Source organism: Coptis chinensis, chromosome 2, assembly GCF_015680905.1.
Source record: "Coptis chinensis isolate HL-2020 chromosome 2, ASM1568090v1, whole genome shotgun sequence".
Classification (NCBI taxonomy): domain Eukaryota; kingdom Viridiplantae; phylum Streptophyta; class Magnoliopsida; order Ranunculales; family Ranunculaceae; genus Coptis; species Coptis chinensis.
The window spans coordinates 16,090,210-16,162,298 of record NC_141457.1 but is presented as its reverse complement, the minus strand read 5'-3'; the positions used below and the strand labels follow the sequence as shown (position 1 = coordinate 16,162,298).

The 72,089-nt window shown below is 41.2% G+C and overlaps 1 pseudogene; it reads left to right on the top strand.

Moving 5' to 3' along the window:
• The first annotated feature begins 31,002 nt into the window (after positions 1 to 31,002).
• On the top strand, positions 31,003 to 71,582 carry LOC147515109 (cation/H(+) antiporter 15-like; annotated as a pseudogene).
• Positions 71,583 to 72,089: the final 507 nt, after the last annotated feature.

Sequence of the window (72,089 nt, the reverse complement as noted above, 5' to 3'; positions counted from 1 at the left end):
TACTCTCGTTTTAGCCGAAAAGCGATTGCATTGACCATATGCAACAAGGCCTTAAACCACTAGGAATTCCCTAGTGGACGAGTTATAGCCTTGTGAGAGTTTTCCAGTGAAGGTACTCATAAACTTCATCTATACTATAATGACTCAGAAATAAAACTATTGTTTCCTTATCTATGTCTCAATTATCTATACATCTCAGTAGCAATGAATACAGAATAATCAAGTCGAAACCTAAACTAATATATGCATAATAATCTATCATCTACGAATAAACATATATACAATGAGTAATACTATGAGATGAACTAGCAGGTCCGTTTCTGAAAACTCGGAATAGTGTCCTTAAGTAGGTCCTCACATAAATGTCAAGACAAAAACCACTCTGATTTTTCCGCTCAAGTTTTGTTACTCTAGTGTGCAGTGGGAACACCTTACCTTACAAACTCAATGACACACAAGGAAGTTGAAGTCGATCAAACATATCTGCCACTTACTATCACACTAACCTATTCCTACTTGAGCTAGAGGTCTTTATTAGGTGTTGTAGGGATTAGGAGATGGTTTAAGAAGGAAGGAAATGGATATTCAAAAAGGACGAGTCTGAGATAATAGAGTCTTCATTTTCTGTAACTAGAGAAGACCTTGTTCCTTACTTTTACTTCCATCTTTAGCCATATTTTTCTTTTCTTTGGCTTTTGACTCCTTTGATTCTATATATTTTTTTTTTGGAGTTCTAACTCTTTATTTTCTTTTTCTTTTATTTTATGTTATTTTATTTTTTATTTGGATGGAAACTTCCTTTTCTTATCTGAAGCGACTAACGAATTCTTGATTTCAAAGGTTCTTCTCTTTTCTATTCTTCATCTCTATTCTCAGACTTATTCAAAGAATTGGGTAGGTTGATTTTTTATTTTGTTTTGTTTTGTAACAGGGTAAAGGATTTGCAGTTTATGAAAGGCTAAAGAAAGGCTCAGAGGGGTGACTAGCGGAAAATAATTCATAGGTTTGAATTTCTGGCTATATCGATCCAAAGAGGGCCTAAATTCTCGCTTAGTAGTGATCAAGCAAGTGGACGTGTGATTTCTCTATCCGGATTTTACTTCTCCCTTGTGTCATGTCTCAAATGTTTCCCTCATATAAGGCCTTAGGCTATATTCTCACAGGATTTGTAGAATAAGTACTCTAGCCTAGATTTCAGAAACTTACTGCCAACAATCATAGATACTCATGTAACATATTTATAGATGGATGTAAGGATTATTACCTACATATTAGCCTAAGTTTCTAAAAACTATTCTAATGCAAAAGCTACGGGAGACTTCTAGATTATTGAGAGCATAGAGAAAGAAAACAATACTAATGTTCCTAAGTATGTAGCATACTTTTTATTTATATTTTTAAAATTTTTGAATTTTTTTAGCTAGAAAACAAGTGCATATTATACATATCTATATCCTAACAAATGCCTTAATTACATGTGTTTCTATCCCCAAACAAGAAGAATGTTTTGTCCTCAAAGTATTTTAAATAAAGAGGGTAGGAAAATACCATTGAGACACGTGAAATTCTGGAACATCTGCAAAACAAGGTTATAACATACTAATATAGAAAAGAAAACTGACGCAACTTTATAAGAGTTCCACCCGTTATGGGGTTAATGAGAAATAGATTGCTTGGGACATAAGCAGACACTAACTGAAACTAACACTTACCTGCACTCCCGTTTAAACATTTCCCTCCTCATTTCCCTCTTCAAAGAGATGAGGTTCCTTCGCATCCTGTCATGCCATGATAACTTGCCAAGCCTGCCACTGTGTGTCGTCAACTTGTGCTAACATGTCTAGTGTTACTATGTTTGATGGGGTGTAAGGAGCAACCAAATGAGGTTGCACCTGCCATCCCGGCCAAGTCATTACTCGAAATGAGCGAACCACCCAATTGGTGGGTCTCATGACTTCAACCCTTTTCCAATCCGTGAACTGGGTACATAATTCTGGTAGACAACTGAGCAGGATGCGGCAAACCAAAATAGGCATAAGAAGATACTTATGGCGCATGCTTTGGGCTCTATTAAGACTAGCCACTAATATTCGGGGAATGTCATATCGGTGACATCCCTTAGCTAAAGCAAGGAAAACGTCACCAGCGGTACTATTTGCAGAAGTAAATTGCCACTCCCCTAGAATATTCATGAGGATGAATAACATGGTGGTGCCTACATTTAGGGACAGGCTACCAAGGGATATGTTGTAATGCCCTTGGTCCATTATACGAAATACCCCTCTCCCATAATACTCATGGAAATATGTATAGTCATAGAGGTATGAATTATCGGTCATATATCCCCATGTGTGAATAGGATCAGGTATTGGTATTCCCGAAACTAATGTTACAACATACTTATTGAATTCTAGGGGTGTGTCATCAACCGTGATGGAGAATTCTTGTTCTCCATCCTGGTTACAATAGAACTTAACATTATTGTAGAAAAATTCAGTAAACTTAGGTGAATACGAGTCGTCTTCACTTACCAGAAGATGCCTCCATCCGAACTACATGATCCTCTATCGGAACCAATGTCCATAAGACTCGCTAAATATTCTCAACCCTCACTCCAAAACAACTTCTTAAAATAGATGATCATATAACGAATTATGCTAGGCTAAATAATACCACTCCCAAACAATTCGGGAAGGTGGGATTAATGATAAAAATAACGCATAATTCGAAATTAACCAACTTATATTAAAATTGAATTCAAATAACATACGACAACCACATTCAAATTTAATTACTGAACTAATATGTTTACATCCGTACTAAATAAAAACAAATACAATAAAACAAATCAACTCATTAGATCCCTAAACCACTCGCTGCTAGTAGTGGAATGCGCTCGAGAAGCAGATGGCCCTTGGGCTTTCGATGGGCCAGAGCCATCCATCTTGCGGCGACGACGCTCGTGCCTCACAGACTGCTCCTCCGAAGAAGAACCACCCTAGGGTGGGAAGCGTGCAAGCATGTCGTCTCAAAACTAGCGTTGAGCTTCCATCTCGGCCCTCGTCTATTCCCACCGCTCATCCTCACGCTGGGCACGAGTCTCGAACTTATGATGCATGGTAGCCTGTCGAGTTCGGAGGTCTTCACAAATAGTATTGAGAGAACGCATGCCACGGTGAATCACAGCCATGTGTTCTGTATCCTACCTACACCTCTCCAAGGCATTAGCATCAAAACACATGCCGTGTCATCCTCATCCCCCGAGTCAGTCTCCTCGACTACCCTCTCTTCAGGCAACCTCCAAACTCTCTAGATACACTCCGTATAAATATGATGATTTCGGTGCTCCTTCAGGCAAATCCTATCAGACCTCAAAGTCGCTCTCAAGGTTATCATGATCTTCATTATCAAAACAGGGAGAGGTGCAATACTCTTTCCAACTCCCATAATCATGTTACGCAAAAACTCTAAAATACAGAACTCATACTTCTACTCCTGGAGTATCTATAAAATGTGAAGGCAGTTCAGACCGATATCGCTGACTTTCTCCTTCCCTATGACATTCCTACCAATCCACTGAGCTACAGCCAGCTGGTTGGTTCGGAGAGATGACTGGCGAACACAATGCGAGCTCGCATTGTAGTTCCCTTCTGCAACAGTCGCGTTCATCAAAGGTTCTACAGCAAGAAAAACGGGAAATCAGAATGTGGCATCGAGATGGTATCTAGGCGGAATGCCTAAAATCTCAGCCAACAACCGAATAGTAACCTCTCTCCTCCGCCCAGCCACCTTAACAAAAATTTGATTCCCATTCAACTCCCTCGTCCTATAAAACTCTCGGACCAAATCTTCGTGGTAAAAATCATCTGTCGAGTACCACAAACCACTCCAGTCTCTCCTAACCATCTCGTCACCGTAAAACAGCGCGAAGTGGTCGGCAGTAAAAGCATGCTCAGGCAAAATCCAACGTCTTTGAGCCATTGGAGTTTTGATAAGTTTTGTTGGTTGGAATAAGGTAGGGAGACTTGTTTTAAAACACTCTAACTAAAAATAATGGCAGGAGGCGCGGTGGTGGTGATGGCAGTTCGAAATTTCGGAGACTTGTTTTAAAACACTCTAACTAAAAATAATGGCAGGAGGCGCGGTGGTGGTGATGGCAGTTCGAAATTTCTGAAATTTCGGTGGTTTTTGGTTGTTGAAATCGGTGGAGGTAGTGGTGGGTGTAGGTAGGAGGAGATTTGGGGTGGGTTTAAACTTGGGGCGTGGTTGTATTTAGGTTTTATCTTTATTTCTATTTTTATTTTAGGTTTGAAGCTTTTTTTTTTTTTTTTTTTTTGTTAATGGCGGTTTGAAGAAGAGGAGGAAGAAGAACGCAATGTGTTCTTGGGTTGCACTGTGGGCTTGGGCCCAAGCCCAATTCGAATCCCATAAAAAATTCGACTTCAAACTTAAATGTCCGCTTCGTTACCTGTCCGATTTTTGCGAATGAGATATGGAAATGATCAAGAGAGAATTTCCAATCTAATGATTCATAAAACACTCTATTCCGATCGTGGGTGACATATAAGAACATAGAAAATACCTCAAAGTGCGTGCATGACGTAAGTTATGCGAACGAATGAAATCTAATGCGTAAATAGAAAATGTCAATCCGAATCGGAATACAATTAAACGGCCTAAACGACACCACTGGAAAGTTAAACAATCCAGGACGAAAACGAACACCCCACCCCAAAACAAATTTTTGACAATAGAGTTGAGATTTTATTTTTTTATTTATTTTTTATTTTTTTTAAAAAGTGGGTCTTTTAACGTCAGATTCCCGAGACTTCTTAACTTACTATGTTTGTGATTTTAACAAGTTTATATATATATATATTTGTTTATTATTATTTTTTATGAATAAAATTTAATATAAGAAAAACAAGAAAGCATTAAATGCATAATTCACACCATAGAAGAACATGACTCAAAAACCGAGAAAACATGCAAGAGTGGAAAACGTGAATTATGTTAAACGTGGACTTAGGATCCAGTACTTACAGCCACACACTCCATAGGAAGGGCCCGGTTACCTTAATGGTGCACTTACCAATATATGGAAATGAAAGGAAGTACACCAATGAAAAAGGTCAGTCCTCATTGACAGGATCTTGTAAAAGGACTTCCTCTACATTAGGGGACAATAGCTCGTGAAAATATTTCAACCGTTGGCCATTTACTTGAAAGGTATTATTGTCCTTGGGATTTACCAAGGTGATTGCCCCGTAAGGGGTGACTTCAATAACCAGAAAAGGACCAGTCCAACGGGTTTTTAATTTCCCTGGAAAAATATGTAGACGGGAATTGTAAAGTAAGACCTTTTGACCTACTACAAACTCCTTGCGCAAAATTTGCTTATCATGAACACGTTTCATGTTAGCTTTATAATCCTTTGCAAGGTCATAAAAATCGCTACAGATTTCTTCAAGCTCATTCAATTGCAACTTGCACTTGACACCCGCCTCATCAAAATTGAAGTTAAGGTTTTTTATAGCCCACATAGCACGGTGCTCCAATTCGACAGACAAATGACAATGTTTCCCAAATACAAGTCTAAAGGGAGACAGACCTATAAGAGTTTTGAAAGCAGTCCTATATGCCCATAAGGCATCAGATAGACGCTTTGACCAGTCTTTCCTATCAGGATTTACAGTTGTTTCTAAGATCTTTTTGATTTCCCTATTAGAAACTTCTACTTGTCCTCTAGTTTGTGGATGATACGGAGTTGCAACCTTATGTGTAACTTCATATTTCTTCACAAGAGATGCAACAACTTTGTTGTAAAAATGTGTTCCACCATCACTAATAATGGCCTTGGGAATGCCAAATCGACAGAAAATATACTCTTTAACAAAAAAAACACAGCTGTCTTATGGTCATTGCTACGGCAAGCCATAACCTCTATCCATTTAGACACGTAGTCCACGGCAACTAGAATATAGATGAAGCCGTGGGAAACTGGAAAGGGACCCATAAAATCAATGCCCCATACGTCAAAAATTTCTACCACCATGATTGGATTCAATGGCATCATATTACGCTTCGTGATTCGCCCAAGTTGTTGGCAACGAATGCATGCCTTGCAATTCATTTGGGCATCTTTAAAGAGAGTAGGCCAATAAAACCCACATTGTAGAATTTTAGCAGCTATTTTCATACCACTGAAATGGCCACCACACTCTTTTTCATGGCAGAATGAGAGAACCTCATTATATTCCCACTGGGGAATACAACGACGAATAATCTGATCCGTACAATACTTAAAAAGGTAGGGCTCATCCCAGTAGTATAGCTTAACTCTGGCCAAGAACTTCTTACATTCATTTCTTGACCAATCATAAGGAATAGCATCAGCCTCTAAATAATTCACAATGTCAGCATACCATGGTGTAGAAAAAATAGCATACAAATACTCATCAGGAAAAGAGTCGGTTATAGACTCCGAATCACTATCATCGTCGTTTGTCAGTATAGATAAGTGGTCGGCAACTATGTTTTCGACCCTTCTTTTGTCCTTTATTTCTAATGTGAACTCTTGCAGAAGGAGACTCTATCGGATTAATCTCTGCTTAGCATCCTTTATTGCGAGAAGTTACCTAAGGGCTGCATGGTCGGTGTAAACTAGGGTCTTAGAACCAACCAAATAAGGACGAAACTTATCTAAAACATAAACGACAGCTAAGAATTCTTTTTCAGTAGTTGTATAATTCCTTTGAGTATCGTTTAGAGTTTTACTAGCATAATAAATAACAGTGGATTTATTATCTAGTTTTTGTCCCAAGATAGCACCAACTGCATAATTACTAGCATCACACATGAGTTCGAAAGGTTTAGACCAATCGGGAGGCTGTATAATGGGTGCAGAAGTTAAGGTGGCTTTTAAAGTTTCAAAAGCCTATTTACAGTTAAAATTAAAATCAAAGATGGCATCCTTTAAAAGCAGATTAGTTAGCGACCTAACTATTTTCAAAAAATCTTTGATAAAGCGCCTATAAAAACTTGCATGGCCTAGAAAGGCTCTAATATCACGGACAGTTCGTGGTATAGGTAGAGTCCCTATCTTATCTAGTTTGGCCTTATCAACTTCTATGCCATCACTAGATACAATGCGACCTAGTAATATGCCCTTTTTTACCATGAAATGACATTTTTCCCAATTTAAAACTAGACTCTTCTCTTCACACCATGTCAAAACCTTAGATAGGTTAGATAGGCAGTCATTGAAAGAGTCTCCATAGATAGAAAAATCATCCATGAATACTTCCATGAAACGCTCTACCATGTCACTAAATATATGAAGCATACACCGCTGGAAAGTACCAGGAGCATTACAAAGGCCAAAACGCATTCGTTTATAGGCGTATGTTCCAAAAGGACATGTAAAGGTAGTCTTTTCTTTGTCATCAATATCAATAATAATTTGGAAATAGCCAAAGTAGCCATCCAAAAAACAGTAGAAAGCATGACCAGCTAGACGTTCTAGCATCTGATCTATAAAGGTGATAAGAGTAAAATTGATATTTATAATGAATATGATAAAAATGAATAGTCTACCTACGAAATGAACTATGAATTCACAACGTAAGTAAACTAAACTTATACTTTTACGCTCAATTATCAAAGATTTCTACTCTCAATCCTATGAGATATAGTGGAGTAGATAATTTCGTTCCACTCCTAGTGCTCTAGCATGGATGTTTTCTAATCTAACTAGTCGTTTTTAAGTCTATGAGAGTTTTACGAAGGGAATTATACTACGATGCAACTACCCACAAGATGCAACTAGTCGATTATCTAAATAATTATGGGAAGGCTACGTTGATTCTATGATAAGGAGTTAGAGGGGGATTGATTCCACCTTAACTCAACTTAATCCACTAACGCAGATTAATCGTCAGTAATCGAATGAACTGCTTCAAGCAGAACAATTGGTTATTCCTAATCCCTAATTATACATGGCATTTCTACCAATTATAACTAGCATGTGAACAATTAAACCCATTCTCATGGTGAACTAATCATTTCTAGAGTGGAATAGAAAATACGGCGACTTCTACGATAATCGGACTCAAGCTTTCATCAAGGCTTCACAACCCCCTCTAATGGAGGTTTAGCCTTGAATCATTCCATAATCATTTCCATTTAGATTAAAACTAAACATAATATAAAGCATTGAAATTTATTTAATTTAACAATAATGAAATCTAATTTAATGACTAAATTGAAAATAAGGACGAGGGAATTGAATTTAGATCTAGAATTGGAATTGACAAAATCGAAATGGGTAAAGAATACTACTTTATTGATCTAATCAAATGAAGAACAAGATTCAAGGTTTAATCTAATGAAATGAATTAGATTTGAAACTATACTTAATCAAAAACAATTAAATAAAACTAGATCTAGAAGCTATTTTAATGGCTACTTTCTATTCTAAGCTATCTACTATTTTCTAACCATGCTCTACTGACTGCCATTAACACTGAGTCAAGCTTTTTTTGTTTTATACATCCAGATCCAAAAATCGTGCATGGGCTTGGAGCCATGTTTTGGGCCGAGAATCGTGCCCAAAACCCAATTCTTTCAGTCCAAAAAGGCCTCTTCAGCTGCAGTTGGCTTCCACAGACCTTTCGTCCACTTCTGCTCCTCTGATTGGGTCAAGGCTTGGACCATTGCAAAGCTCTTTCCGAGCCGGTCGTTTTGACATAAGGTAGGCCTCAACTGGAGGTCTGAGTCCAAAGATATGGCATTCGGAAGTTCTGCTGACTTTTGCTCCTTTATCTCGCTAAAATGGCACATTTCTGCACATAATGGACTTTGAAGCCTGAAATGCATAAAAAACACTTAATCAGTATTAACTCTTACTTATTATTCACATAATTGGTCTAACAATATGATTATTAAGGGGTTAAAACTACAGTTTTGGGCTCTTATCAAACCACCCCCAAACAGCATTTTGCTTGTCCTCAAGCAAAGATGAGAAATTAGAATAAGTGACCAAAAATGGAGTTCTACCTAATCTCGTTTCGCTGAGTGCGATTGCATTGACCATATGCAACAAGGCCTTAAACCACTAGGAATTCCCTAGTGGACGAGTTATAGCCCTCGTGAGAGAGTTTTCCAAGTGAAGGTACTCACAAACTTCATCTATACTACAACGACTAAGAAAATAAAACTATTGTTTCCTTATTCATGCTCAAATATCTATACATCTCTCTAGCAATTACATAAGAATAACCAGTCAAAACCCTAAGTTAATATATGCGTAATAATCAATCATCTACAATAAACATATATACAATGAGTAGTACTATCAAATGTTTAGCAGGTTTGTTTCTGAAAACTCGGAATAGCGTCCTTAAGTAGGTTCTCACAATAATAGTCAAGAAACAACACTCTGATTTTTCCACTCAAGTTTCGCTACTCCAGTGTACAGTGGGTACACTTTACCTTACAATCTCAATGACAACAAGGAAGCCGGGGTCGATCAAACACATCTGCCACTTACTATCACACTAACCTATTCCTAATTGAGCTAGAGGTCTTTATTAGGTGTTACGGGGATTAGGCGGTGGTTTAAGAAGGAAGGAAATGGATATTCAAAAGGACAAGTCTGAGATAATAGAGTCTTCGTATTATGTAACTTAGAGAAAACCTTGTTATTTTCTTTTGCTTCTATACTTTGTTTCCATCCTTAGCCATATTTTTCTTTTTCTTTTCTTTGGCTTTTGACTCCCTTTTATTCTTTTTTTTTGGAGTTTTTATTTTATTTCTATTTTTCTTTTCTTTGGATGGAAACTTCTTTTCTTTATTTTCTGAAGCAACTAACAATTTTTTGTTTACAATGGTTTTTCTCTTCTTCTTTCTTCACTCATTCTATTCTCGGACTTATTCTAAATTGGGTAGGTTGATTTATTCTTTTTTTTTTATTTTGTTTTTGTTTTGTAACAGGGTAAAGGAATTGTGGTTTATGGAAGGGCTAATGAAAGGCTCGAGTGGCGACTAGCGGAAAATAATTCATAGGTTTGAATTTACGGCTATATCGATCCAAAGAGCGGCCTAAATTCTCACTTAGGATATGGTTTAGTGATCAAGCAAGTGGGCGTGTGATTTCTCTATCCGGATTTTACTTCTCCCTTGTGTCATTTCTCAAATGTTTTAGCTCATATAAGGCTTTAGGCTATATTTCTCACAGGATTTGTAGAATAAGTACTCTAGCCTAGATTTTGAAACTTCTTTGCTAACAATCATAGATACTCATGTAATATATTTATAGATAGATGCAAAGATTATTACCTACGTATTAACCTAAGTTTCTAACAATTATTCTGATGCAACAGCTATGTGAGACTTCTAGATTGTTAAAAGCATGGAGAAAGAAACAATACCAATATTCCTAAGTGTATAGCATGACTTATTTATTTATAATTTTAAATTTTTGAAATTTTAACTAGAAAACAAATGCATATTATGTCTATCTATATCGTAACAGATGTCTTAATTACACGTGTTTCTATGCCCCCAAACAAAAAGCATGGTTTGTCCTCAAAGCATTTAAATAAAGAGGGTAGGAAAAATACCATTGAAACGCGTGAATTTCAGGACATCTGCAAAACAAAGTTAGAACGTACTAATATAGGAAATAAAAACTGACACAACTCTATAAGAGTTCTACCCATTATGGGGTTAACATAATTAAATTGCTTGGGACATAGCGGACACTAAATGTAACTAAAACTTACCTCCACTCCGTTGTTATCGTCATCTTCGCCATCATCTACTTCTATAAAGAAGTGAGGTTCCTTCGGCGATCTGCCATGCTATGATAATTTGCCGGGCTTCACGCCATTTATCATCTATGGTTGCTAACCTATTAAGTGCCACTTGGTCCGATGGGGTGTTGGCGAACCTTGGTGAGGTTGTATCCGCCACCCATGCCAAGTCATTGCACGGAAAGATCGAATAATACTATTGGTCGCGACCGTGTCTACCTTTAATCCAATCCGAAAGCGTGTACAAAAAAAGGGAAAGAAACATAGCATAATACGTGAAATTAGAGCGAGGGCATAAGAAGGTACTTATGCCTCATGGTATGGGCTCGTGCTAAACTAGACATCAAAGTCCCGGGAAGGTCATAGAACCGGCGTCCATTGGCTAAAGCAAGGAAAACGCTGCAAGTGGCGTCATTCACGTAAGAAAAACGCCATTCCCTAAAATGTTTAGCATAATCCAAAACATAACAGTTCCTATGTTCATGGACAAGGGCTACCAAGGGAAAACGTTATAGTCCCTTTGGTCCTCAATACGGAAAATGCCGCCCCATAAGCCTCGTGCAAAGACTCATAAGTATAGACATGCATATTATCGACCCAATAGCACCATGGGTCTTGTATCTCGGGCATAGCAAGTCCAAGAACAAATGCTAGCAAGAACACGGTAATTTCCATTGGTTCATCGTCAATGGTGATGGAGAACACTTGTTCTCCATCCGGTCTCAAAAAGAAAATGCAGTTATTATAAAAATAAGATGCAAGTCTTTGGAGAATAAAGTTCGGCCGGTCTTACCATAAGAGGTTCCCTACCAACGTATGTGATCACCTCATGAAACCAAGCACCATAAGTAGTGCTTTGGAACAAATCTTCGAAAGACTGTTCGGTATTATTATGGGAGATGTCATCTCAAAACTACGTTACGGAATAGCTGCAAAAGCGGCACAACGCGAAAAACTGGAATTTTTCTGGTCCGAGAAGTCGTGCTGGCGCCAGGCTCAACATAGAAGCGTGGCGGCGCTCTTTTGTATTTTAGAATTCCATAACTTTAGCTGGTCGCTTTTGACTTGACTTGGCGGCGCTTCGATCAAATTTTTCTCGACAGAAGTGTAGGCTGAAGGCAATCAACTAGAAGCGAGCAGTATCGAAGTTGTAGTTTTTTTGTGAAAATGGAGGCTAAAACGTGGGAATCGCGGGTGTGAAGGGTGAGTGATGGAGTTTAGGTGTAGTGTGAGTTGTGAGGATAGATTGTATCAAGTTTATATAGGTATAAAGTTGCTAGAATGGATCGGAAAGTTGCCAAACTTAATTACGGGCGTTTCAGAAATCCAAAAATTTCCAAACTTCGAAGCGGAAGCAACTTATCTCCGGATTCTAATTCAAACCCATTATCTCTTATTTGGATTTTATGGTGAATGTACCTATTTAATCTAGATTTCATCCTACAATGATTCTCAATCATAGATATGCCTAAACTACCATATTTTCACCTTACTCCGAGAAATTCTAACACTAGGTTTTTTATAAAAATAGAGCTTGACATAATCAAACCACCCCCAAACAAGTTGGGAAGGTGGGGTCAATATGAAACAAGCACACAAACTGAAAATAACCCCTTATATTAAAATTTTCATTCGGAGGTCCTTTCACTTACAAAATTCAAATTACGGAAATAAAAGTTACATTACAATAAAACAACAAAAGTAAATAAAACAACAACTTATAAAACAAAAATAACTACGACTATCACTCCTCATCCTCTCTAAACACCTCGGTGGTGGTGGTGGTGAGAACCACCGATCTCTAGTGGTGGCTCACGGGCTCCGGAAGGTCCAAAGCAGCAGCGATTCTTCGTCGACGGCGCTCATGCCTCGTGAAATTTGTGTCCTCGAGGCGAGTCTGTATGAGGTGGGAACCGTGCTTAGCATATCCACTCTAAACCAATTTGGGCTTCCATCTCAGCCCTCGCTGCTCCCATCTCTCATCCTCCCCTGCGGGTGCGGATCTCGAAGTTGTGATGAATGGTCGCTGTCGAGTCCGGAGGTCTGCATTGAGAGAGTGTTGAGAGAACGCGATGCCCCTATGAAGCATAGTCATGCTTCGGCATCGATCAACACCACCGGAAGGCATCCGTATCAAAGCAAGTGCCATCCTCCTCATCCTCCTCCGAATCATCCTGCTGTCCCCGGCCCTCCTCTTCTTCTTCCTCTCTATCCTCAGCCCTCCTCCATACTTGTTAGGCACACTCCTATAGATCGTGGGTTATGGTGCGGGGTAATGTAAATCCTCTCGGATGCGAGGAGTTGCTTTCATCTTGACATGATCTTAGTAATAAAGCAGGGGAGAGGTGCCAAAGACCTTCGAACCCCCTAATAACGTTCAGCAAAAACTGCAGGATGCAGAAATCATACTTCTGCTCCTGGAGTACCCATAGGACGTGGAGGCAGGTCAGACCGATGTCACTGACCTTGTCCTTGCCTTGGACATTCCGACCCAATCCACCGAAGCCAGAGCGGTTGGTTGGTCCTCGAGGATGCTGGCGAACACAATGGGAGTTTGGATTGTAACTCCCATTGATGGCGATGCGCCCATCAACGGCTCTACCCGTCAAACCGAGGATCCCGTAAAGTGGCATCAGATTGATTCTAGGCGGAATGCCTAGAATCTCAGCCAACAGCCCGTAGTCAACTCCGCTTCTCTTCCCCGACCATCATAAAAATCCTACTCCCCTCCAACTCCCTAGTGTTGTAGAATCGTCGGACCAAGTCTTCGTGGTAGAAGTCTTCGGTCGAGTACCAGAGACTATTCCAGTCTCTACTAGCCATTTCGTCACCGTAAAACGGCGCGAAATGGTCGGCAGTGAAAACTTGCTCCGGTATGATTCGGCGTTGAGCCATCTAGTGTTTGGAATGGAGTGAGGGTCTAAATCTGATGTGGTGGTGGTGGATTAGCTTGACCGACCTAAAGAACAGTGGTGGTGATGGAGTGGTGGCGGCGCAGCACCAATTTTTATAAATTTCGGTGGTTTTCTTGGTATAAATCGGTGGGGTTTGTGGTGGTTGTTGTTTGAAGTCGATTTGGGGTTGGGATTTGATTTTTGGCGTGGGTTTATGGTATTTCTTTTTAATTTTTATTTTCTAGGTTTGGAGGTTTGTTAATGGGAGTGGAAGATGAAAACGATGAACTGTTGCTAAAGAAGGTAAGAGCGCGAGCGCGCTCTCCATGGGCGCGGGTGGGCGCGGGTTGGGCCCAAGCCCAAAATCGAAATTTTTGATTTTTTCGATTTTTTCGCGAATTTCAAATCAAAATTCCCGCCGTTACGGTCCGATTTTTTGCGAATGAGATATGGAAATGATCAGGAGAGAATTTCCTATCCAATGATCCATAAAACACTCTATTCCGACTTCAGATGACATACGTGATAGTGGAAAATGCCTCGAAATCGTGCATGGCGTAAGTTATCTTGAACGAATGAAATCTAAATTAATAGATTATGTCAATCCGAATCGTAATACAATAAAACGGCCTAAGCAACTCTAATGGGACATAAAACATTTTAGTGCGGAAAACATTTAACACCCCACCCCCAAACAAATTTTTTTACAACGAAGCTTAGAAAATTTGTTTTAGCGATGGGTCTTTTAAAGTCGATTCGAGACTTCCTAGATTACTATGTTTATTTTTATTTTTTATTTTTATTTTATTTTTAGAAGGAAAACAATAAGCAATAAAGACATAATTCACACCATAGAGAAACATGACTCAAAAAATCCGAGAAAAACATGCAAGAGTGGAAGCGTGAACTATGTGAACCGTGGACTTAGGATCCGTACTTACAGCCACACACTCCATAGGGAGGGCCCGGTTACCTTAATGGTGCACTCACCAATATATTGGAATGAAAGGAAATGCACCAACACAGAAATTTGAGTCGTTTATAGTCAGATACTCAAGACTTTATCTAAAACATATGTATGAATATGCAGTTGATCATATATCAACAACCTAAATAGTTGTGGATCATTCCATAAATAAATATCACAGAAAAAATATCCAAACACAATGAAGCACCAAGATTTCCTACGACACAGCCTAGTGGAATCCAAACGAAGTCGGATAACCCTATTGTGTAACTTATCATGCACCTTCTTTTTCATTTTTGAATGCGTGGGTGTTTTAGTAAATAAGTGTGGAAAAGTGAATGGTTGTGGAGGATATGGTGGATATGGATAAGTTTTAGAAAGACAGCCTGTGCACAATGAGGATGTGGTTTTGGCACTGAACTCATTCATTGTGTGTGTAGGGACTGTCTCAATTCTGAAAATGAAGGTGTCAAATAGTTTGTCCTTCTGAAGTATCTGTTTGCTAGGAGGATTTAAAAATTATGAAGCACCAGGAGAAACAAAAGGATCGAGTGCAAACTCGAGATTCCTTTGAAAGGGTGGAAGGAGGGGAATCGAGGTGGATGTTGTGCAAGTTAGTTCTTGATAGGGTGAATTGTCACCTACTCGAAGAAACTCATCAAATTCCTCATCTAGATTGGTCATATCCACATTACTATGGTAGTCCTCTACATCTTTGAGAAAATCCTCTATCCCTTCCTCATCAATAATACGTGTATCGACTAGTGTAGGGATGAAAATGTTGGAGTCTGACTTTCCAAAGGAAAGAATTTTGGGCATATGACTATCAGGGAACGTGTTGTTGAAATAATCTCGAGCAAAGCTCTCGATCATGCTAACCTCTCCATCCATAGACGAATCGGGTAACTGTGTCCTTGTTTTAAAAACATTGACTTCAACAGCAAGATGGCCAAAAGACATGGACATTGAACCATCACGGCAATTAATGAGCGCATTGGCAGTTGCCAAGAAAGGACGCCCTAGAATGATCGGGACAGAGTCGTTAGCGACTTCTGTATCGAGGACTACAAAATCAGCCGGATAGTAGAAATCCTGAACTTTTACCAAAGACATTTTCGACTACACCCTTAGGGTACTTAATAGACCGATCGACTAATTGCAACGCGTCATTTTAGTGGGTTGCATTTTGTCTAGACCTATTTGTCTATACAAATAAAATGGGAGTAAGTTAACACTAACCCCGTGTCTAATAACGCGGTCGTCGTATAGGAATCTCCTAAGGTGCATTTACAAGATGGGGCGACCGGGGTCCTTGTACTTAACAATTCCATTATGTTCAGATAAGGTTGGGAATTGTTACGTTAAAAGCGTCTTTTGGTATATTTGTCTTCGCCTAGTAGTACACAATTCCTTAAGAAACTTAGCATGGTGTGGTAGTTTTTTATAGCTTCGAGGAAAGGAAGGTCTATAGTTAGATTCTTGAAAACGCGTCCCTAATCTCCTCGTAAGTTGTATCTCTAGTTAACATGGCTAATTTTTGTGGAAGCGGTGGTTTCTGTCTATATTTAGCAATGGTATCACCGGATGTTTAAGCTGTGGCTTTATGTTTCTTAGGTTGTGTTTGGCGGGTACCTCTACGGTGGTAGGCTCTTAGGTTTCTATTTAGGTATCTAGTAAAAAAGAGCAGTGTAGTTGTTATTGGTGGGGTAACTATAGGCATAGTTACCTTGTTATCAACCACTCTGCCCGTAAGCGGAGAGTGGTGATGGCATTTATCTCACCTACATTTTCATATTCATTACTAGTATTATCGGTGACCTCAAAGGCTGTGTTTGTTGTTTTAGGATTAGGTATTGCGTTACACGGAAACACACCTTTGGGTTGGGCTTTATCTTGAGCCAAGCTCTTTGGGTTAAATTATTAACGGATTGTAGAAGTTTGTTGGTTAGATTGAGCCATGGTTTGGAAAAGTTTTGGCTCACTTGTATGAAGGTGTCAAGACAATCCGGTTGGGTGGGTGTAGTGTTCACGGGTGGTATTCTTTCGAACTATTTCCGTGAATTATTTATTAGTGGATTTTGATAGTTATTATTTACGGAACGATACCTCTATTAGCATTATAATTATTATAATTACCTTGACCTTGTGCTTGACCTTGTCGAGGTTGCACTTGGTTGTTATAATTATTAAAATTACCGGACTCTGCCCCTTGTCGTAGTGGAGCTTGGTTAAAGCTGCGTTGGCCTAACATATTGATTATTGTACCCTTGAGGTGTGACTTGTTGGTTATTCCTCCAACGAAGTTGGGATTTTTGTCTCCAAGGGGCGTTAGGTTCACTATTAATGGAACAAGCCCGTTCATAGGCTATAGGGACGATGGGAATCGGGATGCTCGGGACTCAATAGAAACTACATGGATTTGAATTTACATTCATGACGGGGATTGGCTTTTGTTGTACGTAAATGGCATCTACCTTTTTAGTGAGTGATTCGATTAGAGTTTTAAGCTCGAATCGTGTTTAATTTCAAACATACGCCTTAACCTTGTTGAAGAAGAACTAGGCGCCGGGGGATATCCTCACTACCCCCAATTATTATTTCGCTTTAGTTTGGTCTTCTAAAAATTTATAAGCCTCAGGCTCCTTTACTTAAGAAACTACCCCATTCATAATGTCAAGGACTTCTTTATGGTGATGTTGAAGTCCTTTGAAAAAGGCACGAACTAACGTGTCTTTTGCTAGGTTATGGTGTGGACACTCTATAAGCAGATCGGTGAAACGATTCCAAGCCTCTGAAAATGATTCATGAGGATTTTGTCGAAAGAAATGAATCTTGGAAAGCATCTCATCCGTCTTTAGGGGTGGGTAAAAATGTTCCATAAACAATTTGAACAAGTTTAGCCCACGAGTCCACGTTGCAATTAGGCTTTGGGCAGTTAACCAAGACGCCGCCTTATCGGCTAAGGTGAAAGGGAATACCCTTAATTTAATTTGTTCCGTACCAACCGTAGGATGGTGGAATGTTGTTAAGACTTGTTCAATCCTACGCATGTGTTGGTAAGGTTTTTCATGGTCTAAACCATGAAACACGGGTAACAAATTAAAAATATTTGGTAGGATTCTGAAATCCCGGTGGGTCTGCTAGAACGATGCAAGATTTGGGGCTATCGCTCAAGGCTTTGTAGAAGTCCGAGAGAGGAGTCTCTCTTTCTTCCCCCATTATATCAGGTGGTGTGTGTGATATAGTAGCTAGAGGTGTAGTTTGTGGTATACTAGATAGACTTGTTTGTTGATGTTGTTGTGTATTTACGTTAGGTGTTTTGTTCGCCGGACCTTAATCTCATGCAAGGCTAAGTCGAGCTTAACTAAACATGCAACACTCCAAACAATTTCGATGTACTAGTATAAACCTCTAACAGGAGATGCGAGGTGTGGAAGAAAGGAATACCGATTCGTCCTTGCTTCGCTTATGAATAGCGTCCAGGTACGCATGTTGGTGTATATAAGAGAATAAAACACGAAAAACTTGACAACTCGAAGTTGAAGCAAACCGTGGAAACCGGAATTTTCAGCTAAAAGCGGCTGGCTCTATCTTAAGCTGGCGCTATCTTCTATGTAAATTCGAAGTCCAAGTAACTTAGCTGGTCGCGCTCTTTGAAGCTGGCGCGCTTCGATTAATGTATTGATCAAATTCCAAGAACATAGCTGGTCGCTCTCTTTGAAGCTGGCTTCGATTGTATTTTCTCGCGGAATTTTTCCAAAACTGAAACGGCAACCACAGTATGAATCAAACAAGGGTGGGTGGGTGAAATGGGACTTAAAAATTACTAATTCTATTATGAAAACAATGCTAAAGTGCAACTAAGATGGCAGCGGCGCCATTTGATAAGAGTAAAATTGATATTTATAATGAATATGATAAAAATGAATAGTCTACCTACGAAATGAACTATGAATTCACAACGTAAGTAAACTAAACTTATACTTTTATGCTCAATTATCAAAGATTTCTACTCTCAATCCTATGAGATATAGTGGAGTAGATAAGTTCGTTCCACTCCTAGTGCTCTAGCATGGATGTTTTCTAATCTAACTAGTCGTTTTTAAGTCTATGAGAGTTTTACGAAGGGAATTATACTACGATGCAACTACCCACAAGATGCAACTAGTCGATTATCTAAATAATTATGGGAAGGCTACGTTGATTCTATGATAAGGAGTTAGAGGGGGATTGATTCCACCTTAACTCAACTTAATCCACTAACCATCTAATCGTTAATCGAATTGAATCGCTTCATGAGAACAATTGGTTATTCCTAATCCCTAATTATACATGGCATTTCTACCAATTATAACTAGCATGTGAACAATTAAACCCATTCTCATGGTGAACTAATCATTTCTAGAGTGGAATAGAAAATACGGCGATTTCTACGATAATGGGACTCAAGCTTTCATCAAGGCTTCACAACCCCCTCTAATGGAGGTTTAGCCTTGAATCATTCATAATCATTTCCATTTAGATTAAAACTAAACATAATATAAAGCATTGAAATTTACTTAATTTAACAATAATGAAATCTAATTTAATGACTAAATTGAAATAAGGACAGGAATTGAATTTAGATCTAGAATTGGAATTGACAAAATCGAAATGGGTAAAGAATACTACTTTATTGATCTAATCAAATGAAGAACAAGATTCAAGGTTTAATCTAATGAAATGAATTAGATTTGAAACTATACTTAATCAAAAACAATTAAATAAAACTAGATCTAGAAGCTATTTTAATGGCTACTTTCTATTCTAAGCTATCTACTATTTTCTAATCCATGCAGCTCCGACTGCCATTAACACTGAGTCAAGCTTTTGTTTTTATACATCCAGATCCAAAAATCGTGCATGGGCTTGGAGCCATGTTTTGGGCGAGAATCGGGGCCCAAAACCCAATTCTTTCAGTCCAAAAAGGCCTCTTCAGCTGCAGTTGGCTTCCACAGACTTTTCGTCCACTTCTGCTCCTCTGATTGGGTCACGGCTTGGACCATTGCAAAGCTCTTTCCGAGCCGGTCGTTTTGACATAAGGTAGGCCTCAATCCGAGGTCTGAGTCCAAAGATATGGCATTCGGAAGTTCTGCTGACTTTTGCTCCTTTATCTCGCTAAAATGGCACATTTCTGCACATAATGGACTTTGAAGCCTGAAATGCATAAAAAACACTTAATCAGTATTAACTCTTACTTATTATTCACATAATTGGTCTAACAGTATGATTATTAAGGGGTTAAAACTACAGTTTTGGGCTCTTATCAAAAGGGTAATGGAAAATGATCCTTTCGTGTCATGGCATTTAAACGTCTATAATCAATACAGATCCTCAATTTCATAGGACCATATGTGGCAACATATTCACCCTTGGCATTACGTACCATTGTAATCCCTGATTTTTTTGGAACTACATGAATGGGACTGACCCATTTGCTATCAGAGATTGGTTATATGATACCCGCATCAAGTAACCGTAAGACTTCTTTCCTGACCACTTCTTTCATGGTCGGGTTCAAACGATGCTGAGGTTCACGAGAAGTCTTTGCGTTATCCTCCAAATGGATACAGTGAGTGCACACATTAGGGTCAATTCCCTTAATATCGGCTTGGGACCAACCAATCGTAGAACGATGTTCCTTAATCACCCTGATTAAACGTGTCTCTTCCTCCTTAGGTAATAGAAAAGATATAATTACCGGATGGCTACCATCCGGATCAAGTTGAATATATTTTAACTCAGGAGGAAGAGGTTTAAGTACCAGGGTGATTGGTATGTCGATAAAAGCTTCTGGGGTGTTCTCATCTTGAGTAGTGAATACTTGCTTAGGTAGTAGGTCTTCAAACTCTGTATATGGAGCAACCGAAGGTTCTACGATTTGTATAGACTCGAAGATGGTGTTGACTTCTTGTACGTAGGAGTCATTGACAAAATCTAAACTTCCAAAAGAAAGGAATATATGCATATGGTTTTCTGGAAACGTGTTATTAAAGTAATCTTGCGCTAAGCTCTCAATCATGCTAATCTCTCCATTTATAGATGAATCTGGTAATTTCTTCATCATTTTAAAAACATTTACCTCAACCGAAAGATGGCCAAAAGATAAGGACATCGAACAATTTCGGCAGTTTATAAGCGCGTTGGCAGTTGCCAAAAATGGATGCCCTAAGATGATTGGAATAGAGTAATTAACGACTTCTGTATCGAGGATAACAAAATCAGCAGGATAATAGAAATCCTGGACCTTAACTAGCATGTTTTCAACCACACCCTTAGGATACTTAATAGACCTATCCGCTAATTGCAACGTCATTTGAGTAGATTGCATCTCTTGTAGACCTATTTGTTTGTATAAATAATACGGGAGTAAGTTGACACTTGCCCCCAGGTCTAATAAAGCGATGGTCGTGTGAGAATCTCCTAAGGTGCATTGTACAGTAGGACGACCAGGGGTCCTTGTACTTCACAATTCCATTATGTTCTGTTAAAGTTGGAAATTGTTCAGTTAGAAAGGCGTCTTTAGGAATATTAGGCCCCACGCCCTAGCGATTGCACAACTCCTTAAGAAACTTAGCGTGGTGAGGTAATTTTTTAATTGCTTCGAGAAAGGGTAGGTTAATCGTTAGATTCTTGAATACTTCCCTAATCTCATCAAAGTTTATATCTCTGTTTAACATAGCTAATTTCTGGGGAAACGGTGGTGTCTCTTTATGCTTAGCGTATGGTTCAACTGGATGTCTAACCTTTGCTTTTTGTCTCTTAGGTTGTGGTTTAACTGGTACCTCTACAGGGGTAGGCTCTTCAATTTCCATTTCGGTATCTAGTTCAATCTCCTGTGTAGGGACTACTTGTGGGGTAACTCTAGGCATAGTTACATTGTTGTCAACCACTCTACCAGAACGGAGAGTGGTGATGGTATTTAGATCACCTACGTTTACATTTTTTGTACTAGTATTATTGTTCACCTCAAAAGCTGTGTTTGGTGTTTTAGGATTAGGTATTGCTTGTCCTGGAAACACACCTTTGGGTTGTACTTTCTCTTAAGCTAGCTGCTGTAAGGAAAGTTAGATGGCTAATAAAATCTGTTGTTGAGATTGCATAAAGGTATTGAAATGATCCGGTTGTGGAAGAGTGTTAGCTATAGGTTGTGTGATAGGAACTATGTCACGTTGATTATTTATGGGTGGGTTGTGATAGTTATTATTATTAACCGAAACGATACCTCGATTTGCATTATAATTATTATTGTTATAATTATTATAATTACCCTGACCTTGTGCTTGACCTTGTCGTAGTTGCGCTTGGTTGTTATAATTATTATAATTACCCTGACCTTGTCCTTGTCGTGGTGGAGATTGGTTATAATTGTTTGCTTGCCTAAAATTTTGATTATTAAATCCTGGAGTTGTTACTTGTTGATTATTTCTCCAACTGAAGTTAAGGTGTTGTCTCCAAGGGGAGTTAGGAATAGGATAACTATTAATTGAGCAAACGTTATCTTGTTGTAATGTTTGTTGTTCGTAAACGAAAGGACAATAGGAGTCGGGGTGCTCTGGACTCAAACAAAAATTACATGGGTTGGAGTTGACATTCATGACGGGGATAGGTTTTTGTTGGACAGAAATAGCCTCTACCTTTTTAGTTAGAGATTCGATTAAATTTTTAAGTTCTGGATCGGGTTTCATCTCAAACATACCGGCAGCTTTAGCTGTTGTAGAAGAACTAGCGGAACGGGAGATATCATCACTACCCCCCACCCCAATTATTATTCCGCTTAGTCTGATCTTCTAAAAATTTATAAGCCTCCGAGGCTCCTTTACTTAAGAAACTACCCCCATTCATTATGTCAAGGACTTCTTTATAGTGGTGTAGAAGTCCTTTGAAAAAGGCACGAACTAACATGTCTTTCACGAGGTTATGGTGTGGACACTCTATAAGTAAGTCGGTGAAACGATTCCAAGCCTCTGAAAATGATTCATGAGGATTCTATCGAAATAAATGAATCTTGGAAATTAAAGCATTTCATCGGTCTTCAGTGGTGGATAAAAATGTTCCATAAACAGTTGAACAAGTTTCACCCACGAGTCTACAGAATTAGGCGCTTGGGCAGTTAACCAAGACGCCGCCTTATCGGCTAAGGTGAAGGGAAATACCCTTAGTTTAATTTGTTCAACACCTACCGTAGGATGGTGGAATGTAGTAAGGACTTGGTCAATCCTACGCATGTGCTAATAGGGCTTTTCATGGTCTAATCCATGAAAAACGGGTAACAAATTAAATATATTTGGAGGGATTCGGAAATCCCCCACTGGGTCTGATAGAACGATGCAAGATTTAGGGTTATTGATCAAGGCTTTGTAAAAGTCAGAGAGAGGAGACTCTCTTTCTTTAGCCATTACTTCAGGTGGTGTGTGTGGTATACTAGCTAGAGGTGTAGTGAGTGGTATACTAGAAATACTTGTTTGTTGCCATTGTCTGTTAATTACGTTAGGTGTTTTTCTTTGGCCCGACCTTAATCTCATGCAAGGCTAAGACCAATATTAATGAAACACAACAACACTCCAAACAATCCTGATATGCTAGTATGAACCTCTAACAAAAGATACGAGGTGTGGAAGAAAAGAGTACCTGAAAGCCTCCTTGCTTCGCTTATGAATAGCGTCTTGTTTACGCGTGCTTAGTGTATATAACAATTTAGAACATTGAAAACTTTGAAGAAATGGAAGTTCGAAACAAACCTGTGGAAATCGGGCAATTTCAGCAGAAGGTGCGGGTGCGCTCAGAATATGCCTAGGCAGGGCGTAGGTCGCGCTCAGGCAAAAGGAAGGATTCTAGGCGTGTGAGCGCAGGTGGCGTTACAAGTTGGCCTTGGTAGGGCGCAGGTGGCGCTCAGCCAAAGGGTTGGATTCAGCGCAGGGCGCCGGGGTGCGCTCCACTTTGTCTTGCCTGCATGAAGTGCGGCCCGAAGTAATTTTTGTGGAAACTTGCAAAGCTGAAAACATAACAACACGGTGAGAATCAAAACAAGGGTGGGTGGGTTATGGGACTTTGAAAAACTATCAAGTCTACAGAAAATAATACTAAAGAGTACTAAGATGGTAGTGGCGCCATTTAATAAACATAAAATTAAATAATTTACCTACGAAATGAACGATGAAACTCAAAACGCAAGTGAAACTAAACTTAATTACGCGTGCTATCAAAGATTTCTATACTCTCAATTCTATCGAAATAGAGTGGAGTAAAAAGTTCGTTCCACTCTTAGTTCTTTAGCATTCAAGTTTCCTAGATTGACTAATCTATTCAAAGTCTAATGAGAGCAATGGTGGGAATTATACTATGATTTGAATTAAAACTAGACGTAATATAAAGATTATAACTCTATTAAATTTAACTAAACAATAATTGAATTCTAAATTAATAACTAAGAATTAAATAACAACAACTGAAATTAGATCTAACAATTTTAAATGACAAAATCGAAATGAACAAGAAATAACTATTTTATTTATCTAATCAATGAAGAACTATGATTCAAAGAATTAATCTAAAACAATGTATGAAACTAATTAATTTAACTAATTGAATTCAAAAACTAGATATACAAGCTATTTTAATGGCTACTTTCTATTCTAAGCTATCTAACTATCCCTTTTTTAAGAGCTAAGTCTTGTTTTATGTAAAGGAGGAGACCAGATCCACAATTTCGTGCATGGGCTGAGGAGCCATATTTTGGGCCAGAAAATCGAGCCCAAAGCCCAATTTCTCCAGTCCACATAGCCCGTTTCAGCTCGTTTGACATCAGCAGACTTTTCGTCCACTTTTGCTCCTCTGATTTTGTCAAGGCTTGGACCATTGGAAAGCGCTTTCCGAGCCGGTCATTTTGACGTAAGGTAGGACCAAATCCGAGGCCTGAGTCCAAAGATATGGTCTTTGAAAATTTTACTAACTTGTGCACTGTTTCTGCCCGTGTTGACCTTTCAGCTTTTGACCGGGCTTTATAAAGGCTTTGTCTCCTTGAATCTTGGCCTTTATCACATAACTTCTTAGCAACCAACCCTTTGCTCCTTTATATCGCCAAAGTGGCACGTTTCTACACATAATTGAGTTCCATGCCTGAAATATATAAAAGCACGTAATTAGCATTAACTCTTATTTATTACTCGCATAATTAGTCTAAAAGTAGTATTATTAAGGGGTTAAAACTACAGTTTTGGACATTTATCATTCGTCACAGAACAGCCCGGTTTAGCTCTAGGGGGAGCTACTCATTGTAGATGTCCACTGATATAAAAATGTTCTAAATGTTAGTAACAACGGTTTAACTGATATAAAAAATGTTCTAAATTCAAAGACAATATTGGCAAGCCATTTTCTCACATATTATTGGATTATAACTTCTCATAATGGGTGATGGTTCCCCACCAACTTTGTGTTGATAGCACCTTTGAATAGGACCAATCGGTCATTTTCATGTGGTAGTGAATTAAAAAACCAAATACATACCCTTATTTTGAATTGTGCGCCACCATAAATGCCATTTAATTTGCAATTTAATAATGTTAAAAAAAATTGAAAAGGCTTGCTTTAATCTAAACCTAAAATCTCCCCACTCTTCCGACTCCCTAATCTCTTCATTGCAGATTATTGAAAATTATAATAATAAAATTCTCTCTATTGCTATTTGATTTTTTTCAAAATAAGAGATTTTATACCAGTTATGATTCTATATTGAGTTTGTTTTTCTTTCTTTTTTGGAGCTGTATTTTAGTGTCCGTAAGTTGTGTTGAATTACTTTTTCCAATAGCTCAATATAATGGCAAGAGATAATGGTACTAGCAATCTATGTGTGTCGTGAATTGTGATGGTATGATGTTATCTATATGGTATCTTCTAATGTACGGTGTCCACTATGTGTGAAGTTGTTTGATTTTTATGCCTATATGTTCTTTTAAATGATTACTTCATGTTTGTGTTAAGTCTGCAACCTATGATTCATCGTGTATTCTGCAAATGCAAAATGACTGAAATTCACTAAGTACAAGTTATTAGTCGATTGTGATGCTTCTTCTCTCCTTGAAAATGAGCTGACATTACCATAGACATTCTTTAATCTTGATGCCATTTGTATTTGGCTTAGCTTTCTTATATTTAAAATATGCAAGCATATTTATTATTAACAAAGCTCAAATCATTTGTAGAGCAAGGTTTGGCCATCCTTTATAGGGTCTGCCCCATACATCAGGACTTTAGACTCACTAGATGCTTGCATACTAGGGTTGTCGATGGAACTCTATAATGATGTGGAGAAAATTTGTTTGTCCATCTATGCATAATTAAAATATGTTGGTCCTCAGAGCTTCTTTTCATTTTCTTTTTCGCCACATTTGTAGAAGAAATACTCAGAGGGATAGCTTTTTGTTTCTACACTGAACTTAGGTTTTTGCTTTATTAGTCTTCAATATATGTTCATGTGGGTATATATATCTCTTGGAAGTGAATTTATTTGTTCAAATTATTTCGCTAGCGGTATGAGATTCTTTCAATTGATACCTCAAGTTACTCATTATAAGAAATGTCTGTTTTATAAAAACTATATTAAGTGTAAGCAATATATCTCTCAATGACTTAAGTAAAGGCCTCACCTCATGTTTAGTAATAAAGTTAACTTTTGTTCATGTGAAATATACATCGGGCATTATTTTCATCACAATAACTCTTAAAGTTTGAGCAAGGTTGTGATCTTTTTGAGTGAGGGTATTGTGTTGTTTTCACATTCCAGTAAAGTTGGGCATGTAATTTGAATTTAAGCTATTTGTTGGCCTGCTGATTTATATTGAAATCGTATTACTGGTTAAGAATATTAGAAAAGCTTTGGAGAAGTGCCTCTGCATTTGTTTTCACGAATGTTGAAAAGAGACATGGACACCTATATAACGTGTGAATAACAAACAACCAGGACACTGGAGTGTAATTATTATCTTTTCTATTGCCATCTTTGGTACTGTTTAGCGAACTTGTACACTAAATTGTATGAATGTTTCTTAATGAAGTTCATGCCCTTTCAGATTGTTCGCATTATTGATCACCCATTTTAAAAGAAGTATGGACTGGGATGACTTGAAGGGAGACAAAATTTAATAGACTAACTTAAGGTACTTCAGGTGAATTAAAATTCATTCCAAAGTGCTGCTTCATGTTTCCCTTCAAAAAATGTTATTCATTTATGATGTTTGGACATTGCTTTCTTTGACAAACATATTCACTTCAAGGAGGAGCGCTTAATTGAATTTATCATGCCTGTGCTGATTCTTATATTGTTCATAGGGTATGTTAACTGAGGAGTGTACTGCCTCAAGTTCTTTTAACTTTATAAATAATTTTAGGGCTTCTCAATTCTCAAATTAAAATATTTTTAAATATTATATTCGGTATGTGATATGTTATTTTTTCTACTTAACATGATATAGAGCGAAAATTTCCTATTAATAAAGTCGGTCACTATGAGTGCTGCCATGTACTTATTCTGCAAGGCTGGAATGGTTTATGTTGCGCTTGACCTTGAAGGTCAGAGTCCGGGTTATCTCTGAATAGCTTGGCTTAGAAGTTAGAACTATTTTATTAACATGTTTTAAGATATGACACTGCTAATAAGGCATATCAAGTGTTATAGGATTCTATTATGCAAGGTTATTTTCCTGGCTAGAGGACCTCTTTTACACTTGCAGACGGTGTATGCAGGGATACTTTCCTAAAGGTCTCGATGTTATAGACAAGGCCCTCAAGTCGTTGTTAACAATTATCAGAATTTGTGACTAGATTAACAATTACAAATTGTCTTTTGCTTTTTCAACATGTATATTTTCCTTGAATATCTTGAATGCGTGAGATCTAAATGTTAGTTTTGTACTTAAGTTTTGGCTTCATTTTTTCAGCATTGTATGTGTCCAAAGTGATCACTTTTAGAGAAATCTTTTCTTCAATGCATTAATTAATATTAATATGTTAATGAAATCATTTCAAAAAATTGCATTGGTACAATGGTACCTACCCATCTAAATGTCTCACTACAGCAATCATTTCTAAGAATTCATTTTCTAACTTTCCATGCTCCCGTAGTCATGCCAAACAACCAAGAGTTCATTTGCAAATTTCATCAACATAATACATATTTTTTTGGTAAATTAGTTTGTGGCATATGCACTAATATTGACTAAATTATAGGCTGTTAAATACCTCTTCAAATATATTTATTCGCACCATGGCAGAGCAACAAAAATTGAATTGGACAAAGAACACAATTAGCGTATTGAAGTGTTTTTTTTCTTATTAAAGTTTTTTGTCAGACCTCTACCTATATTAATCTAAAACATGTTACATAATATATCCATTCAAACAAATATAATATGTTACTATTCTAATTCACATGCGTTCATTCCTTTGATTTTTTCCACCCCAATTTTCTTTCCTAGCACGTGCAACGCACGTGCCCGTTTACTAGTTAAGTTTAATACATACAAAATAACCTATTAGAATAAGCATCATTTATAATTCGTTTTTTTTTTCTTCGGTCAATTCATTTTCTATAATCAGCAAAAAGGTATTTCTGTTAATTGTTGATCGGAAACTCGGCAGGTTCCAGGATTGCTGAAGATTAGATACATCAGGCAGACCACAGTTGGAACTGCCGCCGTTTTTGGCCTTTTCTTGGGAGCTGAGCTTAATACACTGTGGGAAGTCATATTAGTTTTCCTTTAGTTAGGATAGGGTCTGTACCAAATAATAATTTTTGTTTGGTGAGAATGTTTCTCACAATATAACAATCTGAAGGCTCAACTTAACTTATCTTGTGGAAGACATTTGTTTTACATTTGTTTATGATTGTGACTTATCAGTAATTTGTATTGTCTATCTGTCTCAAGATAATTATACTCTTTACAAATTATACTTCTTTTTCTTTTTCTTTAGCACTAGAAATAATGAAGAAACTGCACAAAACCTGATTCCCACCACTTATGTGGCTGTAAATGATTTGACATTAAACTTAAGGGATGCGTTCTTCTTCTTTTTTGCTGGAAGGGAATGTTGGAGTTATCCCTTACATGAGGATGAGGAAGAATATGGGAGAAAGCAATATTGTTCATGCGAAGAGGTCTGAGCGAGCGCTCAGATTGACCTAGCCCAAGGCGTGCCGCGCCCTTGTCGTGAAAAAGAAGATAGTTTTTTTTTCAACCTCTCGCGAAACAAAGTTATTGGACTTTTGAGGGTGCGCGCGCTCGAATTGGCCTTGCCGAGAGCGCGCCCGCGCCCATGCCTAAATTTACAGTTTCTATTTTATACAGTAACCGCGAAATTGCAAGTTTAGTATAAAAACAGAAGTAAAGTTTTGGAAAACATAAGTCTTGATTAGAAACCCAATTTTGAGAGCAATCAAAATTGAGATAAAACTCTTGCAAAGAGAAAAACTTGTAAGGAGATAGGAGTGATCTAGTAAGTTGGAGAAACTTGAGAGGAGTGATTTTAATCTTCCTTCTCATACTTATAAAAGGATTAGCTTTTGTGGAAGTAGGCATCATTGGCCAAATCACAGTACATCTTTGTATTCTGGTATGTTTTATTTGCTTTATATTTATATTGTCTGTTTGTGATAGTTATATCCATATATTAGGATTGTTGTTGTTGGTTGTAGTTAAAGGTTAGATTTTTGTCTGGAGTAGAAGATTGTCCAAGTACAAATTATCTTAGTGGGGATCGATTGGTATCGTTGTCCCCAATAGGAGATGTGTTGTCTCCAAAGGATGTATTCTTTTTGAATGTTCGTAACAAAATATGCAACACGACTCAGATACTCGGTTACAATAATTTTCTGAGACCAATATATGATATATTATTAAAGATGTGCATTCTTTCTTCTTAGGATCAGATGCTGCTCTTCTGTATTTGCACTACTATCCAGTGTGGAATTTCTATGTTCTCAAATGAAAAGGACGTAAATTGTAATTTCAAATTATAAATATCAACACCACCAAATCATACAAGCACAAACTCACCCTTAAGAGAAAACAAATAATATAAGTTCCTAGTGAAATTGGATAATGTACAGTTTTAGGGGTCAAATTATAGGAAACGGTTCAAGGAAATGAGACATCTAACTGCCAAGAGGAATTATCTCACCCAATTCTCTCCACCTAAAATGGAAGAAAAGAGACTCCTATGCTACATTGCCTTATCTTTGGAGTGATTTTTTGCTCCCAGCGATATTGCTCCAAGGCCTCCAAGCGGACTCTAGAGCCAACCACCTGTCAGTAAAATAAGAAAGCCAGATAGATAAAAACCATCGAACTTCCTATTTTATCCCTATAAAATATAAAATGAAAAAGAGAGAAAGTGTTGTGCTGGGTTTCTCGCTCACTGTTTTGAGTAAACACTACAAATTTTAATTTAGTAAAAAAATATATATGATATCAATATCAATTACCAAATTGAATCAGGTTTGACTTTAGTTGTGAATGAGTGTTTAATATATAACCAACAAAAAAATTCAAGTGAAATATTGGTCAGTTTGCATTTTCCTCTTGAATTTATGATTTAATCGATGATATAGACAAATACAAAGAAACTAATCCATATGAATCTCACATGGAAATGTTTATGTGGTAGTCTTCAAAGTAACAAGATTTTAATGTTCATCAAACTAAGAGACTAACAAAAGAGATTAGAGAAGTTGATGAATACAAGGTAGAGCCAGACTAACTTCGATGACGGAATCACATATTCAGGTGGAGAAGATGAAGAGAAATTCCATTTTTATTTTGATGTAAGGTAAGGGACAAATTAGAAAGTTGGAAATAAAGTCGGTTACTGCTAGGCTGCCTTTCTAGTTATGTTGGACAGATGGTTGGCTCTAGAGTCCCTAGGGCTTGGAGCAATATCGCTAAGAGCAAAAAATCACTCTTATCTTTAGGCCACCTAAAACCACAGTGTGACCATTCTTCCTCTGTCATTTTCTCATTTTAACTTTTACTCTGCAATGCAAATACCATCTTCTTCATTTTGGTTTTTTTTTTCTTTTCTTTCTTATGTAGTTCTTTCTGCTTCTCCATTTGAATTCTCTCTCCTACTATGTTTGTTAGGGAATGTGAAATATTTTAAGGTGTTCATGGTGATGGCTTTCTGCATGTAAGAGTGTAAGACTGTAAGAGTGATTACGTACAGAGTTAAATGTAAGATTGGTTACGTACAATGTTAAAGAAGAAAAGATAGCAACAAATAAAGAGGTGTCTATATGACTTCGGTGCAGGCAGTTGATATTCACCAAAATGCATCGGATGTTGCAGTGGTATGTTATGCACCTAGAATGGTCACTGCAAGTGGATTGTGGGACGGTGATAATCCCTTGGATTACTCTCTACCCCTCTTCATTTTACAAATAATGCTTATCGTTGTTACCACCAGAATTCTAGTTTTGGTCCTCAAACCGTTGCAACAACCCAGAGTCGTCTTCGAGATCCTGGTAAGTAACAGTTTACATGTATCATGTTCTAAACTGAGGCAAAATGATTTGGATAATTTCTCTGTCTATAAAGACAAATGGAAACACGGGATAGGTTTGGGTGAATTGGTCTCATTTATTTTTAAAATGAGTGGCACAACTATCAAATGATTTGACGACAACTTATGTTAGAAGAATCTAAACCTATTATTCTTGTTTTCTTGTTAAGTTATGCACTTCCACTAAAATGGATTTACTTTTCTTATTGGATTAATGTTTAAATTTGATGTCGACACTTAAGCCATTTTGATCAAAGATGTGTAATAGAACACTGAACAGATCAAAGAGGTAGGTAACTTGAAAGTTGAAACCAATAATAATATAACAGAAAAAAGAATAAATTTAAGAGAAGGTATCAACCTTAATTTTTTCTTCCATGGACATATCTTCAGTCACTAGTTCTAGTGAGCATGTTGATTACTTTTAGCAAAACAAAAGGTACATGTTTATCAAGTAGGAGGAAATGAGAAATTTGGTCAAAAGGCATCCATGATTATAACTTAGACATTTTTCTTGGAACAAGGTACTTTGTTAGTTGTTGCGATTTTACTCTCAATGTTTGTGTTTCTAAAAGAATGATGTGTATGCTTGACAGGGGGGAGTGTTGTTAGGTCCATCTGGAACTAGTTATAGTACGATGTTTGCTAACGCAGTATTTCCCATGAGGAGTGTCATGGTGCTAGAGACAATGGAACATATTGGCCTCCTTTACTTCTTGTTCCTAGTTGGAGTAGAAATGGATCTCAATGTGATTAAACGTACGGGTCGAGAAGCCATGGTCGTTGCTTTGGCGGGTATGGCTTGTTGGCGTTATCCCTCACATGAGGAGAAAAGGTGTTATGCTTGCGTGCATAAGCCTGAGCGCGACCCGCGCTCAAAATAGGCTTGCTCAAGGCGTGGCCCGCGCTCATGCCCTGGTCGACCTCCAGGCACTTTAGCACGACCCGCGCTCGACTTGGCCTTGCCTGAGGCGCACCCCGCACCTATGCCTATTTTTCGAAGGATTCTATTTTTGTGGACCGCGAGTTTGCAATAAGAGTTGGGGTTTTTGGCAAAACCTAACACACGAGAGACAGCACAAAAGTCAGAGAGAAACCCAATCTTGAAAGCAATCAAGATTGAGAGATAACATTTACAGAGATACAACCCTGTAAAGAGAGATAAGTGATCTAGTAAGGTGAGAGACTGCAAGGAGTGATTGTAATCTTCATTCCCACTTTATAAAATGACTAACTCTTGTGGAAGTAGGCATCATTGGCCGAACCACGGTATACCTTTGTGTTGTGGTTTGCTTTTACTGCTTTACATTATTATTTGTTGTTAATAGTTGTTTAGTGAGTTGGGCATTTAGCTAGATTGTAGTTGATATTGATATTGTTGTCTGGAGTTGAATTGTGTTCAAATACAAGTTATCTGTGTAGTGGGGAATCGATTGGCATTGGTATAAACCCCAACAAGTGGTATCAGAGCCAGCTTAGATTAGCCTAGGGTGTTATCTAAATCTTGGTCAGAAGGTGTTTGACAAAACTCTTGAGAAAAGATTTGAGTTTAAAGAACTTGTTGAGATAGACAATTCTGTAAACACTCACATGACGAGTCTGAATAGAAAGAACTACACCATCTGGAAAGCCAAGATGGAAGACTTGTTATATTGCAAGGACTTGGTATTACCCATTGAGAATGGGGGAGTAAAACCGGAAAAGACTGATGAGACTGAGTGGAAAAAGCTTGACAGAAAAGCGATTGGGTACATTCAATAGTGGATTGACGACAGTGTCTTTCACCATGTGTCCCAAGAGACTACAGCCTTCGGTTTGTGGAAGAAACTCGAAGACCTCTATGAAAGGAAGTCGGGCGAAAACAAAGTATTGCTCGTTAAGAAGTTTGCCAACATGAAGTACCAAGAAGGTTCTTCAATGTCAGAGCATCTTAACGAAGTATAGAATACCATCAATCAGATGCATTTGATGAAGATTGCTTTGGGAGACGAAGTTGAGGCTTTGTTGCTATTAGGTTCTCTACCCAAAAGTTGGGAGACATTAGCAGTTTCTCTACACGGAGCAGCCAAAGATGGAATCATTTCCATGGAAATGGCTACCGCGTTTTTGTTGAATGAGGAGACTAGAAGGAGTTCAAGAAGCAGCTCCTCTCACTCAGAGATCCTTGTCACAGAGAAACGGGGGAGAGGTAGATTCAGAAAACCATCTCATTCTAGAGGTGATGACAAAAGCAAATCTAGGGGTGAAGCTATAACTCCTAAGGCAGAGAGACAGTGCTACTATTGTGCCACCAAGGGCCACTTCATAAATGAGTGCAGAACACTGAAGAGGGATGAGAGGAATAAATGTGTACATGAAGACATGGTAAAGAGGTAGATTCATAAAACCATCTCATTCTAGAGGTGATGACAAAAGCAAATCTAGGGGTGAAGCTATAACTCCTAAGGCAGAGAGACAGTGCTACTATTGTGCCACCAAGGGCCACTTCAAATATGAGTGCAGAACACTGAAGAGGGATGAGAGAAATAAATGTGTACATGAAGACATGGTAAAGAGGAACAGAAACTCAGACAAAGATACTACCGCACTAGTCGATGATGATCTAGTGGGAATTGTGTTAGATTGTGGTGAGTGTTGTCTTAGTACCTCATGCCATGATACAGAGTGGGTGATAGATACAGGAGTATCCTATCACGTCACACCGCATAGTGGATTCTTTACTACCTACAGATGTGGTGAATATGGTGAAGTGAAAATGGGCAACAGTGGATGTATGTACCACTGTACTGGTACCCCTACGAACGACCATCATTGGGTACCACTATAAGAGCTGCCCACTAATGAGGTGGGCTTGCTTGCCCGCTACTGTGGCAGTCCCGCTTGTCTACTAATGTAGCATTCGGGCATGCCCTCTATTGGAGCAATGACACTGCCCACTAATATGGCACCTAAGTTATATATAGCAGGTCCGGAGATATGTCAAGGGATTTTTTCCATATGAAGCTTTTGGAAAGATTTCATACGAAGAGGGAAATATCTCGTCAAATAAGGAAAGGGTATTTTTAGCAATAAGATTCCTATAAATACCCAACAACCATTTCAAACAAAGTACTACGTGCATTTTTTAGACTTGATTCCAGAGAACAATTTGGATACGTAGGCAGCCATTGGTGGTGCAGTCACTTTCACTCTCTATCAACCTCTCCAACAAGATCATTGGTGTGTTTGTGTGAGTCATCACCCAAACATAATTGGCGCCGTCCTTGGTCCTTATTGATGGGACCTCTTCCACGTTCCTTCTTCCAAGCACCATTAATGGCAAAAACTACAAGGTCTCAGGCGAACAAGAATGCAAGAACACAACAACAACAACAAGATGAAAATCCGGAAGTACTAATCAATCAGGAGGTGATAGAACAACCTACTGCAACAGATCTGCAAGATCATCATTTTCAACTCCAAGTGCCACGACAACCCAAATCTAGACGTCCGACATCTCAGGCTCCAGTAACTCATCTTCAAGATCTATACGTTACAAATGCAAACGAAGTAGATCCGGAAAACATGGAGATAGGAGATGAAGACGTGTTGTTAGAAGTACTGCATCAGAGGTTCAAAAGAGAGAAGGAGCATAGCAACTACTTGCATAAGCAACTGGACAAAGGGAAGCAAGTATAAAGGGATGATGCCGATGCTGCATTTTCCACACCGGCAAGAGCTCCCAGATCCGGTGAAAATCGGAGTGTATCCAACCGACTACAATTTAATTACAGTACATCCCGTCCATTGGAAACTGTCCCTAAGCATCGTCACCCAAGTTCAAGCAGACATTCATCCCATTCAAGAAGACGATCTAGATCTCAAAATACCAACAACACTAGGCGTAGAAGTGGTCATAACATGACAAGATCATTGAATGTTGATCATAGCGCATCAGAAAGGTGGACAACATCCACCATAAGACGAAATGCTGGACGCCAAGATCAGGACCTCAGAGACGAATTGCAACATGACCTTAGACATGGCTTGAATGTAGCAAACCGATACAGACAGGTTAACGATGGTCAGCCCAGAATATGGCCACACCAAAAAAATGGGTACCCAGTTCGACAGCCTAGCCCGTTTTATCGGCACAGGTCTCGCAGCCCAAAGAACCAGCCAAATATAAAAGCAAGCAACAACTGGGGGCCACAACACCGTGAGATGCAACGTAGTGAAGTTACTCCTCAAGTTGTAAATCTAGAAGCCACAGGTGCACCATTCACAGAACAACAAATCAAAGACATCATCAAGATAACAATGACCAATGTGGGTGTTACTGAAGCACGATGGAAAGACCTTGCAGTAAATGAAGATATCGTCGGGAGATTTTCTCTAAAGATACAAAATGCAGAGCATCAGAAAGGATTCAAACAACCAGACCTTCCTACGTTCAACGAAGTAGGAGGAGACCCAAACGATCATGTTATGGAGTTTAAAAGCAGGGTAATTCTATGGCGCAAAGATGACCCCCTACTGTGCAAACTTTTTCCGTCTACGTTAAAAGGAGAAGCTCTACGTTGGCTTTCTAGCTTGCCAGCTCAATCTATCGCGTTATTTCAGGAATTAGCAAACCAGTTCACAGATCGGTTTAAGCATAATTGGACACGTCCTAAGGATGTCAACATCTTGCTCAACACCAAGCAGCAAAAAGATGAAGCATTGGCAAAGTTCGTAATTCGTTTCCTCCAAGTGCAAGCAGAGGTCACCGATGTCCCTGACGTAATGATCATTCATGCATTCAAGGAAGGAGTCCATTTCGATAAAAATGGAATTTACAACTCCCTTGTACGGGACCCCCCACAATCAAAATCCAATTTGTTTGCACGAACACAGCAGTTCATTAACTTGGAGGAAGATGTTAGATCAAAAGCCTCAAGAGACAAAGACTTCCGAAGTAAAGACTCAAACGAAGGTAAAGGCAAACAGAAGCAAAACATATCGGAAGGACCACAACAGAAGTCAGAATACAACAAGGTTAACACAGTTCGTGAGAAAATGAAGCTCCCTCCATTAAATGCCAAGTACGATGTGATATATGAAAAGATCAAGGGACGCAACTTACTTTTTCCACCACTACCCTTGCCTGAAAACACTAAGTCTACACGTGATAAAAATCTTTGGTGTCACTTTCACAATGATTTCGGCCATGAAACAGGACAGTGCAAATCCCTCAAGGGAAAAATATAGAGGCTAGTCGACAAGGGACAATTAGACGAGTTTGTGCTTTCAAAAACGGTGAAGCAAAATGTAGCAATGACTAGCCACAATGTTATACTAGCTGGTCATGCCAAAATCAATGATGTTTCACGAACAAGGCAAAAGTGTGAACAACGAGCAAAGTTTGGTTTCTTGCGGGAATTTTATCACGTCAATAACATTGATTTTGTTGAAGGAATTCGCTTTGAAAACCACGAGCCTGGTCCCCTATGTTTTAGTGATAGAGATCTAATTGGCGTCCATCATCCTCATTATGATGATGTCATCATCTCAGCTTTCGTTGGATTATGGCGAGTTCAGCGCATCATGATAGATAACCGGAAGTTACATCGCGTCATTTTACAAAGTTGCAACAAGAACATGCAATTGTCAGAAAATTTAATTACTACAGAAAGTACTCCAATCATTAGGTTTGACGGAACCACAACAACTCCAGTAGGAAGAGTCTCTCTACCAGTCACACTCATGGACAAGTCTATTGACATTGAATTCCTCCTGATGAATTGCAAGTCCCCTTACAATGCAATCCTAGGAAGAGACTGGCTCCATAGCATGGGCGCAGTAGTATCTACCTTTCACCAGGCAGTAAAATTCCCATATCTCGACAAAATTTGTAAGGTGCACGGTGACCAGATGGCTTCCCACAGCTGTCACGAAAAAGTCTTGGATGAATATCGTCAGTCGGATATGCGGGGAAATACAATTCTCAGTAATTCGCAAGCAGTGTCTAAATCAGAGTCAGCCACGCACAATATTTATACTGCTAGTTCACAAAATGAAGGACCGCCGACTATCGACCGCCTCTTAGAAGTTCAAATTGGGAATTTAGGCGGACAAACAACTTTCATATCGGCAGAACTGATAGAAAATGAACAAAAAGAAATGGTAGCACTCCTCAGAAAGAACAAAAAGATCTTTGCTTTGTCAGTCGAGCAGATGCCAAGGATCAGCCCAGAAGTTGCATGCCACACACTTGACATGGATCCTACCATCAAGCCAGTTCGGCAGAAGCCTAGGCACATGGCCCCAGATAGAAAACTCAAAGTCAGAGAGGAAATTGATCAGTTACTCTCAACTCAGTTCATACGGCCAGTTTCATATCCGCAGTGGTTGTCTAACGTGGTTGCAGTGCCCAAGAAAGATGGTAAAATGAGAGTGTGCATTGATTTCACGAACCTTAACAAAGCTTGCCAGATTCATCCCTACCCTCTTCCACTTTAATATCGAATTGGTAGATGCCACGCCCGGCTACCCACGCTTATCATTTATGGATAATGATTTGGGATACCACCGGATCCCGCTTAGTGTTAAAGACCAAGAAGCAACCGCATTCATCAATCGACCAAAGGGATTTTTGTTACCAAGTTATGCCTTTCGGTTTAAAAAACACAGGGGCTACGTACCAGAGAATGATCAACACCATATTCGGAGATATGTTGGGCAAGACAATGGAGGCTTACATTGATGACATGGTTGTAAAATCCAAGCACAGTGGCGATCACATCTCTTACTTACAATCAGTTTTTGACAGAATTGACAAATTTAACATGCGGCTAAATCCTTTGAAATGTGCTTTCGGACTGATATCAGGAAAATTTCTAGGGTAGTTGATGACTCGTCGAGGCATCGAAGCTAACCCAGAACAGATCTGATCCATTCAAGCCATGCCCTCTCCAAAAAGAAAAAAGGAGATTCAACAGCTCACAGGGCGCTTAGCAACACTAAATTGCTTCGTCTCTAAATACTCGAACCGGTGTCATCCTTTCTTTCAGACGTTAAAAGACTCAGCAAAGTGGAATGATGATTGTGAAAATGCCTTTCAATCAATTAAGAACTACCTGGTCGCACCCCCAATCTTGGCCAGCCCAGCTATAGGGCAACCTGTTGGAGCTTACTTGGCCGTTACAGATACTGCAGTAAGTGCAGTCCTGTTCATCGATGGAGAAGACGGTCATCCAATCTTCTTCATTAGTAAAACACTAACGGGGGCGGAAAGCAGATATTCAAGAATTGAAAAAATTGCTCTGGCCTTGGTTCATTCTGCCAGACGCCTCAAGCCATATTTCCAAGGAAGACTGATCAAAGTACACAGAATATCCTCTACGCAAAGTTTTCCGAAGTGCCCAGGAATCAAGTAGACTCGCGGAATGGGACATCTAGCTTATAGCATCCATTTTGAACCTCGCATTTCAGAAAAGGGTCATGGACTTCCATCCCTAATGGCAGATTTCCCTATCGACGATTTTGTCCCCGAAATCAACCAAGACAGCAGTATCTATAGCGAAACGGCTATAGTTGGGGGCGAGGAAGCCCTGCCAAAGCATACTGACCCTTCATCCGATTCATGGATTGTTTACACGGATGGCTCACACAACAAATCCGGCTCTGGATTAGGATGTGTTTTTATCAAGCCAGATAAATCAACCATTGAACCCTCAGTTCGTTTTGGGTTCAAGGCCTCCAGTAATGTAGCAGAATATGAAGCTGTCATGTACGCAATGCGCACAGCTTTGGACTTAGGAGTTCAAAAATTAGAAATTTTCACTAACTCACGGTTGGTGGCAGGGCAATTCTCCGGCTCTTTTGAAGCCCGAGACGATAAAATGGCAGCATACCTAGACTTAATTCACAGACTTGCTCACCAGTTTCAAACCATCCAGATTATAGAAAGGCCTAGGAATGATGTTCGACATGCAGTCGCCTTAGCATATCTATCCGCAACAGTAGGCATTGATGGACCAAGACAAGTTAACGTTGATTTCTAGCAAGACCCAAACATTGACTTGTCCTTAGAACAACTCGCAGACATCTGCATCAACGCATGTTGCTTTTTCTGTATGGATAGGGAACATCTACCATCGGACATTAATATTGTCAATACGAGGAAAAGGAAGTATTATATTCCCCTACAAGACAAGCCCAGTGAAGACGTTTCCCAGAAAGATAGAAACAGAACTCTTCAAGAAAATGATGCAGACTCCTGCCCTATACCTAAAAGTAACGATCAAGGTGACGACGAAATTGCAGAAGAGCACAACAACTTCACTTACCCAAATGTCGTGGCAGACATCGATGATTGGTGCACACCAGTCATTGCATTTCTACGCAATGGCATAGTCCCTTCAGAACCCAAGATCGCAGATAACGTCAAAAGAGATGCATGGAAGTTTATACTCGTATCTTCATCCACAAGAACTCTGCAATTGTACAGGAAAGGTAATTCATTGTCTCCTATGCTGAGGTGTCTCACAACATAGGAAGGAGCAGCCGTGCTACAAGAAATCCATGCAGGGATATGCGGAAATCATTCGGGTGGTCGAAGTTTGGCGTATAAGGCAATGATGTAAGGATATAGGTGGCCTCATATGCAATTGGATGCGAAAAACATTTCCCAGACATGTATTCCTTGTCAGAAACACTATCATTTGGGTACTCTTCTAGCCACTGAGCTACACCTGATTTTCTCACCATGGCCATTTGCAAAATGGGGTTTAGACATCATTGGGCCCCCTACCTAGAGCTCCAGGGAATGTTTGCTTTCTCCTCATAGCTACAGATTACTTTACCAAGTGGGCAGAAGTACAACCTTTGGTGCACATACAAGCTTTGGACATCAAACGGTTCCTATGGAAGGATATAATTTGCCGATTTGGTATCCCCGCTGAATTAATATCAGACAATGGAAAGCAATTTGATTCAGAAAAAATACACAAGCTTTGTGCTAGTCTCCATATTCAGCACAATTTTTCTGCACCCTATCACCCCTAAGCAAATAGGCAAGCCGAAGCGACAAATAAATCCATCTTAGCAATCCTCAAACGTCGACTCGAACAGGCTAAAGGCAAGTGGACAAGGGAGTTACCAGCCGTTCTATGGGCGTATAGAACAACTCCAGCCATTTCGACAGGGAATGTCACCATTTAACCTGGCGTATGGAGCAGAAGCGGTATTACCCACGGAAATTTTTGTTGGGATGACCCGCACCGCTGCCTTAAATGATGGCCATAATGATGAATTAGTAGCTCATTCAAAGGCCAATCTAGATGAAGTGCGAGAGGAAAGTATTGCTCGTCTCCTCCATTACCAAGCCGCAATGAAGAAGCAATATGACAGAAGCTTCGCTTGAAAGTTTTTCATCCGGGCGACTGGGTCTTGTGTAGACAATCAAAGATCATCGATGCAAGGAAGCTAGGCAAAAACTTGGAAGGACCTCTTATCATTGACCGTACTGCCTCTAAGGGCGCATATTTCCTTCGCACAATTTCGGGAACCCCTCTCCCGAAACCATGGAATGCGCTCCATCTTAGGCGTTTTTATTGTTAAATTGGTTTCCCATTAGTACAAATGGGTAGCTTGAGTGACAGCTCCTTAGTGCATGTCCATGAGACAAACTAGCTATGTTGTTTCAAATTTCAAATCATCAATAAAATTTCATTCTTCCATAGTTGACTTCTTTACTTCCATTCAGCAAGGCACGCATAGTGTATATAAATTCCTCAAAAGCAATGTACAGTAAAGCACTCTAGTTCAGTCACCACCACCTTAGTTTAGGTGAGGTTGGTATTTAACCTACACAAATTCAAAGTCGTGGAGTTTGAATTTGCAAAATCTTACTCCACGCATCAAAAAGTCATGGAGTTTGCGTTTGCAAAACCTTACTCCCCGCATCAAAAAGTCGTGAAGTTTGCGTTTGCAAAACCTTACTCCACACATCAAAAAGTCGTGGAGTTTGCGTTTACAAAACCTTACTCCACGCATCAAAAAGTCGTGGAGTTTACGTTTGCAAAATCTTACTCTACGCATCAAAAAGTCGTGGAGATTGCGTTTGCAAAACCTTACTCCACGCATCAAAAAGTCGTGGAGTTTGCGTTTGCAAAACCTTACTCCACGCATCACAAAGTCGTGGAGTTTGCGTCTGCAACACCTTACTCCACGCATCAAGAAGTCACGGGGCTTGCATATGCAATATCTTGCCCCACTCACCAGAAAGTCGTGGAGTTAGCATTTACAATACCTTACCCCACTCATCACAAATCACATAGCAATCAAGCGGGAATGACTATATAAATGCAAACTGGTTTATCGTGTCTATCGGAATCTGAAATTTTGTTTCCCAAATTTTACATTATCACCTAGGTGTTCTTCACTATAAAAGAGACTGGGCACGCACCGGCACTTAATTCAAAGCATTCCAATTCCAATAAACAAACATGCCATACTGGCTAGCAAATTAAAGAAGCTAAACGCTGCAACCTCAAATTGCATTCATCTGAGCAGCTTTAGGTAGTCAAACACCAGGAGTGGCCTAAATTTCCTATTTCCTATTGTCTTTTTAAAAAAAGATGAGTTGATTCAAGCTCATTATCATGGTGCAAAATATTTCTTAGTTAAGACTGGCAAGGGATGCTAATTGGCTTTTAAGCAAAGTTATTTTGTCAAACACTGAGTATTCCTTTAAGGTGATCGACTGAACACACAAACGCGTACAGAACACGATATATTAGTATACAAGAGTATACTTTTTACGGTAAAAATTCAACATATGGGCAAAGGGAGCAAGCGGTTAGATTGCAATAAAATATCCATGTTTTTCTACCACACGAATATAAGTTGGTTTGCCGTCCAACGGCTTGTACCCTTGGCTAAAACAAAACTCTTACTTGCAATATGAAGAATCCAGACCACCCAAACAATGCTTAACCAATTCATTTTCTCCCACACAATTACATTATTTGTGGTCTCAGAATTACATTACATATCAATTTGATGATACTATAAATCTCCATATGCTTATACTGTTGGTCGAAAAGTATAGGTTAAAATTAAGTATAACTACATCCTCAATGAAGCAATTGACCAACCTAGCACTATTGTACTCAAACAGAAGTCATGGAAGGTCAGACGAGCTGGTTCAAGATTTGAAATTAGCTCTATCTTTCTTTGTCTTTGCAAGAGATGTTCATAAACTCAAATATCGTACATGAAGTTAACTACAGTGTTTGTGACCTATAACCATCCACTTATTCTGCACAACTCAAAACTAATATCCTACTGGACGGCATAACATCCAACCTTTCCTACAAAACAAAAAACACTCTAGTTGACATGCTTGCCAGCTTTTACTAAATTCTCTTATATACTAGCTTAGGGTTCTAGATATGTAAAGGGTCTGCCAAACACATTTAGTTGGCTACTGTGGTCCTGGTGAATGAGTTTGCAAAAACAGTTTGCTATAGATATTAAGTGCAGAATGTATTTAAGATAACGAACCTGTAGACCTCAACATTTAGTTCTAACTGTTCTAGTTTTGATGACTTTTAATGGCCATGTATCCTCTAAAATTTAAAATCACTAGTTCCATGTGCTCAATAGATGTGAGTAAATGGTTCATAATTCAGTACAAATCAAATACTATATCAACTAGAAGATTGTGGGAGATCCTCCTACTTACTTAGCTAAACGCGCTCAACAACCCAACAATAATTCGTGAATGCATAAAGTTCATCCAAACCAGATGACACAATCTGCAACATTTTTTTCATTTTTTTTTTTGTGGTCAAAGTAAAATAGAACAGTAAGATATCTTACTTCTGACATAGAAGTAGCGACTTCGTTAGAGCATATATCTTGCATCTTTGCTATAAGGTCCATGTCCAAGTGAAGCAAGTTTCATAATATCTGCTTCCTCCAGATTCACATCAGCTACCCTACATCACCCACCTTAAATTCTAATCAATCAACATAACTTCACTTGAGTAACGTACTATTACTTTGTACTTTGAAGAAAAGTGGCCTACTCCAAATTTCCAGTCGCAGCAGTAGCGATAGCAAGAGCATATATATAGATCCCAAAGAAGAGGTGCCATGGCAATATCGTCCACATGGACCACTCATACAAAGCAGGACATTTCTCAACTCTTTGCACTAAGTCGTCCATGCACAGTCATTTGCAACAAGAATACAGAGTTTATGGTGCAACATAAGTATTTTATTCATCTAACATTCCACTTTACATCCAAACAAAAAAGATAAAGAAAAACAAAGTGCAACAATTTCCAACCTATCTAACCCCTATCTAGTAGACGTTCGCAAGAACTACTTATGTTACGCCAAATCGCTATATTTTAAGGCAAAGAATCATAACCACCCCCCAATTCCATAGCGCCCTCGCCTACTCCATCTTCAAGCACAAGGTCTTCTATTGCATCCTCAAAGGCACTTGGAAGCAATATCCTGCAAACCTCTTTCCTCGGGCAGGTCTGGTACAACAAAGTATAATGCTGCAAGGCGCCATTCATAACATCTCGCGCTTGACTTATCATGTCAACGTACTTCTTTGACACAGCCTCAAGCTGAGCTTTCTCAAGCAGCGCCAATGAGAGTTTAAGAGTTAGTTCAGATAGTGTCTTCTTCTCCTCACGCAACTCTCTCATAGCCTTCTTACATTCCTTATCTTTCCCTTTTATCGCCTGCACCATCTCCTCCTTTTCGCACGACAAGGCTGCCACCTTCTCTCGCAAAAGCATCATTTCCATCTGGGCTCTAGCACTCTCAGCCTTCGCTTCCTCTTTCTCTTTCTGTACTAAATCCGCCGTCAGGGGTCCTGGCATTGCATGTTTTTCTTTCTCTAACACCGCCATCAGCTTAGCGAAATTTTCCATAGCCTACAAAAGCAAAGATATATACATATATATATGAGTTGAATATGATTTCAAAAGGCCATGCTAAGTAATATAGAGAGGCAACAGGTATAATGGTATTACCTTTCGCAACGTCTGCATCCCAAGGATACACAGTTCTGAAGTTTCCTCTACCTCTTTCGTGTTACTGGATCCTAATTCTGGTAATAAAAGTTGGTCATGCATATACTCCTCGACCATTTCAGCAGAAAAATCAATGTCGGCATGAGGCCTTAACGCCTCTATCACCTCGTCATCAAGAAAAACTACCGAGATAAGTTCTGATGGTTCAACTGAGGTAATATCTCCAACAGATATGGACACACTCTTCGTATCACGAAAAATTCTTTCATCCATAGCACCATTGGGGGCGGCTGCCTTTTGCTCTATCTCCATAGACTGAGGTTGTCCTCGGATAATTTCAGAGTCTTTTTCAATTACAAGCATATTACTCCCTGTACCTTCATTATTCAAAGGAACAAGAGGCAGCCAACGCCCATCATCTGGAGTACCTTCAGCCCAGGTAACTTCCTTCACACCAACTTCCACACTCTCATTAGCAACTACAGTTTCTGGTCGGTGAGTCCCGTTCAAGTCTTTGTCCGCTTTGCGCTTACTCCGCCTCTCCATTGAAGCGGTAGATTTGGGGAATATTTCAAGAGCTTTCAATTCTTCAACGCTATCATTGGCAACTTCATTTGTTATTTTTCTCTTCTGCATTTTCAAGCGAGCTTCTAAAATGGGAGACGCAGTTACAAGGGGCCTCTGCTCATTGTCACGCTACTTATCACCAGCTTGTCGAGCTTCTAACATGGTTACTTGTTGTCGGGGAGCTTGTCGTCGTGACCCATATGGACACTTGGGAACATCAAGGGCATGTCCACAACGTTTTTCTTCACTATAATAGCAGCTACGAACCACTTCATTAGGCCATGACAAGTCCCAGATGTTCTCGTCCCTGTCCATGCTAAAGTAAAATCTGAGATACTCCAAAGCTTCGCTGCTCACGTCAAAGTCCGTGGTACTTGGCCGATCACCTAAAAACAAAAACTTCAGTAACTAGAATATATAGATAATTCACAAGATAGTGATTATGCAGGCGCACCCTTTGTGCTCCATACCTATAATCCTATTCGGGACACGGGTTGCATAAGGGTTCCAATTTCCACGTACTAAGAAACAATACTTATCCCAGTTTTGGTACCCCTTCGGTAATCCTTTAAACTTCATCTCTAGATATGCCCATTCCACATGAAACATCAAGGACCCATCTTCTTATGTATAGCGTTGCGGCCATACCAAGAGCAGTAATTCATCTGCCCCGAAGGGACACCGGTATACTTCAGCCAAAGCGCGTGCCCTCGCGAAAACCAACCATAACGACATAGAAACTTGAATCGGTGGAATGCGCCACACAGATAGAACTCGAGACACCTCCTTGTCGAGAGGTACCATCATCCCATACTCCAGCTGTGCAAAAGTCACCACTAATTCCCCCTCCTTCACCGGGTGTCCTTTGTCATATTCCGAAAGCTGCTCAATGCCGAAGTTCTTCAAGCGGAACATTCTTGTGAGTTCATCGGAGGTCGTACTATGAGCAAATGTGTTAGTTGGTAAGGCAGTACGCTCTATCTATCTGCGTTGCAACATCTCGCCAGCGAAACTCGTCATCGTCCACCGCATATTGCCACCAACTTTAGCCTTCATCTCACCACCGTTTTCTTTCCCATTCACCATATCGCCCTGAGATATATGAAAACTTAAATACTTGGAATGGGTAGCACTTAATATTCAGCAAGTACAAAATAACATTACCTTCTTATAGGCAGGTAACCACGATTCGATTTCCCAATTCAAAGGTCGGTAGATTCTTTTTTCTATTTTCATGAATATCTCTTTCTGTATCAAAAGGCCAAAGCTTGCAAGTACCCACATCTCAACTCTATGTTTGCAAACCCCAACCGATCCTTGTCACACCTTCTTTTTCCGGTCACAATTATTTTAGATTCATGCCTTCTTAGTTAAACAAGCACTTATCAAACTTATTAGTATGAGGCGCATGTTCCCTAATTTGATTTGCCGTCATCCTTATTTCCATGGGTCCAATTAGCAATCATATGCCGTCATTTACTAAATTACCTTTACTAATGTAATTAATTGCACATGGTCAAAGTCACTGAGTTTACTGGATCTGAGTTACCCACTAGGTCAGTCGATCTCACGATTACAAAGAATTCTAAGTTAAGTTAACCTTAACTAAGTTATTCGCATGGCATCGCAAAATTTTTGATCACACTGCTTCATTCTTTTATAGTAATATAATGTCTATTATTCGCCACAAGGAACAAATTCCATCCGGCAAAGAGGGGGCGGTGTATGTACCACTATACTGGTATCCCTACGAACGACCATCATTGGGTACCACTATAAGAGCCGCCCACTTGCCCGCTACTGTGGCAGTCCCGCTTGTATACTAATGTGGCATTCGGGCATGCCCTCTATTGGAGTAATGACACTGCCCACTAATATGGCACCCAAGTTATATATAGCAGGTCCGGAGATATGTCAAGGGATTTTTTTCATATGAAGCTTTTGGAAAGATTTCATACGAAGAGGGAAATATCTCGTCAAATAAGGAAAGGCTATTTTTAGCAATAAGATTCCTATAAATACCCAACAATCATTTCAAACAAAGTACTACATGTATTTTTGAGACTTGATTCCAGAGAACAATTTGGATACGTAGGCAGCCATTGGTGGTACAATCTCTTTCACTCTCTATCAACCTCTCCAACAAGATCATTGGTGTGTTTGTGTGAGTCATCACCCAAACAGTGGAGTCTCAAAGATTGTAGGGATTGGGGATGTTCACATAGAAACCAATGTCGGCTACACCTTGACACTCAAGGATGTAAGACATGTCCCTGACATTCGGCTAAGCCTAATTTCCATTGGGAAGTTAGGTGATGATGGCTTTGTATACTCGTTTGGTAACGGGGTATAGAAACTGAGCAGAGGTTCCATAGTAGCAGCCAAAGGGAAGAAAACTTGCTCTCTTTACAAAACACAAGCTAGTTTGTGTAAAGTAGAAGTGAATCCGTCAGAAAAAAAAGATTCCTCTAAACTGTGGCACAAGAGACTGTGTCATATGAGCAAAAAAGGGATGGAAGTTCTTGCTAAGCAAAAGGCCTTGCCAGACATCAAAGGTACACATTTAAATAGATGTACTCATTGTTTGGTAGGAAAGCAACACAGGGTGTCTTTCCAAAGATTCTCGTCTTATAAGAAGGACAATGTCTTTGAACTTGTTCACACTGATTTATGTGGTCCTATGAGAGTAAAGTCCCACCAGGGAGTTTTGTACTTCTTAACATTTATTGATGATGCTTCAAGAAAGATATGGGCCTATAGTCTGAAGACCAAGGATGAAGTACTTGGCGTGTTCAAGATATTCCAAAGCATGGTGGAAAGAGAGAAAGGGAAGCTTTTGAAGTGTATTTGCTCTGATAATGGGGGTGAGTATATAGGGCCATTTGAAGAGTATTGCTAGAGTCATGGGATTCTTCATGAGCAGACCGTTCCCAAGACACCGCAACATAATGGAATAGCAGAGAGAATGAACCATACCATTGTAAAGAGGATGAGATGCATGTTATCTCACTCTAAGCTACCTAGAAGCTACTGGGTAAAAGCAATGAGTACAGCCGTGCATGTGATCAACCTATCACCGTCAAAGCCTCTGAATAGTGATTATCCAGAGAGAGTATGGTCAGGCAGAGATGTTGAATATGGATACTTGAGGGTATTTGGGTGTAGGGCATTTGTGCATATTCTGAAGGATGAGAGATCCAAGTTTGATGACAAAGTTAAGTAGTGCATTTTTCTGGGTTATGGGGATGAGAAGTTTGGCTACAAACTCTATGATCCAATTAACAAGAAAGTAATCCAAAGCCGAGATATTGTGTTCTTGGAAGACCAAACCATAGCAGATTTCGAGGAGGGTGAGAAGGCACAGGCTTTCACTAATAATCTTGTTGATTCAGAACTAGAAGTTGTTCCTACTGTGGAACGTGCAGAAGGCATTGAGAATGCAGAGAACCATGAGTTTGAAGCTCATGATGATGATCCTATTGTTCATGATGGGATAGAACTTATTGGTATAGAAGATGGAGATAAAGTGCATGAACCACCAACTGAGCAAGCAGCAGTGCATCCTCCTGAGGCACCAGCAAATGGGGCAAGGAGGACAGACAGAGAGAGACAAGCTTCAACCATGTATCCACCATATACGTATGTTTTACTATTTGATGGTGGAGAACCTATGTACTATCAAGAGGCTCTTGAAGGTACAGACAAGGAGAAGTGGTTAAAGGCTATGCATGATGAGATGGATTATTTGCATAAGAATCACACTTATAAGTTAGTTGAGAAACCGAAAGGAAGAAAAATTCTCAAAAATAAGTGGATCTACAAAGTCAAGCATGAGGAGAACAATCCTAACCCAAGGCACAAAGCTCGCCTTGTAGTGAAGGGATTTGGTCAAAGGAAAGGTATTGACTTTGATGAGATTTTCTCTCATGTTGTGAAGATGACTTCTATCCGGGTGGTATTGGGTATGGCCGCAAGTATGAACCTAGAGGTTGAGCTGCTAGATATTAAGACAGCTTTTCTTCATGGAGACCTTGAAGAAGATGTCTACATAGACCAGCCAGAGGGGTTTGAGGTCAAAGGCAAGGAGCACCTAGTATGCAAGCTGATAAAGAGCTTTTATGGATTGAAGCAAGCACCGAGACAATGGTACATAAAGTTTGATTCCTTTATTGTGAAGCAAGGATACAAAAAGTCTGCTTCCGATCATTGTGTGTTTCTTCAGAGATTTCCAGATGGGTATTTCATAGTGTTCTTGTTACATGTGGATGATATGTTGATAGTTGGCTCAAACATCAACAAGATATCTAAGCTGAAGAAAGACTTGAGTAAGTCCTTGGAGATGAAGAATTTGGGTCAAGCAAAGTAGATACTTGGGATGCGGATCACTCATGACAGAAAGAGTGGAAAGTTGTGGCTTTCTCAAGAAAGCTACATTGAGAAGGTGTTGAAGAGATTCAACATGGATCAAGCGAAGCCAGTCAGTTGTTCGCTTAGTGGCCAGTTCTACATGACCAAAGAGATGTGTCCAAAGGGTGAGCATGAGCAGAGTCAGATGGAAAAGATTCCTTATGCATCCGTAGTGGGCAGCTTGATGTATGTCATGGTGTGTACAAGACTGGATATTGCTTTCACCGTTGGTGTTGTAAGCCGATTTCTGTCAAATCCGAGGAAAAAGTTGTAACGCCCGTATTTGTAATTTGTATTTATTTATTTATTCATTTATTTATTTGTTTTATTTAAAATTTGTTGGATTGGACTTGGGATATGTGGGCCTGATTTCTGGGCCCGAATCTGTATTGGGCTTAGATTTCAAACCCAGGTATATATATTCATATTTTTCCAATGAATAGGGTTTTTGGATAAAAATAAAATAAAATGAAGGCAGAGATAAAAAAAAAACTCACTTGCTAGAGAGTTGGAGCGCAACGATTTGGACTATGAGGGATTCGTGGAGCTTTTAATTAAGGTGAGTAGTTATTTTGCTATTTCACCGAACCTATAGTTTTACGTGTATCAGTGTATACAGACATATTTCTCTATCTAAGGTTCTGTCTATTTTTACTGCTCATTCTCCTATTATTATTCGGCGTCCTGTTGTATTGTTTAACTCTGTTGAATCTCTGAAATCAATATTGAATTGTCGAAGCTTGATTGGGCCCATTAATGGCGGCGCGAGCCCAAACAAACATTTGTCGTGTACATTGTTTAAAACTGTTATACTGTGTTGTTGTGTGGGTTGATTTCAGATTTGGTGGTAGTGGGGGTTGATCGGGTTATGGGGTTGTTGAAATGTATGATTGTTAGTAGATAAAAAAAATATCAATTTTTTGTTTGAACTGTTGATGTTGGTTGTTGATGTTGTTGAGTAATCAAATGAGTAAACAAAATGAGAAATCCATTGAAACAAATCGGTGGGTAAATTGTTGGGTTGGCGATGGGGTAGTGTATTGTGTGTGAGGTTGTTAATGGCGGTCGAGATCTAGACTGGGGAGAGATCTCGACAGTTGTTGAAAGGGTGTGGTGGGTTAATTAAAGTTGTTTGGTTTTTTATGAGGAGTGAAACCGCTGGGTTGAGAGGGGAGGATGAGTGGTGGCTAGTGGTGGCTGGTGGTGGAGGAGAGCTGCTCACCAGGTGAGGAAGATGACCTATTGGTTTCGCTTGGGCTTGGGCCTTAGGTTGTTTTGTTTGGGCCAGACCAGTTTGGTTTAGTTCTATGGGCCAGTTTCTTTTGTTTTGTTTGGGCCAACTTTTCTTTTGTTTGGTTGGGCCGAAATAAGTTAGTTGTTTGGGCCTTTTTCAGTTTAGTCTTTTGGGCAAATTTCATTTATTCTTTGGGCCGAACCCATTTGTGTTTTGGGCCAGTTTAAGTTTCATTTTTTTTTTTTTAGTTGGCTTGGGCCGAAACCAATTAGTTTTCTTTGGGCCAGTTTCAAGTTTGTTTTGGGGCTGGTCTATATAAATTAAAATAGATCCAATGGGGTCTTTAAATATTTGGACTTTTGGGTTTTGGTTTTGGGCTTTGATTGTGGACTTTTGACTATTGAATTGTGCTATGTTTTATGTTGTAAATTGTATAGACAAGTCCAACGATAGAATATTGCGAAAGCTTGTATAAATTGGTTTGTCATTATCTAAGAAAGATTTGATGTTGATATTGTGTAATTTTTGACACGTGACGAGATAGAAATTTTAGAAAACATAATCTTCCTAAAACGCTATAAAAATGTTATGCGGTATGTTTGGAGAAATTGTGACGTTATGTGGTATGTTGACATTGTTGTTTTGTTAAACGATATCATATGTTAGGATATCTATTAAATGCAATATCTTTGAGAAATTGATATAAACGCTCCATTATTGTATATGTGAGATGCTACTATGAGGTAGTATAGTATTTGTGGATATTTTCCACGGGATTGTGGCTTAGTGCAATAATATATTGGCACGTGAAAGAATGAAAGTTGTTATGAGATGTATTGAGATATTTCTAAATATGGTGGCTTAGTGCAATAATTTATTTGGCACGTGATAGAGTGAGATGGCTATGAGATATAAATGTATGACACCTGAATAAATTACGTAACGAAAATCCTAGAACCTAGCGACCACAACTCATGTGATTTGGCCCTTGTGATGGGCGTATGTGTTATGATTGGCCCTTCTGGCGTTTCAGTGAATCTGAATGGCCCTTCTGGCGTAGCCGAATAGTGGCTTGATTATTCCGTTTGCAAAATTAGAACGAGACGCGCGATATTTTATGCCGAATAGTGGCAATACCCGCGTAATGACGTTCATGTGGGGGTTACCTAGTATGCGATATCCCGCTTAGGGTAACTACACACGTAGTGGTTCATTACCTAAGGGGAGGCATGTGGATGTACATGTTCAGCGTTGGGAAGCGATTGTGGTAGCCAGGGAAACTAGGTAAGACATAGAGACGACGTGATTCTAGAGACACTTGAAGAAACTCTAAACAATAATTATGATGATATATCGAAGCGTACATTAAATCAATAATAAATGATTTATTGTGGTTGTGAAATTGGTCTTTGAGATGGTTCTTGTTGGTTCAAATGAGATGTTTGGAATTAGGTATATGATATGCTTGTTCTATTGTAATTTATTTTGTATTCGCAATGGTTTGGCAGAAGGGTGGGTTGGATTGATTTTTATGTAGGTGTGACCCACTCTGTGATTAGGCTTACACCAGTGTAAGTATGGAGTAAGTTTTAGTTTCGTTTTGTTATTATTAGATACAGTTGACTTAGTACGATTTGAAACTAAGGCGCCTCAGTGGAGGAACTAAATGCTTTACTATTGTTGAATTGGAAGCTAAGACGCCTCAGTGGAGAAACTACCTGCCTTAATTATTGTAATTAAGAATGTCATAATAGTCGTTGGAAGTTAAGGCACCTCGGTAGAGGAACTAACTGCCTTATTGATTGTGTATATATATGTATTAGTATGATTCGTATTTTAAGGCTACTCATACCAGCATTATTTGTAATGCTGACCCGATTTGCATGTTTGCTTATCGAGTGTGTTCATTAAATGAACATAGTTGATAAGTCTTGACAGGATTAGTGTTGAAGAAAGATGGTTGCTGCTTGTGGTTTGCATTAGCGTCTCATTACAGGATATGTTTTTTTTTCCCTTGAGGTGAAATAGATTTTCAGTTGAGACAATGTTTTTGTATTTTTTAGTTGTAATTATAATTAAAGAGAGTTGAAAGGAGATTTGTAATTTAATCATATTTGTGAGTTTTTGGTAATGAAGAGGACTTTTATTTATTTCAAAAAAATTATTGGTTTGTAATTATCCACGTATTTAAACTGATTATGGGTTTTTGGGAGTTGAGAATGCATCACACCTCGAAAACCGAAGATTCGGGAACAAATATTGTTTTTCTGATTTTGTCAAAATTCGGGGTGTGACAAGAGCATTGGGAAGGTGTTAAGTGGATATTGAGATATCTCAAGGGCACTTCCAAATTGTGTTTGTGTTTTGGTGGAAGTAAGCCCTTACTTGAAGGTTACACTAATGCAGACATGGCAGGTGATGTTGACTCGATGAAGTCCACCTCTGGTTATCTGGTTACTTTTGCAGGGAGAGCAGTTTCTTGGCAATCTAAGTTGCAAAAGTTTGTTGCCCTCTCCACTACAGAAGCCGAGTATATTGCAGCCACTGAGTGTTGCAAAGAGATGCTATGGAAGAAGAGGTTCTTCGACGAACTAGGGCTAAAGCAGAAATAGTTTGTAGATCAATGTGACAGTCAAAGCGCCATCCATTTGAGCAAGAATCCGAGTTTTCATTCTAGATCCAAGCACATACACGTGCGTTATCATTGGATTAGAAAAGTACTCGAAGACAAGCATTTGTGTATCGAGAAGATCCATACCGACAAGAACGGGTTAGATATGATGACCAAAGTCTTACTGAAAGGTAAGTTTGATGTTAGTTATGTTATTGTCGGAATGGCAGCACACTCCTCCTGTTGATTTGGAAATTGCATGGAGGTAGCCCCCCTCACTGTTCGGGAGGGGGAGATTGTTGGTGTTATCCCTTACATGAGGAGAAAAGGTGTTATGCTTGCATGCATAAGCCTGGGCACGACCCACGCTTATGCCAGCTGGTCGACCTCCAGGCACTTCAGCGCGACCCGTGCTCGACTTGAACTTGCCCGAGGTGCGCCCCGCGCCCATGCCTATTTTTTGGAGGATTCTATTTTTGTGGACCGTAAGTTTGCAATAAGAGTTGGGGTTTTTGGCAAAACCTAACACACGAGAGACAGCACAAAAGTCAGAGAGAAATCCAATCTTGAAAGGAATCAAGATTGAGAGATAACCTTTATAGAGATACAACCCTGTAAAGAAAGAGGAGTGATCTAGTAAGGTCAGGGACTACAAGGAGTGATTATAATCTTCCTTCCCACTTTATAAAAGGACTAGCCTCTTGTAGAAGTAGGCATCATTGGCCGAACCACGGTATATCTTTGTGTTGTGGTTTGCTTTTACTGCTTTACAATATTATCTGTTGTTAATAGTTGTTTAGCAAGTTGGGCATGTTAGCTAGGTTGTAGTTGATATTGAGATTGTTGTCTGGAGTTGAATTGTGTTCAAATACAAGTTATCTATGTAGTGGGGAATCGATTGGTATTGGTATAAACCCCAACATGGCTTTGCCGTTCCTTATAGGTATCATCACTGGCTTCATTCTCAAAAATGCAGCGGCCATAACGGAATACTCCTTTCTCCTCTTCTTGGGTATCGTTGTTTCTGTTATAGCCTTCCCTGTGCTTGCACGCATCCTTGCTGACCTCAAGCTACTAAACACCAACCTTGGGAGAATATCCATGTCTGCTGCAATCATCAATGACTTGTGTGCATGGGTACTCCTGGCTCTAGCGATAGCTTTGTTTGAAACCAAAGCCAACCCCTCGTCTGCTACTTATATGATCCTCTCTTCCAGTGCTTTTGTCTGTTTTTGCATCTTTGTGCTCCATCCTGGTATCAATGGATGGTAAGCAACACACCAGAGGGAGAGAATTTCAATGACTTCTACATTTGTCTCATCCTCACTGGCGTCATGATATGTGCCTTCATCACTGATGCCATCGGCACACATTCTGTCTTTGGTGCTTTTGTCTTTGGTCTTATTATACCCAACGGACCACTTGGAACTACTCTTATAGAGAAGCTCGAGGACTTTGTAATTACACTGCTTCTCCCTCTGTTCTTTGCCATAAGTGGACTCAGAACTGATCTTTGAGCTATCAAGAACGCCAAAACCTGTATCATTCTATTGCTAATTATCTTTCTAGCTTATGTTGGCAAAATAGGTGGCACTCTCCTTGTTGCCCTCTATTATGAGATGCCATTGCGTGAAGGGGTCGCTCTGGGAATGTTGATGAACACCAAAGGCCTAGTCGAGGTGATCATACTTAATGTGGGGAGGGACCAGAAGGTATCTCTCTTACTCTCTCTCCCAAGGAAAATTCTTTAAACATTCCAATTATCTAACTACTTGAGAATACTAAAAGATCATGAAAAGAAGACAATGTGTTTAATTAACCTTTCTTGCTTATGACGATGTGTGACTGGATTTTAGGGAAGAAGACAATAAAAAATTGAATCTCCTATAACCATTTCTTAGTTTTACTCATTGTTTTAAAAGGCGTTTGAGGTGTACACCTCGAGGCGCCTAAAATGCCCTAAAGGCATTGAGTAAGGCGTTTATGCAATGGAAGCATACGCTTCAGTGTGAGGCGTTCTTGAAGCATACGCCTTAGTAGTGAGGTGTACGCCTCCATCCCAAAAGAAAAATAGACCATCATTTTTTTTTATTGGAATTTTTATTTTTAGTCTGAGTAGACATCAACTTTAAATACTATAAATTAATAGTATTGATGTTCCAAACGTCCAAACTAACCCATCCTTAACATTTTGTAAATACTTTAACTTGTAAACCATCTTTAATCAATCTGTAGTGGCAGTATGTATCAACTGAATAGGAGTAGTGAGTTGGGCGAGCAACAGAAGCCGAGGTCCGGGATCCACCGGATCAGCCGACAAAGATGGGGTCGTGATACGAAACCCTACACATGGAGCTAATAGGACCCTTGAGATGGAGGGGCAGTGGAGGCCATGATGGATGGAAAGAAAGGTATAAAGGGGAATAGTGGGTGAGAGAGAAAAGTGGAGGCGGATTCATTAACCTAAAGGGTGAGAGGGACCTAAGAGAAGAGAGAGAAAAAAAGTTGAGGGAGAGAATAGTGGGTAAGGGGTAGAGAATTGCCTTTTAAGTGAATAGGTTGTAACATTTGGCGCCGTCTGTGGGGAATAGAAGAAATGGCACCAAAGAAGGCGGCGGGTAGGCCACGTAAGATAAAGGTCCCAGAACAGATGCGGGAAGCGGAGGTAGAAGAAGGAGAAGGATGAGAGGAGGGAAGAGCAGAAGAGGAGACGCGGCTTATGCAGGAAGAGATTGAAAGGTTGAGGGAGGAAAACGAGGAGCTAAGAAGAGAGAAGGAGAGGGTGGAGGAGGGGACCGAGGAAGAAACAGGGAAGAAACAGAGAATGAAAAGGTGGAGGACGGCGAAGGGAACAAGGACCAACCTTGGTGGATAATCCGGTGACCGGGTTAACGGTGAACAAGTGCAACAAATGATCAACAAAGTGACCGAAAGTGGCGAATCTTCATCGACAAGGGTCCAAACAGCGCCGCCGATAAGTGGTGGTGGGGGCTGAATTTGAACCGAACCCACTTCAGAGATGCGATATGGGCTTCGGATGTACCAAAACGCTTCAACCGGCCGAGATTCTAGAGATATGATGGAACGGGGACCCGGCGGATCACATCCACCATTTCAGATAAAGCAGATGCCTCTTTGGCAAGAGGCGAGGTATGATGGTCTGCAGTGCATGATGTTCCCGCCGATCTTAAGGGTGGAGCTTCCGACCGGTACTACCGGTTGCCTTGAAGAGCATAACCAATTTCAAGAGTTAAAGCAGCGTTCGTTGACCACTTTATACATCGAAAAGGAGGGTTGTGGATATCGCGCCCTATTCAACGCGTCGACAGAGGTCCGCTGAATCGGTCGAGAATACCGTATGTCGTTTCAAAGGCGAGACCCTAAAGGTAGAGAATCCGGATGAGAGGACGCGCGGTAATAGCATTCGAAAAGGGCTGCGCGACTGAACGGCAGTTCACCATCCGCGGGCAAAAGAACGAGATAGCGACATCGCACGAAGTTATATCCGAGGGTAGAGAAGTATATAAGATATGAAGACATGCAGAAGGAGTCAAGAAAGGAGCCAAGACGATCGGGCGGTAGAGAAAGGGGGTGAACGCAGAAAGGCCGAGGGAAACAGCCGAGGCGGGGAGAGATACCGCGGACAGTCCTCGAGGCCAGAAAGAGGAAGGGAGATAGCGCAGAGAGAGCAAAGGGAGCGGAAGCCATACCGCGAGGTGGAGCACGTCCCGTTGGTGAAACCATTGAGTGAGATACTACCGTTGATTAAGAATGTGCAGGGGTATGAAGGGCCGCGAACCATTCCGGCGGAAATGCCAAACAAGCCCTACTGTGAATATCACCAAGTGCGCAATCACGAAACCAATGATTGTTATGCCCTGAAATGGTTAGTCCAGAGGTTAGTAGAGAAGGGGATGCTGAGGGAATTCGTGGGGGAAAACCCAAACCGGGAGCCCGGGCCTGCCGCGGGACGGATATTGGGGACCATAAATGTTATCTTCAGCGGGGAAGCGCTGAGTCACAATGCCCACCGAGATAAGGTTAGAAGGGCGGCGAGTATCCAGCAGGTCAACGAGACCCATAGCGGACAGAGATACAGAGCAGATTCAATGAGCGGGGAGGAGAAAATCACGTTCTCCAAGGCAGACCTCCGAGGCGTGGATACGCCACACGAGGATGCGTTGGTCATTACAGTGGCGATGGGCAATTATGTGGTCAAAAGGGTCCTGATAGACGGCGGTAGCGCCGTGGATCTGCTATTCAAAGGAGCTCTTGAGGAGATGGGGATCAACCCGGGGCAACTTAGGCCTCCGCGGACAAATTTATATGGATTCAATGGGAGTGTGACAGAGCCTATGGGAGAACTTCTGCTGCCGGTAACAACGGGGCCCATGACAGTATTCTCAAGGTTCATGGTGGTCGACTCCAATTCTCAATACAACGCAATCTTGGGAAGGAGATGGATACATGAGATGAGGGCTGTGCCGTCGACTTACTATCAAGTTATCCGATTCCCCACCCCAACGGGAATATATGAGGTCCGTGGAGATCAGGTGGCATCCAAGAATAGTCATCAGAATACAATCAAGAGGATGGCCCGCGGACCAGAAGAGGAGTCGACGGGCTCTAGAAAGAGGCCAAAGATAGCAATTATGATCTGGGGGGCAGGAGGAGGGAGGGGAGGTCGAGGAGGATCCCAAGACTTTAGATGAGATAGAGATAGTAAACTTGGGAGAGGGCGAGGAGGAAAAGTTCACATCGATAGGGTCGAGTCTTACAGGAGAATGGAAGGATAAGTTGGTTCAATGCTTGAGGAGGAACGGAGACGTCTTTGCGTGGGGAATAGAGGATGTCACTGGGTTAGATCCGGAGTTTGCGTGTCATCGCTTGCACATGAGGGAGGATGCGAAGCCAGTGAGACAGAAGATGAGAAGCATGAGGCCCAAATATGCAGAAGGAATCCGAGAAGAGGTGGCGAGGCTAAAGGGTGCGGGGATAATAAGGGAGGTGGAGTTCACAGACTGGTTGTCTAATGTGGTCGCAGTGCCGAAGAAAAATGGAAAGGTACGGATGTGTGTGGACTTCACGGACGTAAATTCAGAATGTCCGAAGGATAGTTATCCAATGCCGCGAGTGGATGAGTTGGTAGACAGGACGGCGGGGTTTAGTTTCTTCTCGTTTATGGATGCATCCATGGGGTACAACCAGGTGGCAATGTATGGGCCTGATCAGGAAAAAACGGCCTTCGTAGTGGAGGGGGGCACATACTGCTATACCAGAATGCCATTTGGATTAAAAAATGCGGGGGCCACCTTCCAGCGCTTGGGGGAGAAGATGTTTGAGGGCAAGATCCGAAAGGGCATTGAGGTATACATTGATGATATGGTGGAGAAGAGTATGTCCGAACAGGAGCACTTGGAAGGGTTGGAGGAGACATTTCAGATACTACGAACGCACAATTTGAAACTCAACCCCGAGAAGTGTACGTTTGGAGTCACCACAGGGAAATTTCTGGGGTATATTGTGACACAGCGAGGTATAGAGGCCAACCCAGAGCAGATAAGAGCGTTGGTGGAGATGCCATCACCCAAGACAGTGAAGGAGGTGCAGCGGTTGGCTGGAAGGGTCGCGGCTCTCAACAGGTTCATATCAAAATCATCCGACAAATGTAGGCCGCTGTACAGATTGTTGAGAAACACCACAGATTTCAGATGGACGGCGGAGTGTGAGCAGGCATTTCAGGATCTTAAAAGGTATTTAGAAGATATGCCGCTGTTGTTGTCGCGCCCGAAGAGGAGAAAAATTGTATTTATACGGGGGTCTCGATTATGCAATCAATTTCGGTCCCTCGTTCGAGTAGTGGATAAGATAGAAAGGCCGGTGTACTTCGAGTAAAGGCGTTGTTGGATGCGTAAATCAGATCTGATCGGGTGGAGAAGTACGCCGCCTTTGATATTTTCAGCTCGAAGGTTGAAGCCCTACTTTGAAGCCCACGCAGTGATCATGGTCACGAACTTGCCGCTGAAGCAGGCTTTGAGAGCAGAGAAGTCGGGGAGAATGCTGAAATGGGCCGTGATGCTAAGTTCGTATGACATCCAATATCAGGTGAGAACAGCGGAGAAGGCTCAGGCGGTGGCGGAGTTCTTGGCAGAGTTTCCCGCAGAGGATCCGACATGGGGGGAGGAGATGGTTTTGGAATCAAAGAGGGAAGAGGAGCCGGATAGCTTTAACCCATGGGACTAACTAAAGCGGTTGGAGAAGTGTTGTTTATGGCGGATGGGTCCGCGACGGATGCGGGCAGCGGGATTGGGGTAGTATTGGTCACACCGGACAACAACAGGCTAGAGCTGACAATGAAATTGGGTTTCGCGGCATCCAACAACGAAGCGGAGTATGAGGCGGTAATCGCCGGCATGAGAATGGTCGAGGGCCTGGGGGTGAAGGAACTCATTGTATACTCCGACTCTAATTTGGTAGTATGCCAGTTAATGGAGGGTTCATGGCCGAGGTGCGGGATGATGGCGAGATATTTGGGAGTTTTGCGGTTTGGGCGCCGAGGTTCACAAGAATCCGCTTTGCACATTTAAATCGAGGGGAGAATCGCCACGCAGACGCCTCTGGCGTGCGTGAGCGGCGGCCATGCCGGGATCCGAGGAAAGGACCCTCCAAGTGAAGAAGTTGGACAGGCCGAGTGTCGAGGAGGCATGGGGAGTGATGAACACCGCGGAGTGTGACGAGGGATGGGTAATGCCAATCAAACGGTTTTTGACAGGGGGTGAGGGGATTTGCCCCAGAGAAAGACGAAAGCTGGAACAGACATCACGTAGATACGTACTGGTGGGAGGGGAATTATATCGGAGGAACTTCAATGGACCTTTGTTAAGATGCTTGGGGTCGGAGCGGGCTCAAGAGGTGCTCAGTGAGTTGCACGAAGGGAACTGTGGGAGCCACTCGGCAGGCAGGACAATGGTACACAGGTTGCTAACACAAGGCTACTTCTGGCCTCACATGAAAAGAGACGCCGTGGAATTCGCCAAAAAATGTGAGAAATGCCAGAGGTTTTCTCAGTTAATATTGGCCCCAGCAGAGCCGCTGCACAGCGTGTCTAGCCCGTGGCCGTTCACAATGTGGGCCCTTGACATAGTGGGACCGCTGCCCATGGCTCGTGGTAAAAGGAGATTCTTGTTGGCCGCGACGGATTATTTTACGAAGTGGATCGAAGCGGTGCCATTGCAGCAGGTAAAAGAGGTGCAAGTGATCAAGTTCTTGTGGGAAAACATCATATGCCGTTTCGGGGTGCCCAACACTATCATTGCGGATAATGGAACCCAGTTCACAGGATCAAGGGTTAAGAATTTTCTGCAAACATATCATATCAAACAGGGGTTCTCGGCCCCCTACAACCCCGAGGTGAACGGGCAAGCGGAGTCCTCTAACAAAACCATACTCAACAATCTTAAGAGAAAATTGGAAGGCAAGAAGGGGGCCTGGGCCGACGAATTAAATCGGGTGCTTTGGGCGTATCGGACAACCCCGCGGACCTCGACCAAGGAGACCCCTTTTGCGTTGGCGTATGGAGTAGAGGCCGTGATACCAACGGAAATGGTGGCAGCAACCACTAGGACCGCGGCTGTAAATGATGGATCAAACTGGGGCATCCTGGCCAGAGACATGAATCTAGCGGAAGAGAGGAGAGACACTGCTCGCGTCAAACTGGAAGAGTATCAGCGCCGCTTGCAAAGGCAATACAACAAGAAATTGAGAGTGAGGAAATTTGTGGTGGGAGACAAGGTGCTTAGGCGAGTGACACCCAGCACCAAGAAGGCCAGCGAAGGAAAATTGGGTCCGACCTGGGAAGGGCCATATGTGGTGATCGAGGTGGGGGAACATGCACTTACAGGTTACAAACTGTGGAGGGCACAGATGTGGATAGGCCGTGGAATGTAAGGTTGCTGAAAAAATTTCACGAGTAGATGTAATGGGGAAAAGGGGGAATGGTTTGAGCTATCTGTACATATATAAAACTGTAGCACTTTTGAGTTAAACATTGTTACTTGAGTTTTATTTGCCCCTTAGAGTGAAGGGAAGGGAGGGGGTGAGCCCTCCAAGGACGAGAGGTCCAAACTTTAGTGAGGCACAATTAGGTGCCTCGCGGAGATGAGTTCCCCGCAGTTCCGGGGTGAGAGGAGTTGCCCCGGACCTATATGGGATAAAGGCGAACGGAAGCAAAGAGGCTTCCACGCCGCCGCAGCAGAGTGCCTGCCAGAGTTAGAGAAAGTGGCGGAGGCCTGGTCTGGGCGTGGGGCAAGCAAATCAAACATTCCCTACCAATGGGGTCGAATACACTAATAGGGTCTTGCTATTGTTCACACATGAGTAAGAGTAGCAGAAGAAACACCCCAGACAATCAAACATAACATAATATAAACATCCCAACAAGAGGGGGTGGAAAGACAGAAAAAATTGTAGCAAAAGTAGTGTTACAAAATAGAGTCAAGGGAAGCCTAGCGGGGCAAAAACAAGCTAATTTTCATCTGCGGTGCTTTCACCGCGGACCACGGACGGCGGCCTCGGCTATGATTACATCCGCCGCCTCATTTATCGCCTCAGAGACCAGCGCAGCGGCATCTTGCATGGCAGGAGGGGAGTCCGGGATGGGCACGGAGACCTCGGGTAGTGGAGCCGCGGCAGGGGCTTCTGGAAGGAGACGACCCTCTTTGGTGAGCCGGTCAAATTCCTCCTTGACCTTCTTGGCCACCCTCTTTTCGGCCTGGGCCCGAAAACTATCCCGGAGCTCGTCCATATCAGCTTCATGTTGATTCAGAAGAGCCGACACCTCCTCTTGATGCTTCTGGGAGAGGGCATCCAGAGCAGCGGCATGCGTCGCTTGAAGGGTCTCGCGCTGATTACTCAAGCGGTCATTAACCTTGTCCATGTAAGCAAGGTGGGCGGTTTCTGCAACTTTCAGCTCATCCTGGGCCCTCGGTGTGTCCATTTCATGGCGGACTTATCCTTTTCCGGTAGGCGACCTCCTTGTGTCAGGTTCATCGATCCGCCGGGCACCAAATAGGCCGCGGATCATAAAGGAGATGTCCAAACTCATCTGTGGAAGAGAATAGAAGTTAGAATACTCAAAGAAAGGGAAGGGAGACACTAGAATGAAAAGAGAGGGTTACCTTCTCCCAGCCAGTGTAGAATGAGGTCCGATGAGACTCGAAGTTGCCACCCTCAGCATATGCCATGTCTTTGGGGAGATGAGACCCGAAGAATAGGGAGGAAGCCACCGCTGGATTTTCCAAGGCAGAGTCATTGATGGTTAGGTGGCGAAGTTTGAAAGTGGGGCAGAAGGGGGGAACGCTGCACCGCCCCTTCTCATCCGGACGCCGCCTCTTTTCCGGACCGCATCGAGGAAGAAGCGGTAGGCGGAGGGGCATTGGTAGCGGGGGGACCCTCTTCAGGAGCCGAGGGCCGTGAACGTTTGGAGGTGGTGGAAGGAGAGGAGGGAGCCGCAGCTAGGGGGGGCAGTAATGGGGACGACATCGTCATCCGAGTCGCTGTCAAAGAGCTTGCGTTTGTGGGCACCCATATCTGAGTCTTGAGAGGCGGTGGAAGGAGAATGAGAGGATGAGTATTGGTCCTCCCAGGTGGTCAAGGATCGATAAGGAGTAGGGGCGGCGGCGGGAGAAGGGTTCTTATGAGCAGACTTGGGGCGGAGTGGGGGTTTGGTGGTACGGCGTTTTCCCTTGGTGGGGGGATTGTTACGTGGTTTTCTTTCTTTGGGAGGAGGGGGACGGAAAAAGGGGGCGCAGTATTTCCCTATGGATCACAATTCGGGATCGGCCAATAGCGGGGTGGCGGTGGCAGGGTCAATCCCAAGTATCACGGCCTGAGCAGGTCCCAGGTCGCGGAGCTTTTGAAATGTGGTAGAGGAAATGTTGTCGTAAGGTCGCGACTTTGAGTCGGGGCGCCAACCTGAAAAAGAGAGCCGACAAGTCAGTTGAGAAAACAAAAGATATGCATCTAGGGGGCGAAGATAAAGAGAGAGACTCACCACTAAGAAGAAAAGCCAAGTGTTTAAGGTTCAGTTCAGAGGGAAGATCAGCGGAGAGGAAGTTTCCTGAGATATAAAGAGGGTAGTGGTGCCACAGTTTGTCAGAGGAAGTGATACGAAGAATAAAGTGACGCTTCCTAGGACGGACACAGAAGGAGTGATAGCCGACACCGACCTCCTTGGTGCTCTTTTTGATGAAGAAGTGAGCGGTCATGTCGCGAACCGTTATCTTGGGTACTTCGGAACGGTTGTAGTGGTTCACGGCATACATGATCCTCCAGAAGTTGCCGATGCCTTGGCAAGGGGGGATGTTAAAGTGATTGCACACCTCGACATCGAGGCGGGTGAGGGGCAATCGCAGGCCGGCAACGATTTGTCCTACCGTGGCCACAAGGCACCTCGGCCTGTAGGGAACTAGGTGGGGGAAGTGAGTTAGGTCAGGCACATGCTCTAGGATGACGTCAGCGGGTATTCCATAAGCCGCTTTAACAGCTTCAAGGTTAGGTCTACGGCCGCGCGGCGGAGGCGGCAGGAGGGTAAAAGCTTGTCCAGAGGTTGAAGGGGCCTCGGTCTGGTCGGGGAGAGGGGGGGAAGCACGACTACGGGACTGGGAAGAGGAAGAGGTGGCGGATCTTGCTGTCGACATCGTGGATCGGAGTGGAAGACACACAGTTACAACAAGGCGGAGAAGGAAGGGAAAATGAACAGACTCTAACGCCAAGAACCAAGGAGAAATGCGCAATATAGCAAGTAAAGGGAGCTAGAGAGAAGAGAAAACCAACCTGAGGTAGGAGAAAAGCAGCCGAAGTAAGAATTCCCACGGAGGAAACCGGAGAAACGACGACCACAAGAGCAACCAGTGTTGAAAAATAAGAAGAAAGGTAGAAGGGGAGGTTGAAAGAAACTGAAAGGCAAGAGAAAGGCAAAGTGAGAGAAGAAAAATCGAGTGGGCTTTTTATAAGAGGAGGGGGTAAAAAGGTAATTTGAGGGGAGCTGAAATCGAGGGGACACCAAAAGGATCCAGCCAATGAAGGACGCGTGGATGCACAAGAATCGAGGGGGGTCGCCACTGATCCACATGGGAACTAGTGAATCCAGCCGTGAAAGGAAGATGGAAAGCTACGGGAAAAGATTAATGTAGGGGCTCTCGACTCCCGATCGACATACCATCGCGGACTCGAGAGGGGGCATCTGTAGTGGCAGTATGTATCAACTGAATAGGAGTAGTGAGTTGGGCCGAAGCAGTGTAGCTTCGAGGTCCGTGGATCCACCGATCAGCCGACAAAGATGGGGTCTGTGACGGAACGGAAACCACATGGAGCTAATAGGACCGCGAGATGGAGGGACAGGTGGAGAGCCATGATGGATGGAAAGAAAGGTATAAAGGGGAATAGTGGGTGAGAGAGAAAAGTGGAGGCGGATTCATTAACCTAAAGGGTGAGAGGGACCTAAGAGAAGAGAGAGAAAAAAAGTTGAGGGAGAGAATAGTGGGTAAGGGGTAGAGAATTGCCTCTTAAGTGAATAGGTTGTAACACAATCCATGTATGGGAATCTTGTCTTGCAAAAGGGAGTATAATTGTTAACCCTTAATGATATGAAACTCTAAATAAATCTCAAGTTTATGAATAAATAGTTGTATATAATGATGTATCACAAAGTTTACTTCACTTTATTGATTTTTGTTTGTTCACTTTTAATTTGTACGACTCAGAACTTTATACTTACATAATGGGAAATTTTTAGAATTAAGAAAATGTCATGCTTGAGGTTTACGCCTTACACCTTGAGGATTACGGTGTCGCCATCTTGAGCTGGTCAAACACCTGGTCGGCTCTTTCACGTTTTAAAACATTGGACTTTAACTACACCTCAGTGCTCAGGCTACAATTTCACCCAGAAAAGATGTAACTTGTAAGCCTCTGAATATACCTGAGGCAAGAACCTCAAGGTGATAGACTCATAGGAGGTGCTAATTGATGTGTACCCTCAAAACACTAATGCACGCACGCTCAAGTATGTTTGTGTAAGAACACATAGATATATCCCCTTTTCAATGGATCGAGTGAAGGTTCTTGACGAACAAGAGTTTGCAATCATGGTGATTACTGCAATGGTCATGACAGGCATCACTGTACCCGCCCTAAAAACAATTCATAGGCCTACCAGGCCTTCCACAGGAAAGAAGCACAGGACAATTCAAAGATCAAAGAAGGATAAAGAACTAATAATATTGGTGTGTGTTCATACTCCTCGCAATGTACCAACCATAATCAACTTCCTGGAGGCTTCACATCCCACCAAGAAGTCCCCCATCTGCGTATATACACTCCACTTAGTGGAACTTACTAGTCATGCCTCTGCCATGCTCATAGTCCACAATGCCCACAGATTTGGTCGTCCTGCTTTCAACCATACTCAAGCCCAATCTGAGCACATTATTAACGCCTTCCAGAACTATGCACAACATACATGAAATGTCATTGTTCAACCCATAACTGCCGTCTCCCCCTACTCCACCATGCACGAGGATATCTGCAAGCTTGCCGAGAACAAGACCACAAGCTTAATTGTTGTCCCCATTCACAAGCAGGAAACTACCGTCGGTGGCATGGAAGTTACTAACCCAACACTACGAACCGTCAACCAAAATGTCTTGGCCAATGCACCCTACTCAGTTGGCATTCTCATTGATAGAAGCTTTGGTGGCTCCGGCCTCCCGGGTGGCCTCGAGCCATATCACCCATCATATTGCAATGCTCTATTTCGGAGGCCCAGACGGCCGAGAAGTACTATCATATGCGTGGAGAATGGCAGGGCATTCAGGTGTAAACTTAACAGTTATCCGATTTGTAACAGGAGAAGATGTGGTGGAAGCACTTGTAAATTCCAATGAACCAAAACATTTGACTGTGAACACCAATAATAACATAGAGAAGCAACTAGATGAACAGTTCATAAATAAGTTTAGGTTAAAGAATGTGAGTAAAGAGGTTGTGGTGTACAAACAAATTGTAGTAAATCATGTAGAGGAAACAGTGTCAGCAATTCGAACCATGGACAATATCCACAATCTATACATTGTTGGCAGAGGGCAGGGCACAATATCTCTGCTCACTAAAGGCCTCACTGACTGGAGTGAGTGTGCAGAGTTGGGAGCAATAGGAGACCTATTGTCATCTTAATGTAATACTAAGTGTGTTAGCTCATAAACAATCAAAAGAATCGCTCTTTAACCAAGAAACGATGAAATAACTTTATAAAACCAATGAATAGTCTTATCACAACCCTCCTAAGCCTTTAAATAGGCATCCTAACCCTAAACTAAATAAGCGGTGACTTTCCAAAACCAATCCTACCAAAATAAGCAAAATAATAACTTTATTCGTGTAAAACCCACGATAAGGCCCAGAGCACGATCCGCGCTTATAGCAAGACAAAATTGAGTGCAACCCACGCTATCTCTACTGTAACATTCACTCTCCTTGAGCGCGACCCACGCTTGGATCAAGGCAAAACTGAGCGCGCCCCGCGCTCGTACTCCTCAGAGCCAATATTCATACGTTGACGACCCTATCATATTCATCAAGGTATTCTTCCGCAAGCATCTGTACTACATCATTCCCCCCTGGTTGGAAAGAATTCGTCTTCGAATTTAAAGCATCCTCATCATCAGATGAATCACCACAAAATGGAATGAGATGTCGAACATTGAAGACATCCGAAGTCCCGATATGACTAGGCAAACGAAGGCGATAGGCATTCGCATTAATCTTTTCAATCACCTCCACATGACCAATCTTGCGATGTTTCAACTTATTATAGTCACCAACGAAAAAACGGTCTTTAGTAAGGACAGCCCAGACAAAATCACCCACCTCAAAATGAACATCACGACGGTGGCGATCAACAGTATCCTTGTAGTTTGCATTGGACTCTAATAACTTTTGATGGATAGTAGCATGAGTATCCTGAAGGTGCTAAGCAATCTCAGAAGCAGTAGCATGAATAGGCTGTAAACCAGGAATAGGCGCCAGATCAGCCGCAACGCGAGGATTAAACCCATAGAGAACCTGGAAGGGACTATACCCCAAACTCCGATTAACCGAAGGGTTAAAAGCAAACTCGGCTTGGGCAAGATGAGAATCCCACTACTTGATCTTAGTACCCACCAAAGAACGTAACAGATTACCCAAGGACTGGTTAACAACCTCAGTCTGGCCATCCATCTGTGGATGATAGGCAGTACTAAATTTCAACTCAGTGTGCATCATTTTCCATAAACAATGCCAAAAATGACTAAGGAAACGAGTATCCCGATCATAAACAACAGAGGTAGGCAAACCATGTAACCGGTAAACATCGTGAAAGAATAACTAGGCAACACAGACAGCATCGGTAGTTTTCTTGCACGCAATGAAATGCGCCATCTTAGAGAACCGATCTACCACCACAAAAATAGAGTCGTGACCCCATTGAGTACGAGGAAGACCAAGAACAAAATCCATACTGAAATCACACCATGGACGACTCGGAACAGGTAAAGGCATATATAACCCTGCATTAGTAGCATGGCCCTTTGAGACCTGGCAAATATGACAACGAGCAACAAATTTGTGAACTTCTATGCTAAGACCTGGCCAAAAATAAGACTCAGAGACGAGTCGTAGTGTCTTGTCACGCCCAAAGTGGCCCTCATTATGCAATTCAGTGATGAGGCGAAGACGAAGGCTGCAGGCAGGAACACAGAGACGCTTACCCTTAAACAAAAACCCCTCCTATGGAGAAAACTCAGATAACTGGCCCTCCTATATAGCAGTCAGAACGAGTGAAAAATAGGGATCACAAGTGTACATCTCGGGAAAAGAGTCAAACCCAAAAACCGAAGTACGCAAGGACACTAACAACAAAGAACGCCTGCTAAGAGCATCCGCCACACGATTTTGAACCCCAGATTTGTGGCGCAAGACAATGGTAAAATCCTGCAAATAACTAGACCAGCATAGTTGTCGGGCACTAACGTTATCTTGGTTACCAATATGCTTGAGTGCTTCATGGTCAGTATAAAGGAGAAATTCGGAGTGAATCAAATAATGACGCAAATGTTTAAGTGTCTGAACGACGGCATAAAATTCTAACTCATAAGCATTGTAGTTCTGTTTCGCACCTGAGAGTTTCTCACTAAAATAAGCAACAGTGTGAGTATGCTGACTAAGAACAGCCCTAATACCAACCTTAGAAGCATCATTACACACTTCAAAGGGAGATGAAAAATCCGGCAGTTTAAGAATTGGTGGCGAAATAAGCTTAGTCTTGAGAAACTGAAAACTCTCTTCAGCTGCCTGAGACCAAAGAAACTTACTACCACGCAAACAGTCAGTAATAGGAGCTGTGATAGTACTAAAATGAGGAACAAAGTGGCGATAAAAAGAAGCAAACCCATGAAAACTACGGGCTTCAGTTAATGTCGACGGGCTAGGCCAGGAGCGAACCGCCTCGACCTTAGACATATCCACAGAGATACCTTTTGCCGAAACCACATAACCTAGAAACAGAATTGAGTCAGTACATAAAATGCATTTGGCAACAGTAGCAAATAGCTGAGCTTGGCGTTAGACAGACAACACCGCCTGGAGATCCTGGAGATCCTGGAGATAAAACGCAGTATCCTTGCTGTAAATTAAGATGTCATCGAAGTACACCACCACACACTTGCCTATAAATGGCTTCAACACCTGGTTCATGACTCGCATGAAAGTACTAGGTGCATTAGAGAGGCCGAATGGCATGACCAACCACTCATATAGGCCCTCTTTTGTCTTAAAGGCGGTCTTCCACTCATCACCAATTCGAATGCGAATATGATATTAACCAGATTTTAAGTCAAGCTTGGTAAAGACGACAGCACCATGTAACTGATCTAGAAGATCATCTAACCGGGGAATAGGAAATCTGTATTTGGTAGTGATCTTATTAATAGCCCAACTGTCAACACACATATGCCAAGATCCATTCTTATTGGGAACTAATAAAGTAGGAACCGCACGTGGGCTTAAACTTTCCCGAATAAATCCTTTAGTAAGCAAATCGGTAACCTGTCGTTGTAACTCAGCATGTTCTTTCGGACTCATCCGATAATGCGGACGATTTGGGATTTTAGAACCAGGAACCAAATCAATTTGGTGCTAGATATCCCTCATAGGAGGCAAACCAGCCGATAACTCATCCAAAAAAAGGTCTGGGAACTCCTGTAATAATCCCTGCACACATGCTGGCACTACAATCTTCGGCGTGTTAGGTTCACACATTAAAATAAACCCGTGACTAGCACCAAGCATTTCGGTCTCAAAACTGTGCAAAGCCAAACAAGAAGACTTTGGCTCGGCTAAGGCTGTGGGCACAGGCTCCCGAGTAGGTACTAACACAATTTTAACACCCTCAAACTAAAAACTATGAGTATTCTTCCAACCATCATGAGCAACCCGCCGATCAAATTGCTAGGGGCAGCCCAATAACAAATGGCAAGCATCCATAGTAACAACATCACACCAGACCTTATCAACATACTTAGAACCAATATAAAAAGAAACCAAACAACATTTAATCACTGTTACCTCTGTGCCTTTCTTTAACCAAGAGAGAGAATAAGGCGCCGAATGTTTCTCAGTGGCCAAGTTAAGCTTACGAACAGCTTCAGAAGAGATGACATTCTCACAGCTACCTTAATCAATAAACAGCTTACAGACCTTCCCTAGAATGGTACAAGTCGACTGGAAAATATGATTGTGGAGCCAACCATCACCCTCAGTTTCCTTAGGAGTAAAACACAGTCGGCGCACCACCAGAAGTTCACCCCTATCAAAGATGGGAGCCCCCAAAAAACCACCCATGGGATCCTCATCAATATCCTCATTCTCGGCAAACAAAATCTTACCAGGAGTAGGCGGTTTGGAACATCGGTTAGCATAGTGGCCCATCTCACCACAACAAAAACACTTAACTGCATTAGCGCCACGACCTATAGCTTCAGGACCCTGCGGCCTAGTGATAGGAACATTAGGAGTACGGGGAATAAGACCACTACTCCTGCAGTTCTGTTGTTTTTCCATAATTAAGGCACGTTGATGAGCCTCAGAGACCGAAAAAACATCAAACAGGTTCAAGGCATCCTGCAGGTTAGAACGGAAACTCCCAATATAACGGGCCACTAACTGATCATCAGACTCTGTCAAATCTACACAAGACAATAACTGATAAAAATCTTTGGTATAGTCATCCACAGATTTTGCACCTTGACGCAAGTTCTGAAAGCGTTGATATAGTTCACGTGTATAATTGAATGGTAAAAAATCGGCACGGAGATATTTTTTAAGTTTTCCCCAATCAACGATTTTAGATTTACCTCTTCGGTGACGAGTCGTTTTCAACTGTTGCCACCAAGCCATAGCACGACCACGAAAACGAGTTGCCACAAGCGCCACCTGTTTGTCGTCTGGCACTTCTTTGAACTACATAACCTCCTCCACAGCCCCGAGCCAATCAATCAGATCGTCCGGCTATAAGCTACCATGAAACTCAGGCAAATCAATTTTCAAACCCGATTCCCAGCGTCTGTTCTCCTTATGTTGCGGAACACGAGGGAAATTATCATCCTCCTCCAAAACGGCAAAGGGGTTGTTATCCTCTGCCTCCAGATCGTCCTCCACATGTTGTGGTGCACGGTCTTGTGGTTGGTCGGGTTGCCGATTAAGGGCCTCGACCTGGCGGGTTAACGCTGCTACCTGCCTTGAAAGTTCGTCCATGCGGTCACGAGCATACACATCGTCCAGAAAAGCTTCTCTCTGAGGTCTACCACGTCCTCTTTCTGCTTGACGAGGCATATTTAGATCGTAGCAAAATCTGATACCAACTAATGTAATGCTAAGTGTGTTAGCTCACAAACAATCAAAAAAATCGCTCTTTAACCAAGAAACGATGAAATAACTTTATAAAATCAATGAATAGTCTTATCACAACCCTCCTAAGCCTTTAAATAGGCGTCCTAACCCTAAACTAAACAAGCAGTGACTTTCCAAAACCAATCCTACCAAAATAAGCAAAACAATAACTTTATTAGTGTAAAGCCCACGATAAGGCCCAGAGCGCGACCCGCGCTTATGGCAAGACAAAACTGAGCGCGACCCGCGCTTGGATCAAGGCAAAACTGAGCGCGCCCCACGCTCGTACTCCTCAGAGCCAATATTCATACATTGACGACCCTATCATATTCATCAAGGTATTCTTCCGCAAGCATCTATACTGCATCACATCTTCAAAAATTTTAGCAACAGTGTCAGTATTGGTAGTGCAACAGTATCCTGGGGAGGGAATGCACGGAGATAGGGTGGGAACACCTGAAAGGTCTGAAGTTGATAGCAACTGGTAGCTACCAGTGGTTATAATGGTTGTGGTAGAAGTTGGAAGTCCTGAAACCATGGAACAATTTAGTCAATACAAATTTTCAAATTGATGTGGACCTTCTCTCTCTCTGCTTGCCTTGACCACTAACTTGTTGAACTACTTTGCTTTAGGTTTATTTTAATTGCAAACCCATTATAGAGGGTAGAGGAGATAGTGTTTTTAATTATTTAGTACCACAAAAATTTTTTTTTCTTAAATTGTATCCAAATTGCCACAAACGTTCAATTTCTTACGATTTAGTAATGTCCAATTTCTATTTTTTGATAACCAAAATGTCCTTATGTCTTTAATTTCCAAATTTTCACTCCATCACTTAAGTTACTATAGTCATCTAACCCGTTCCAATAAAATGAATCTTTGAATCCAATGGTGATTATATATCTTCTTCATCCGCCACCCCAGTTTTTTATATAAAAAAGGGTTTTGGTTGGTAGTGGCAAGGGTGGAGATGGTGGTAGAAGTGGATGAAAAA